Source organism: Phyllostomus hastatus, unplaced genomic scaffold (assembly GCF_019186645.2).
Source record: "Phyllostomus hastatus isolate PE091 unplaced genomic scaffold, TTU_PhHast_1.1 phas_scaffold_200, whole genome shotgun sequence".
In the NCBI taxonomy this organism is placed as follows: domain Eukaryota; kingdom Metazoa; phylum Chordata; class Mammalia; order Chiroptera; family Phyllostomidae; genus Phyllostomus; species Phyllostomus hastatus.
The window spans coordinates 11,645,035-11,717,123 of NW_025334016.1; the positions used below are offsets into that span (position 1 = coordinate 11,645,035).

At 38.8% G+C, this 72,089-nt stretch overlaps 1 protein-coding gene and 2 pseudogenes across 1 annotated transcript; all 3 read right to left on the minus strand.

Moving 5' to 3' along the window:
* Positions 1-452: 452 nt before the first annotated feature.
* LOC123832649 lies at positions 453-1,973 on the minus strand (annotated as a pseudogene).
* A 1,201-nt stretch (positions 1,974-3,174) lies between these two features.
* Positions 3,175-36,525, minus strand: ZNF41 (zinc finger protein 41). The gene is made up of 5 exons (XM_045860395.1): positions 36,393-36,525; positions 23,992-24,322; positions 12,922-13,048; positions 12,558-12,653; positions 3,175-8,409 (listed from the first exon to the last, which is right to left on the minus strand). The coding sequence occupies exons 2-5, from the start codon at positions 24,061-24,063 to the stop codon at positions 6,362-6,364; spliced, it is 2,343 nt and encodes a 780-aa protein (XP_045716351.1). The 5' UTR covers positions 24,064-24,322; positions 36,393-36,525; the 3' UTR covers positions 3,175-6,361.
* A 6,595-nt stretch (positions 36,526-43,120) lies between these two features.
* LOC123832862 lies at positions 43,121-43,236 on the minus strand (annotated as a pseudogene).
* Between the last annotated feature and the right edge of the window lie 28,853 nt (positions 43,237-72,089).

Below are 72,089 nucleotides of genomic sequence, written 5' to 3' on the forward strand. Positions count from 1 at the left end.
AATGGAACCACAAATCTTTTGGTGTATAGAACAATGCTGAAACCAACTGAACCACATCAGCCAGGGTTGTTTATATATTTTCTTATTTTCAATTTACATACAAAAAGTTGTATTTGTTTCACATTCACAAAAATGTCAATATTATAAATGACAAACCCTCCCTTACCCAAATTTTAATTAAATATAACAACAAGTTCAAATAACATATAACTTAGCCCTGGCTGGTGTGGCTCAGTGGATTGAGTGCTGGCCTGCAAACCAAAGGACTGCTGGTTCGATTCCCAGTCAGGGCACATGTCTGGGTTGCAGGCCAAGTCCCCAGTTAGGGGTATGTGAGAGGCAACTGGTTGATATATCTCTCACATATTGATGTTTCTCTCCCTCTGTTTCCCGCCCCCTTCCCCTCTCTCTAAAAATAAATAAATAAATAAAATCTTCAAAGAACATATAACTTAGATTGGTTTAATCTTGAAATGTAATCCAGTAAAACTAAAAACTAAACATTTCATATCCTGCACCAAACAGTAAAATGCTCAAAGGCCTTCAGAATCCTCTGATTTACATCAATAAGAGCACCTATTTTTTATGTAGTAAAAGAAATGTGTTAATCTCCAATTCAAATTTCAAGCTTCTGTTGGCCAACCCTGTCAGGGGGAGGCCACAAAGCATCATCTTCTTTTGTAATTTCACTGTCATCAGTAATTCTCTTCACAGTCTTCTGTACATGGGCCTCTTTTCTGATCAGGAAATCATTTTTGTCATTGCTGTTACTGGCATGTCTAAACTGCTGTTTGACCAAAACTCAAATTCTAGAAACTCATGTTCAAATTCACCCTTTGTCCTAAATAGTAGTGCAGGTAGAAATTGCTGGCCATAGCCATTTTTGTTTCCAGAAAGCCTGCCAAAGGCTCAGACAGAGCACCACTGGGTGCCTGACAGTGACATCCACAAGTTTATTCTTAAGTATATAACAGGCTCCAAGACACTTTATTCTAGCTATAGGTGGCAACAGATGTTATGGCAGAGACTCCTTTAAACAGGAATGGATTTAAGGATCACTTGAATGGCCTTTATTATACTTACCCAGTTGCAACCATCACCACAATCAAATTCCATAACATTTATATCACCCCAATAATATTATTCCTTGTAGTAGTTTACAGTTAATGACTGTTCTCATTTTCACCTCCAGACAACTGCTAATCTATTGATCTCTATATATTTGACTTTTCTGGACATTTCCTATAAATAATGTACAAATACAGTATTAGATCTTTGTGTCTTGCTTATTTCATTTAGTATACTTTTGAGGTTCACCCATGTTGTAGTATTTACAGGCATACCTTGGATGTACTGTGGGTTCAGTTCTAGATTACTGTAATAGAGTATTGCAAAAAAGTGAGTCATAATCTTTCGGATGATCTTGCCTTCAGTTTGTAAAAAAAAAAGCAACACCTGTGAAATGCAATAAAACTAGGTATGCCTGAATTAGTATTTATTCCTTTTTATTGCCAAATATACTGCATTTTGTTTACCTAGTCCCTAGTTGATAGATATTGGGATTGTCTCTGTTTTGCCTCACATGAATAATGCATTTATGAATATTCAAGTGCAAGTGCTTGTGTGACCACATGTTACATATCTTTTGGGTACATAATAGGAATGGCATTGTTGGGTCCTATGGTAAATTTATAATCAACTTTTTAGAAACTGCTAGACTTTTCCAAAGTGGCTATACCATTTTAATGCATTCACACCAGAAATGTATAAAAGCTCCTGATTCTACATATCTTTACCAACATTTGTTATTATTGTCTTTTTTATTATAGCCATTTTAGTATATATTGTAGCAAAAAAGTGGTATTTCATTGTGGTTTTCATTGAAATTTCTCTTATGACTAATGATGTGGGGCATATTTCATGTACTTATTTGTGCATCATTTTTTTTATTGTTCGAGTACAATTGTCTCCATTTTCACCCCACCATGCCACCCCATCCCACCCATCCCTGCCTCCCACCCTCAAAGCCACCCGCTTTGGCTTTGTCCATATGTCTTTCATACATGTTCCTTGATGGTCTCCCCATTGTCCCATATTATCCCTCTTCCACCCTCCCCTCTGGTTACTTTCAGGTTCTTATTTCAATGTCTCTGGTTGTATTTTCTGTGCTTGTTTATTTTGTTGATTAGGTTCCACTTATAGGTGAGATCATATGGTATTTGTCTTCCATCCCCTGGCTTGTTTCACTTAGCATAATGCTCTCCAGTTCCATCCATGCTGTCACAAAGGGTAGGAGCTCCTTCTTTCTTTCTGCTGTGTGGTATTCCATTGTGTAAATGCACCACAGTTTTTTGATCCACTCGTTTACTGATGGGCACTTAGGTTGCAAATGTCTCTTGAAATCTTTTGCCCATTTAAAATTTATTTATTTATTTATTTATTTTTAGAAAAGAGAAGAAGAGAAACATCAATGTGTGACAGAAACAACAATCAGTTGCCTCTCGTGCATGCCCCAACCAGGGACCTGGCCCACAACCCATGCATGTGCCCCAACTGGGAATTGAACTGGTGATCTATCACCTTATGGGATATTGTCCAATGGAATCAAACCAGTCAGGGCCTTTTGCCCATTTTTAAACTGGGTTGTTTTTCTTCTTTTTATTATTGCATTCTTTATATTTTCTGGATACAAGTCCTTTATCAGATACATGATTTACAGATATTTTCTCCTAGTTTGTTTTGTCTTTTCCCTTTCTTAATAGTGTCTTTTGAAGTACAGACCTTTTTTGTTCTGATGAAGTCCAATTTATCATTCTTTTATTCATGGTATACTCTCTAAGAATTACTTGCTTAATACAAAGACACAGAGATTTTCTCCTCTTTTCTGCTAAAACTTTCATAATTTTAGCTTTTATATTTACATCTCTGATCCATTCTGAGTTAATTTTTAGTATGGTGTTAAACAAGATTTAAATTCATCTTTTTGTATGTGAATATCCAATTATCCTTTCAGTAAATGTTAAAAAGACTTTTTTCTCTATTGAATTACCTTTACACTTTTGTAAAGAATATTTTTACCAGCTCTGGCTGGTGCATTTCAGTGGATTGAGCACAGGCCTGCAAACCAAAGGGTCACCGGGTCAATTCCCAGTCAGGGCACATGCCTGGGTTGTGGGCCAGGCCCCCATAGGGGGCTGGTGAAAGGCAACCACACATTGATGTTTCTCTCTCCCTCTCTTTCTCCCTCCTTCCCCTCTGTCTAAAAATAAAGAAAGAAAAATTTTAAAAAAGAATATTTGTACCATAAGTATGAAGGCTTGCTCCTGGACTCTATTCTGTTCCATTAACAGAATATGTCTTTGTCCCCATGCCAGTACCATACTGTCTTGATGACTATACTTTTATAATAATTTTGAAATTAGGAGGTGAGTTTCCTCTCAGTTTGTTCTTCTTTGGCAAACTTCTTTTTGCTATTCTTGGTCCTTTCTATGTCTGTATAAATTTTAGAATTAGCTTATAAATTTCTAGGGAAGAAAGACTTGTTGGAAATTGGGTAAAGTTATACTGAACCTGTAGATCATATGATTTTTCTTCTTTAGCCTGCAAATATGATAGATTATATTGCATGATTTTGAATTTTGAAGCAGCCTTGCATCACTAGAGTAAACTCCTGTTGGTCATGATGTATATGTTTACATATTTCTGGATTCAGTTTGCTAGTATTTTGTTGAAGATTTTTACATCTATGTTCATTAGGAATAATGGTCTTTAGTTTTCTTTTCTTGTGATATGTTTGTATGGCTTAAGTATCAGGGTAACACTGCCCTCATAGAATTTGGAAGTATTCCCCTCTCCTCTGTTTTCTGAAAGATTTTGTGGAGTGTTGATATTATTTATCTCACAAATGTTTGATGTAATTAACCAATTAAACCAACTGGTTTTGGTCTTTTGTGTGTGTGAGAAGAATTAAACTGAGGAGGGTATGTGAGGGTCAGATGGTAATGGAAAAATACAATAATTTTTTTAAAAAGAAGTAAACTTATTAATTGCTTTTATTGAAGGTGGAATGTAAAATGGTACAGCCATGTGAGGACCATGGCTGGGTCTCGGAACTCAGATATCAGTCAACTGTCTTGGAGAGATACTATGGTGGGATTGGAGGACAATGAAATAAATATTAAACAACACTGTGATATCACTGTTTAGCCACCATAATGGCTAAAGTAAAAAAGGTGGAAAATGCCAAGTGTTGATAAGATGTGGAGCAACTAGAATTTGCTTCACAATTTGCTGTTGGTACAGCCACTTTGGAAACCTAGTTTTATAAACTCAAGTGGATTATATGGATACCCTATGACCTGGCATTTTAATTTCTAGATATATACTTAACAGAAATTTGTAAATATATTCATCATTAGATAGGTACTAAAATATTTATAGCAGCACTATTCCTAATAACCCCAAGCTGCAAACAATCCAAGTGTCCATCAACAGTAGGATAGATAAATATATTATAGCATATTCACACAGTGGAATATAACATGACAATGAATTAACTACAACTATATTAAACAATATAGATGAATCTCACATTCATAATGTGAATGAAAGAAGATAAACACTGAAATATGAAATATAATTGTTTGACTTAATGTATATAAAATACAAAACAGAGAAAACCAATCTATGCTGCTAGAAGTCAGGACAGTGATTACCCTTGTGGAAGCAGTAGTAAGGCCTAGAAGGGAGCAAAGGGATTGCTTCTAGAGTGTTGGTCATGTTCTGTTTCTTGATCTGAGTATTTTCAATTTGTGAGAATTCATTCAGCTGTAAGCTTATGACATATGTATTTTCCATATGCATTATACTTTAATAAAATTAAATTGCATTTGAGAAATAAAACTCCCTTTCTCATGAGTACTGTTTAAAAACATTTAAGAGAAAATGAGAAAGTGTCTATATATCAGTGCTTTTAAAAAAGCAATGCTCTTTCTAGAAAAGTCTTCTAGTTATTCAACTATAATAAGCTTTAATCATATCTTTTTTAAAGATTTTATTTATTTTTAGAGGGGGAAGGGAGGGAGAAAGAGAGAGAGAGAGAAACATCAATGTGCAGTTGCTGGGGGTCATGGCATGCAACCCAGGCATGTACCCTGACTGGGAATCGAACTTGCGACACTTTGGTTCACAGCCTGCGCTCAATCCACTGAGCTATGCCAGCCACGGAGTTTTAATCATATCTTGAACTAGCCAACTACAATGCAAAATGACTTTATCCCATAGCAATCCACACAAAAGTAGCCTTAATATGCATACAGAAAATGAATGTATCTTAATCAAATGGGAAGAAAAACAAAATAAAAACTTTATGTATTGAAACCAAATTTCTCACTCATTCTTTTTCAAACAAAAATCCCAAAGAAAGCAAAGGCTTCAGTGGATGAGACTGGAAGTCCAGAGTCTCATGGGTCAAGGTCAGTCAATAAAGAAATAAGAAGTCTGTGGTGTGCAATTTACATAAATGATAGGTTTTGGGGTACAGGTTAGAAGGTATGCATGTTTTTTTTTTAGTGTGAATCATCACCTGTTGCCACATCATGGAATTCATGAGTGAACAATTGCCACCTTTAGATGTGTGCAACATGTAATAACTGTATTCTTGTAACATAAGCTAGAGCTTTTTCTAATTTGCCAATGCATAAAGTCAGACTTAACTTTAAGTTTTACAGTTTCATTTTTAAGAAACATACCATGGTGACTTCTCAAAGGGAAGAGAAAGAATAGTTCATGCAGTCTTTTCTGTGTCTTGAATGTCAATGATCACAAAAACTCCTGGCTTCTACTCACAGGTCTGCATTCCAAAGTAGATTTTTGCTTTGACTTCTGTGCCTGCAGGTATTTAGACAATGAAAACGTTTTTGCCCCACCCTAGAAATTTGAAAAATTTTGTCCAATATTGAATACTTTTACATTCCAGGGTATGAAGAACTAATCAATGCTAAATTTATAAAGTTCCTTATTCAAAAAGTGAAACATAAGAGATTAAAAATCATCTTCTGGGGTCCCTATTTCTACTATTTACAGGAGCTTGAGAGCCCCTGCATGGGTCATGAAACCAAACAGGACTATTGTCGAAAGGTTTTATTGAAGTTTCCCTACACATAAAATTGTGTATTAACTGTGGTAATGTAGTTATTTGGTTTTGGGGGATACTTGGCTTTGTTTGCTTTCTGTCCACTTCACCTGTAGTCTGTCGCATCTATTTCCCCATACACAATGATTGTGTCATCAGGCACTTCTCTTCTCCACTATGAGCCATCTGATGCATACCTGGTTACAATTTCCAGCTGAAGGCTTTTTTTCAGTCACTGCTTTTATAATTTTTTTCTCCACTATGAGTTTTCTGGTGTTTAATGAGATTTGATCTGTCAGTGAAAGCCTTTTGACATTCTGTACAAGCATCGGGTTTCTTTCCTGTGTGAATTAACTGATGCATACTTAGTGTTGCTTTCTGGATGAAAGCTTTCCCACATTTACTGCATTCATAGTGTCTCTCTCCAGTATGAGATTTCTGATGGATGGTGAGGCGTGATTTCCAGGTGAAGGTTTTTCCACAGTCACTGCATTTATAGGGTTTCTCTCTAGTATGGATTTTCTGGTGTGTTATGAGATTTGACCTGTCAGTGAAGGCTTTCCCACATTCAGTACATATATTGGGTTTCTCTCCTCTGTGAATTTTCTGATGCACACGGAGTTGTGACTTCTTAGTGAAGCATTTTCTACAGTCACTGCATTCATAAGGCTTCTCTCCAGTATGAATTCTATGATGTGCAATGAAATGTGATTTCTGGATGAAGGCCTTCCCACAGTCAGGACAAACATAGGGTTTCTCTCCTGTATGGATTCTCTGATGCACACTTAGTGTTGATTTCTGGATAAAGGCTTTCCCACATTCATTGCATTCATAGTGTCTCTCTCCAATATGAGATTTCTGATGTATTTTGAGGCGTGACTTCCATATGAAGGCTTTTCCACAACCATTGCATTTATAGGGTTTCTCTCCAGTATGAGTTTTCTGGTGTTTAATGAGATTTGACTGATCACTGAAAGCCTTCCCACATTCAGCACACATATGGGGTTTCTCTCCAGTATGAGTTTTTTGATGAGTAGTGAGGTTTGTCCTATGAGTAAAGACCTTCCCACATTCTGTGCATATATAGGGCTTTTCTCCTGTGTGAATTCTTTGATGCACATGGAGTTGTGACTTCTTAGTGAATGACTTCCCACAGTCATTGCATTCATAAGGCTTCTCTCCAGTATGAATTCTCTGATGTGTATTGAAATGTGATTTCTGGATGAAGGCCTTCCCACATTCAGTGCATACATAGGGTTTCTCTCCTGTGTGAATTCTCTGATGCATCCTGAGTGCTGATTTTCTCGTGAAGGCTTTCCCACACTCACTGCATGCATAGAGTTTCTCTCCAGTGTGAGTTTTCTGGTGAATACTGAGGTCTGAATTTTGGGAGAAGCCCCTTCCACATTCACTGCATTCATAAGGTTTTTCTCCTGTATGAATTCTCATATGTCTAAAGAGATACGATCTGTGGAAAAAGGCTTTTCCACATTGACTGCATTTATAGGGTTTCTGCCCAGTATGAATTTTCTGATGTGTAATGAGGTTGGACTTGAGAGTAAAGGCCTTCTTACAATGAGTACATATATAGGACTTTTCTCTTGTATAAACACTCTGAGCTACATCAATTTGGGGATTCTGATTGAAGACTTTATTACTTTTGTTACATTCATGAGATTTTTCTCCAGCATTAATTCTCTGATGTGCAAAGAGATCTGACTTCTGGGTAAAGCTCTTCACATACTCAGTACATACACAAAGCTTCCTCCTGATGTGAATTTTCTGATGGTGGATGAGAGCTTGTTTGTGGCCAAGATGTTTCCTACATTGATTATGTTCACAAGCATTTGTTCTAGTATTAGCATTGTCATTCTTAGTGCAGGAAGAGCTATGAGTGAAATTGTTGCCATTTCCAAAAATCTTATCAAGGCTCATTGTTGCATTGCTTTTATTATGATTATGTAAGTTTAAAGTATGCTTCAAACCCTTTCCAAATGTGTCATAGTTATGGAGTCTTTTAATTGAAGGAACAATCTTGGTACTCATATGAATTAGTTTTTCAAAGTTTTTACATTCATAGCCACTCTCTTCAATGAATACTTTCACATGACTTACAGGGTTATTTTGCTTTTCTGGATCTCTCTCTAGCTGGTCATTATCTTGCCACAATTCTAAAATGGAACACAATGAATCTTCTATGGATTGACCAAATTTCTCACAGTGGAATAAAACTTCTCCAGAAACTCTCTGTTGTTGGGTTTGCCCAATATCTTCATCTAAAAAGAAAAAGGAAAATGACTCAAAGAATAATTAGCAGAGGATAGAGGGTACATGTAATTCAGACAAGATGAACACAGAGTCCATATGACAATAATGAAAATAGTGATAATGCAGTAATATAAAATTCTTGTAGAACACTCACTATATACAAAACAATTATATAACATTTGTGATGCAGTGGGCACTGTTCCAAGTGCTTTACACATAACAGTTCATTCAATCCTCACTAAACTCTAAGAGGTAGCTATCATTATCAATCATGTTTCACAGGTGAGAAAACAAACACAGAGAAGTTATGTAACTTGTTGAAAATCAAATAGCCAAATAAGTGAGAGAGATGGGATTTGAACCCTGGGAACTCATATCCACTAGTAGAAGGTCTGGATAATGAAACAAGTAACCAGAAGAAGAAACTAAAGCCTGTTAAAGGGAAGCCTGGCATGCAAGAAATATTTCAGATTATACAAGGTCTGTCCAGAAGGTATCCAGCTATGTTCTATGAACAATAGGGACATTTATAGAACAAGATACAAGATACAAGAAACACTGTACATAGGAAAATGATGTCTTAGTCCCCTTCAAAGTAGGCACCTTGGGACCTTACACATTTCTCCCAATTGCCATAAGCTGCCCCATGATGTTTTCCTGAATCTCATCAAGGGTCTGAAGTCTGTTCCCTTTAAAAGGTGGTTTTAGTTTTAGGAAAAGCCAGAAGTCACAGAGCACCAAATCTGGGCTGTAGTGGGCCTGAGTCACCTGGGTGATTTCATGTTTCACAAAAAAACTCTGCACAAGCGGTGATCCATGAGCAGGCGTGTTGTTATGATGAAGCTGCCAATCACCAGTTGCCCATAGCTGTGGCATTCTGAGTCATTTTAATAGTTTCCATAGAGGAATATTCAAGCTTAAAGCAAACTCTGATGCAGATTCATTGCTCTGCTCACTCCATCATTTTGAATGTGATGGCCACAGAATACACATGCTCTCTCAATGGTGTCTACCCACCCCACTGACTAGTACAGTGAAGTCATCATTATTCACACATGTACATTCCAGTCCACTCTCCTTGGCTGCCAGGTTACATCAGTGTTGCACAATCCGTTCTCATTACATTAACAATGGCTGTACTCTTTCCAGACAGACTTCATATGTCCTTATTACACATCAACTCTAAAACCTTACTAATCTCTCTGCTTCTTGCTTTTCTCTCTGAACCATTATAAGCATCAACATTAAACTTACGTGCATCAAACATCAATTCTTTTATATCTATAAGAAAAACTCTTACAACACCAGCCATCTTGACATAGACAAACAGTAAATAGGTATCTGTGGCTCCACTTATATAGCCAGCTGCAAGGTTTTTTTTTGGTCCCAGAAATATATGCTTTTAACAAGAGTAAAATAATAGAAGGAAAGCCATCTTTTGTAGAAACTTCAAGCCATCCATCAAAATCAATTTACCTCTTATTTTATAGTAACAGAATGTAGCTGGGCATTACATTGACCATCTTTACTTTGTTCTCACCAGTGGAGTATAAGCAAAAGTGATTGATATGTGAAACTTCCATATCTGGCCTTAAGACAGTAGACAAATTTTCTGTATTCCTCCTTTCCCTCCCCACTGAATGCAATAATGACTCAACATAAACCATGCAAGTGACAACAATGCCCTAGGAGATGCTAGAACAATGATTTGGAACATGGTCTATGAGTGATATGTCAGGATTAAGGTTGACTTGTTGAATGAACCTATTCACTTCAGAATTACTATATGAGAGGATATACATTTATGTTAAGCTTGTTGTTTTACTCCTCTGTGCATATTCAAAATTGATTGCCCACAATATTACTTCTAATTTCAGTACATCTCTGGGGAGGTTGTATCTGCTATGAACATATAAAGAAATATGGCACCACACACATTGATACTCAATTTGGTATAGTTTTGTGTTATAAAAGAAAATATTAATACACAAAGACTGAAATCATTAACATATTATGCAGCTGTCTTCCCTTTCCAAATATATTCTATGGTTCTTTGAATGCCTCCTAGCAGACACTTGAACAATCCTTCTGAAAAAGAGTAAAATATCCTCCTCTATCTCCCCAAATTCAATAAATTTAAGTTTAAATTTACTAAATAATTTCCATGCTTCACTCTGGGAAACTGAAGAATAAGTGTGCCAGTTATCAATTTATTGCCTCTCAATTCCAAATTCATGCTTCCTTGTCCACTCTACAAAAATGGACCTGAGTCTCTTTATGTATGTTTTTCCCTTGTCAGCTGGTACAATGATGAGCTTGGTCAGTGGAAGGTAATGGAGAGACATCACAGGGGAGAGTGGTTTTGCTTCCTCATTCTAGTAGGCTCAGTTAGCACACTCTTTCAGAGAGAGCAGTGTGGGCAGCTTTGCTAGTATCTGGCTCATGATGCACATGCAACTTCTCCGGCACCCAGGTCTTGCAGTGTGGGTGGCTTCTCTAGAGCTCAGTTCCTGTCTGTAATTGATAACTTCTCCAGCACCTAACCCCTACAGTGTATTGCAGCCAGCAGCACCCAGCGGTTTACCTTGGCATGCTGCTCAGATGATTGGTAGTGTAATACCTTCAGCAAGACACTTCCCCATGATCCGCTTTCTGAAACCCCAGAGGGAAGATTTCCAGCAACTCCTGCCAGCATGGCACCACAGAAATTCTTCTGTCATGCTGTGAACCACAGCTGTGCCCTTGTAGCAAAGTCTGGATCTCATCCCTTGGAAGCAGGGGAGGCATTTGCTTGGGTGCTGCATCACAATAGTAGAGGTACTGGCTGTTCCTTATTCCTGCTATTTCTTTATTCTTTAGAGTTCTATTTACTTTTACTAGCCACCCCTTGTTAGTTCAATCTCATTATAGCTAATAATTCTTTCTGTTAAACTTCCCGGTTCAAATTAGTATGTGGTTTCTCTCTTCTGATCAGACCCTGAATTATACAATAGAAACAAGGTCTTAATTCTGGGAACTTTGTAAAAACAGAGTTAAAAGCCTCAGTTATCACATAGTCTAAAATCCTGTGCTTTTTCTCTAAGTTCCCATGAGATGGAGGAAGAGAAAAAGAAAAGAGCCATATATGCTGAAGTAATTAAGAGCCATTTCATGGAACAGTGATACCTGATCACAGGGTGAAAATGTATCATCTCAACAAACAGAGCACAGAATAGAGTAAGATTCAGTGAAGACAATAAATGTGTTAAACATAAAGAAAATGTTAAAAATGTAAATCCAAAGAAACAATCAGCAAAATTAAGAGCAACCTAGGTAATAGGAGAAAATATTTGCAAATCGTACATCTGATGAAAGGTTAATATCCAAAATATAAAGAACTCACATAACGCAATAACAAAACAAACCAACCCTCTAATCCAATTCAATTTTAAAAAGGCCAGAGGAACTAAATAGAAAGTTTTCCAAGAAAATATACAGATGAACAACAGGTTCATGAAAAGGTGCCCAATACCACTGATCATCAGGGAAATCGAAACCATAATGGTATCACCTCACATCTGTTAGAATGGCTATCATCAAAAGGACAAAAGATAACAAGTGAAAAAAAGGAACACAATTAAGACACATAGCAGAAAATAATTTATATATACTAAAAGTACATACTCATAAACCAATACTTCAGGCTTTAAGAGAAATACCACACAAATTCAAAGATCAAATACATTGGACCAGGTGCCCATGGGAGGAGGCATAAGTAATGAATATGGGGAATTGGAATAAAAAGAAAGAAATTTAAATATATCTGAATGTACAAGGAAAGAATCTAAGATAAGGGGGATGGAGGTGGAGTAGGAAGTATAAAAAGGTGCTATATTAAATAGGGTGGTATGTATGTGATCCAGTGTACAGGATTGGAGATAGCTTTCTTGTCAAAAAGCCAACAGAAGAGATATGGCAATAGCTGGGTCATAGCTGGAGATGGCATTTAGGTATCAGATGGTATTTAGGGTCTTCTGTCACCTATCCCCCAAACAACTACAAAAGTTTACTGCTTCCAAGACAAGTTATCTTCACAGCCTTTGGAAGGTACCAATGTCTCCTACAAAATTGAGATTTATTTCCATGTCCCCCATCTGCCTGAACCACACTCACTCACCTGAACAGCTCTGATGTGGGGTTTCCCTCTCCAATGTCCACAGTCCTTCTCCTTGCTCCAACTTGAAGATGACCTCCGGTTTGGGAACTTGGTACCCTGTTAACAGGACATGACACAAGATTGAGTCCAGCTAAATGGACTTCAGGGACCTTTCAATGACAATTCCATTTGCTCTTCAGAAAAGTAATTACATTTCACTGGGAATAAAGTAATAATCACAGAGGTGAAAAAGGACTGAAGAGTGTCAGACAAATCAAGGACAATAATATCATCACACACTTGCAATGACCCAGAACACTCAGCAGCTGAGAATGCAAATAGCCTCACTGAGGCCCCTGACAGACACATAGGTGGCTGTGCTTACCAACTGAGAGCAGGTGGTTATAGTTCTCTAGTGTCACATCCTGGTATAGGCGCCTCTGAACAGGGTCCAAGTGCTGCCACTCCTCCCTGCTAAAGTCCACAGTCACATCCTCGAATGATACTGAGACCTGTAACAATACAATCCTGTTCAAAACAACGTGGTCAGCAGGGGGCTATAATAGGAAGATAAATAGGAAGTTCTTTTTAATGATTTTTACTGTAATGTATCATGGGGTTTTCACTAGTACCTAGTTTTGCATTTTTATTTTCTGAGAAAAAAACTTATTGAAGTATCTTGATATTCATTGCATACTACATTCATTTACTTATTCATTCAGTCATTCATTTTTTTAAAAAAAATTGGGATTAATATGGGTTCTCTTTATGTCTTCTAGTTAATGTAAGAACAAGATACAATATATTTGCTGGTCAATTCTGTGCTAAGCAATGGCAATAGAGTTGAATAAAATATAGAAAAAATTAAAGACTTGAACACCAACACAGGGAGACACAAAGGGTGCTAAAAGGCATTTGGAAGAAATGTATGGGGGAAACGCAAAACAATAAGCACTTTAAAAGACAATATAGACAAATATCTTCATGATGTTGGTTTAGGAAAATAATTCTCAAATGGGATACTAAAAACATTAACCATAAAGAAAAAGATTGATAAGTCTGTCTATAATAAAGTTTAAAACTTCTATTCATTTAAAAGATAGCATTATAAGAGGGGAAAAAGGAAAGCCACAGAATAGAAGATATCTTCAACAAATATTATTGACAAAATCTCTTATTTAGAGGATATAAATAACTTTCACAAACCAATAGGAAGAAAAGAGACCACCTAGCAGAAAGTGGGGAAAGGATTTGAATGGGCATTTTACAAAAGAGTAAATCCAAAGTGTCAATAGACACATAGCAAGGGCTTAACCTCAGTTAACCAGAGAATGCAAATTCAAACCACAATGAGATACCACTTCACAACCCTTATAATGTTTTCAATGAAAAGGGCTAAAAATGCAAAGTAATGAAGATAATATGATGCAATGAGAACTCTTGCATTACCCATGGCCATGTAAATTGGTACAACCATATTGGAAAATATTTTGGTTTCATCTGGTAATGCTGAAGACATGCATACACTAGGACACAGTGATTCTACTCATGGAAATATGCCCAATTTAAAGATGTGTACATATGGGGCAGGAGGCATGTTCAAAAATATTTACAGCAGCATTATTTAAAATGTATGTAATATTTCATGATAAAAAGGTAAAAAAACCCAGTACTTAAAAAAATCAGTGTTTAATATAACAGTATCTACTGTCTTTGTGGGAAAATGTTAAAGATTTTTTTGTTGTATTTATTTGCATAATCTCTAAAGATATACCCCACCCACAAACTAATCAGGACCAGTTTTCTGTACTAAGGAGATCTGAGGTGTTGGGGAAGAAAACCAAAAGAATGTGTTAACTGTTCAAAAAAATTAAGTTAAAAATTGCCAATTGAACAAAAGTGGAATAGACATGATTCTCCCTTGCTCCAATTTGCTAAGTACAACTGAAAGCCCTGGACATTATATGTAAAACAAAGATAAGAAGACTCTGTCAGCCCTGGCTGGTGTGGCTCAGTGGATTGAGTGTCAGCCTGCGAACCAAAGTGTCAGTGGTTTGATTCCCAATCAGGGCACGTGCCTGGGTTGTAGGCCAGGTCACGGGCCAGCGCAAGAGGCAACTGCACATTGATGTTTCTCTCCCTCTCTTTCTCCTTCCCTTTCCCTCTCTCTAAAAATAAATTAATTAAAAATCTTAAAAAAGAAAAAAAGAAGACTCTATCAGTTGGAGAGAAGGTAAACTGGCTAGGGACCTCAGAACCTGTCAAATGACACAATAGTGGTTTTCCTGTGTTTTCTTTTTGTCCCATATATCCTGGACTAGGTGCTGTGAAGGGCTGGAAACCCAGAAACCCAGTTGGCATAGACAAAAGCTGCCCCTCCAAAGCCTGCTCTCTCTAGCAAAAGGACCAGGAAATGGGGCAATGCAACAAGAAGGAAAGTTTTTGATAATAATTGCCCTATTCCAGCCAAGCATCACAGGAAAAGTGTGGCCCCTATCACCATTCCCATCAGCAAAAGCTGAGTAAGGAGCTTAGAATTTCATCCTTTCCTGGGGGTAATGAGGCCCCTCCTCCATAGTGTCAGTTTAGGCTAAGTGAAGATCTTTGATTTCCATCCCAACCCAGCAGCAACAAGGTGTTCATTCCCCTCTGAGATGCCTGAACTTCTGCCTCCATCTGGCAGTAAGAAGGAGATTCTCCTTTTCTAGCAGAATGGAGTCAGCAGAGGCCTGCTAAACACAAGATTTAAATAATATCCAGAGTCTCATACTTCCCAAGATATCCATGACATAATTAAAAATCAGGTATCATATGAAGAAGCAAGAAAATCCCAACTTTAATGAGAAGAGACAATAGACACCAATACCAAGATGATACAGATGTTAGAATTATCTGACAAGATTTTTAAAGTAGCCATTACAATGCAAAAATAGAATGTCTTAGCAAAGAAATAGAAGATATAAAAAAGAACTGAATGGAAATTTTAGAACTGAAAAAATATAATAACTAAAAATTTAAAACTCAGTGGACAAGCTCAATAGCTCAAAAGCAGAATAAAGAGGACAAAGGAAAATAATCAGACATTTTGACAATAGAAAAATACAAATGATCCAATTTGAATAACTGAAAGAAAACTGGGGGAAAAAATGAGCAGTCTCAGGGACCTATGAGACTATAACAAAAGATCTGGCATTGATGTCATTGGAGTCTCAGAGGGAAAGGAGAAGAAGTTTAGGGTTGAAAAAGTATTTGAAGAAATTATGGCTTAAAATTTCTCAAATTTGACAAGTGATATCAACTTAGAGAGTCCAGAAGCTGAGCAAACCCCAGAAGAATAAACCAAAAAACTACACAGAGACACACTATAATCAAACTTCAGAAATCTAAATTCAGAAAACAGTCTTAAAATCAGCAAGAGAGAATGACACCTTACCTACAGGGGGAAAAACAAAGTAAGAGAGAATTGCTCATCAAAACCATGGAGGTGAGAAGGAAGTGGCACAACATTTTTCAAGTGTGAAAGAAAAGAACTGTCAACCCTGAATTCTGGGTCTAGCAAAATTACACTTCGGAAATAAAGAGGTAATAGTTAACAAACACATGAATAGATGCTTGACATCATCGATTATCAGGAAAATACAAATCAAAGCTACATTGAGATTTCACCTCACATCTACTAGTATAACTAGAGTTAAAAAGACAGATAATAACATGTGTTGATGAAAATGTAGGGAAATTAGAACCTTCACACATTGCTGGTGGGATGTAAAATGGTAGACCTGCTTTCAAAAACAGTTTGGTAGTTCCTCAAATGATTAAATACAAGTTATCATTTGGTCTAGCAATTCTACTCAAGATAAATGAAAATATATGTCCACATAAAAACTTGTACACAAATGTTTATAGCAGTATTGCTTATAATATCCAAAAGGTGGAAACAATCCAAATGTACATTGGCTGACAAATGGGTAAACACAAGGTGGTATATCTGTACCATGGAATATTATACAGTCATAAAAGGGAATGAAATACTGATACACACTACAACATGAATGAACACTGAAACATTATGTTGAGTGAAAGAATCCATACACAAAGATCAATTCATACAAAATGTCTAGAATAGTGAAGTCTATAGAGACAAAAAGTAGTGGTTTCATAGAGTTGGGAGAGGTAGGGAGTGGGGAAACAAGGAAGGGGAGTGATTGCTAAGGGTATGTATAGGGTTTCTTTTTGAGGTGATGGAAATGCTCTAAAACTGATTGTAGTAATGGTTACACATATTTATAAATATACAAAAAAACACATTGAACTGCATACTTTGGGTAAATTGTATGGCATGTGAATTATATCTCAATAAAGCTCATTTTATTTCATTTTTAATTAATTAATTTATTTATTTTTAGAGAGAGGGGAAGGGAAGGAGGAACTGAAGGAGAAAAACATCAATGTGTGGTTGCCTCTCACACGCCCCCTCCTAGGGACCTGGCCCACAGCACAGGCATGTGCCCTGACTGGGAATCAAACTAGCGACCCTTTGGTTCACAGGCCAGTGCTCAGTCCACTGAGCCACACGAGCCAGAGCTCAGTAAAACTTTTATTAAAAGAAGAAATGGCCCTGGCTGGGTGGCTCAGTTGGTTGGAGCGTTGTCCTGATATAAAGGTTGTGGGTTCAATCCCTGGTCAGGGCACATACAAGAAGCAACCAGTGAATGCATGAGTGGGTAGGACAACAAAATCAATGCTCCACCTTCTCTCTCTTCCCCCCTAAAATATCAATACAAATTTAAAAAGAGAAAAAAGAAGAAATGAAGGGGAAATCAAGACATTCCCCAATGAATGAAGACTAAGAATATGTGTTGCCAGTAGACCTACCCTAAAAGAAAGGCTAAAGGAAGTTCTCTAAGCAGAAAGGAGATGATAAAAGGACTCTTGGAACATCAGAAAGAAAAAATGGAAAGAACAAATATATGGATAAATACAACAGGCTTTCCTTCTGCTCTTGAGTGTTCTAAATTATATTTGAAGTTTAGAGCAAAAAGTCTAACATTGTTTGATGTGGATCTCCATGTATGTAGAGGAAATATTTAAGACAATTTTATTATAAACTGTGAGGGTAAAGGGACTTAAAGGCAGGTAAGTTTTTTATATTTCACTGTAACTGGTAAAATGTCAACACACCAGTAGACCTATGTGGTGATGGAATAGTTCTATATCTGGATTATTGCACAGGAATCTACACGTGTATAAAATGGCAGCGAACTACACACACTGTATCAATGTCAGTTTCCTGTTTGCCATACAGGACTCTAGTGATGAAGGATGTAACCATTGGGGGAAACTGGGCAAAGTGTTACATAGGACCTTTCTGTACCATCTTTGCAACTTTCTATAAATTTACAATGATTTCAAAATAAAAAGTTTGTAACAAATTAACAATATTATCTTCAGAAAGATTGGAGAAGTTAGTGGACACACCACAAAAGATCAGGATGCTATTAAAAGAAGAATTTACTTCTTTCTTATCTATCTGTCCACCTATCTACCTACTTATCACATGGACTAGTGACTTCCTACTTTACTCAGCAGGTTATACTCTATTACTATCATTATTTATATTGCTACTCAAATTGTCCCAGATTTGTCCAGAGAACTCCTTCAACCTGACTCCTCTGTGGTTTTGACATGCCCCCATCTTTTGAGCACCTCATTACTCTCCAGCACTGAGTTCCTCCGGATAATTTTGTACACTCCCTGTTCCAATCCTGTAGTCAGTCATTTCTCCACTTATAGGAACAAGCAGATCTAGTGCCTATTAGTGACAAATGGCAAATCAAAGTGTGCTCACTGTGCCTGGGACACTGTCCTTTCAGTATCAAAGTAAGGAATGTTTCCCATACACCATAGGGAAACAGCAACTACTAATTGTTGCAGGCAAAAATCATCAGTGGATGTTAAATCCAGTGGACAAAATTATGAGAAATAGGATATTTACATAGTCTAAAAGGATCTCCCAACAAAATAGTTATTAATTACAAAGGGAAAGATGGTAACTTCATAGTACCTGGCAGATAGCATCTTAGCCAGGTGATCAAAGTTAATATCAATAAGAGATAAATTGATATTAAATGCCTTCTGACATGAGGCACTGAGAAGGCCAGAACATCATTTCTGTGATGTTCCTGACAAAAATGAATAACACAAGTCTAATTATGCAGAAGCAAGAAACAAACTGAAATTGAGAGACATTCTTCAAAACTGTCAGTGTCACGGAAGTCAAGGAAAGGCTAAGAAACTGTTCACACAATCAAAAGAAGGACAACAACAAATTTAAAAACAAAAAATAATAAAAACTGCCTGAAAATTGAACTGTATGGAAGTCCAAAAATGAAGGAGTTAAAGAAAAAACATTCATTCAGACTGGTAGGAGGGGTGGAGATGGGCAGCCAGGGCAGAGAAGACTCACAGCAAGGTGGTGGCTGGAGGACAGAGGTGAGCAAGGTGGCAGATGGCAGACTAATGATAAGAAAAATGGTTTTGAGAGGCTGGAGTGGGTAGAAGTAGTAAGAGTATGGAATGGAAATAAGTCATAGCAAAAGAGAAAATAAAATTTAAAACAAAAATAAGAAGGGAGGAGCAAATTATGAGACTTGAAATAAACTATAACATAAAAACTAGTAACCTAATAGGCACAGATTTGAAGGACAAGAAATGAATATTAAAAAACTATGCAGGAGAGAAAATAATGCAAGTCCTGAAGACTGCAGTGGAATTCATCTCAGTAGAATCTAGTGTTTACCCCATCCTCTCTTTCTGGATCTGCCCCTGGTGTTGTCAGATGGTGTCCCTGTCTGGCCCTAGGCAACCTATTCAAGACTACCAGTGACCCACAATTTGTGGCTGTTTCCTTCAGTTATTAATCTAGTCAATCTATAATCAGCTGTCAGGCTTAAGCACACAGGGTAGGCCAGAGTAATTCCTGTAGACGGGGCTATTGCTCCCCCCTCAGGCTAATGCCACTTGGAGGGAACTGCTCTGCCTGAGCAAGATGGCTCCTGCAGTATGGGGGATGACTCAGAACAGGGATCCTGGTGGTTGCTCCCTCCATTTTCTTCCCAAAGCCACCATCCCCAGACTCCTCAAGTGTCTACTTTGCCCTCCCTTTGCCGGAGCCCAGAATAAGTGGCTACAAACAAATTTGGGGGGGTTGGTCCTTTAAGAGGTTCTCTGTGTCTCTAACCATCTCTCCCTGGACAACAGAAACCCTGCCACTTTTCACAGCTGGATGTTATCTGGGTTCCTTTCCAAGGTAGGCTAGGGAGCCTATCTTGGGGCTTAGACCCCACACTTCTCAAGGGGAACCCCCCAGCCACTAAAATTTCCCTCTGGCACTTCAGCTGCCACCCATGAGAGCCCACAAAGCCCTCTTGCGTCTCCTCCACACTCCATACCAGTCACGTTGTGGTGAAGTGATTTCTTCTGTCTGTTCATAGGTATAAGGCTTCTCTCCAGCTACTGTTCAGTTGTTTATTCCAAATGATTTCTCTACAATTTACTGTATTTTGCCATGTATAATATTCACTGTTTTGCCCAAAATTTTGGGGGAAAAATAAGGATGTGCATTATACATGGGTACAACGATTACATACCACAGGTATAATAATCCTGTGAATAATGTGCACAAAATGTGGGTACACATTAAACATGGCAAAATGAAGTACCATAGTTGTAATTCCAGATTGGTCCTGGGAGGAGGTTAGTGTAATTTCCACTTACTCCTCTACTATCTTTAGATTGGGTCCATTTGCCTGTTCTCTGGTCCTGATGAGCTTTTCTCACTTCTTCTACTAGACACAGACTAACTGCCATTTGAGTCCTCTGACTGTTCTTTAGTCTAGATTCTTTTTTGCTTCTTCAGCAGTTCTTAAATACATTGCTAATTCATTCTCAACTGATGTTGCTATTTCTGGTCCATGGACCACACTTTGTGGAGTGTGGGTCAATTGGCTCCTAGGCTCTTGACCATGAAATTATACTATTTCTGTGTGGCCTGTGCCATGGCTGGATTCTGTACTTTTTTCTGCTGCATCACTTACATTATGTCTGACTATTGGCTGGGTACTCTATTTCTTGGGCAGGGTGACAGACAGTCCCAGTTTGCCCAGGACTTTCCCTATTTTAGCACTGGAAGTCTCCCATCCCAGGACACCCCTGTCACCCTATCCTGGGGACATCTGACTGATTCCCAGCCTCTTTCTGAATTCTACTGTCCTTAGCTTCAGTGCCTGGTGCCTGGAGCCTTTGGTTGCTAACTAGCTTCAAGAACCAATACTATGCCTTCTGTGTGTTCTCTGGTCCTTCTATCAGTTGTCTAGTCAGTCAGGGTGTTATTACACACAAGACAGTTTTAATGGTCATGTCTCTCATTCCCTAGGCTTCTAGTTAGTCTGGGACCTCTGGTGGACACCCAGCATACCTTTGCTGTTCCCTCTGGCTGGTCTTAGACCTCAGAAGCTGCTCTGTGTTCCATATGGCCCCTAGTGCCTTCAGCTATTCCTCAGCCTTCTAAGTCCTTCTCTGCCTCTCCAACTGTCCCATGGGTCATTTCCTTCCCTGCTCCTCTACCTGTTCTACAGCCTCAACAGCTGGTCCATGCTTCCTTTGGCAGCTACTGGCTCCAAGATTCATCTTTCCATTTCTTATTCCCCGGTGTCTCTGCATTTCCCATCTCCCCAGATTTTCCTCTACACCCTGGTACCACACAAAGTTGCTTATCCTGCAAGCTCTTACCCAGCACACTGAACCTTTTTGCTTTTTCTATTTAACTGAGTCTTCTGCTTCTTCATCCCTCTGGATGGTCCCGGCTCCCTCTGGCTGCTATTCAGTTCCTTCATCTCCTGGTCTCTCCTCCTATGTTGAGATCCCTAATTGTTATTGGACCCTCTTGCTTTCACTTGCACACCACTATCACCACTTCTGACAACTGTTTCTTAGTCTCTCTGCTGCTCCCCGACCTCTGACTTATGTTTCCCATTTCTTCTGTCTCCTCTATTGCACTCCTACCTGTCCTCAAGGTCCCTTGGCTATACTTCATCTCCAGTAAGTGCACCCTGGTCCCTCTAGCTGTTCCCTGTGGCTATCCCTCACCCTTTTCTTTTACTGACCCCTTCTGCTTATTTTCTGGCTTCAGCCACTATTTCTTGATCGAACCAGCTGTTCCCTATTCCTGGGGACATTTTTATTGGTTCCTTGGTATATGTGCCCATTCCCTCCTCCCTGATATCTAATGAAAAAAACAAGATCCTGACACATAATAACTGAATAAATACTATTCACTAGGGTCTTGATAATTTCTTTTTTCTTTAAAGATTTTATTTATTTATTTTTAGAGAAAGGGGAAGGGAGGGAGAAAGAGACGAAGAGAAACATCAATGTGTGGTTACCTCTCATATGCCCCCTACTGGGGGCCTGGCCTGCAATCCAGGCATGTGCCCTGACAGGGAATTGAACTGGTGACCTTTTGGTTTGCAGGCCAGCATTCAATCCACTGAGCCACACCAGCCAGGACTAATTTCTATCTTTTCTTGAAAAGAGGCAGAGATCTGTGGTTGGGAAGGAAGATATGAGTGGAAAAATGTGCCTTGCAGAGCCCAGAATCATTCACCTAGAATTTCCCTCACATCAGCTGGGCAAGAGGCCATATCCAGAAGGACTGGGGAGGACCACATTGGTGTAGCCCCAATCTGTGGCCCTGTAACTGACTCCATGATGGAGCAGAGCCTAGCCAAGGGTGATTTTCCACTGGGTAGAAGTGTTTTGTTTAACACTCAATGACATTATAGCTTTGACTCAAAATATAATTTCAGTGACTTGGGCAAAAAGATTTAAGTGTAGGAATTTCAACACAGCAGTTTTAATCACAACAGAAAACCTGAAACACTTTAAATGTACATATAATAGATTGGTTAAATTAATTATAGTTTATCCAAAAGACATAATGCTATGCATCATGTGTATATGAAGAAAAATATTTATTGCCTAGAAAATTATGTTAAACTGCCAAGTTAAAAAGGAGGCACCAAATACTATGGTTCCATTTTCAAACTTGAGCTATATAATATATATGTATACGGTATATATGCATACTCACAGCCCCAAACTATACCCCTATACATGCACCAATGCACATACAAATTAAAAACAACTGAAAGAAAATATAGCTAAATGTTAACACTAGTTCATTTTGGGTAATGCTGGAATTACAAATAATGTTTTATTCTCTTTTATTTGCTTACCTGTGTATTCTAACATTTTATTGTGAAATAGTAAAATTATGAAATAATAAAAAAAATAAATTTTTAAAGTTTTATATTATCCGTCCTGACTGGTGTAGCTCAGTGGATTGAGTGTGGGCTTCGAACCAGGGGATTGCTGGTTCAATTTCCAGTTGGGGCATATGCCTGGGTTGTGGGCCAGGTCCCCAGTGTGGGGTGCACAAGAGACAACCATACATTGATGTTTCTCTCCCTCTCTTTCTCCTTCTCTTCCCCTCTCTCTAAAAATGAATAAATAAAATATTTTTTAAGAAGTTCAATATTATCCTAATGACCCGATGACCAACAGCCCCTGTGACAATGAGCCTGTTCCATAGGTGACAGCATCCATAAGAAGATCTGTAGGAGGGAGCTGTCTGGTAGAGTCTGGCTCTCTCATCATTTTCCTCTGTTTACAGCCTCTCCAGGGGAGCTTTTAGTGGGATACTTGGTCTGGGCTGCAATGTGGCAAGAGCAGAAGACATCTTCAGGAAACTGGGTTGCAGTCCAGTACTATCATTTACAATCTGAGCCACCAGGGAAAGTCATGTCCATTCTCAGGCTATTTTGTTTACCTTAGAAAGGAGGAAGAACTAGAAAGGCCCTAAAGACTGTGGTCGCCCCACTATCCCACAATCCTCTAAGTTCCAAAGAAGAGGGATTTTTCTATCTTAGATCATGATAGAGGAGAAATCAGCAAATCCCCAGAGACCATGGTGGAAAGAAGGCTCCAGCGGGGATTGGCTATGCATCTGCAAAGAGCCAGTGGAGAGTAAAGGGCCTATGCTGGGGTCCAAGATGTAACATCTCCCTGGTTACAGCCAGCGACCATCCCCACACATACATGCCTGCAACCTGCAAGAGAACTGGCCCTCTCTTCCAGGTATCATGCTGACCCTCCTGTCCCACCTTTCCTCCATCAGCCATATCACATTTTCCACTGAAACACACAGGACTCCAGATGCAGGACATGAGCCATGTGGTACTCACTCTCAGCAAGAAGATAGTGATCTGTCTCAGGGTCAGTGAATCTGAAATATGCTGCCAGGTGACCCACCTGCCCCTTCTCTGAGGCCCCATGATAGGTTGAGACTATCTCCTTACTGAATGAATTCCTACCCTGGAGACATCTCCCTTCTCACCTCACTCAACCTGCCATGTCCCTCTGCAGCCAGGGCCGTGGTCCATGGGGGAGAATTCTGGTTGGTTGGCATGTTCCTGCTGAGCCTCAGCCCTGGGGCTCTTGCTGACAACTCAGCTCCTGCCAGGAGCTTGAAGTCAGGAGGGCATCTGTGGACTCAGCCAGAGCTGCTGGGGCTAGAAGGAGATCCTGCAGCCTTCACTATGAGGTGTGGTCCTCGGACTCCACAGAGATTCCAAGAAATCTGGACAGTGTCCACATGGTCAGTCATTCCACATTCACCCCAGAAATGCTTCCTGGGGGCACCAAGAGATGGCTTACTGTGCTGGATACTGTGGAAGAGAAAAGTCCAGTAAAACAAACAAGTATTAGCATCAAATATGGGAAAAACTCATGAGATTTGTTGTAATATAAATGAGAATTTGAAATCCAGCTTTAGGGAAAGTCACTTTTGCCTGAATTTTTTTGTCACTTAAAACAGGGTAAAAATACCTGTCTCATGATTGTTAGGGTTAAATGAAGTGATACTTCTAAAGTATTTACTCCCACTTGGCACCTGGAACATATTCTATTAATATTAAATATTGTTATTATAATGTTCCAGGCATATATTTTTAGGTACTTAATTTAATTTTCACACTCATCTGTGAATTATCATCATCATCATCGTCATCATTATTACTATTCAGCATTAGATACAGCCATTTGGAAATCTTAAGAACTTTGCTCCAAGATCACTCAGATTAGGGGGAAGGACAAAGACTCAAACCCAGGTATGCTTGACTCCAAAGTGCATTTTCTTAACTACTGTGCTGTATGGTATTTTATACAAGGCAGAGTCACAACAATTATTATTTCTGTTTGCTGCTGCTTTCAGAATGTTTTGACTGAGGGATGATCATGTCACTGTACATAAACCAACCTTCTGTATAATTTAATGTACATTCTGAGCAACTTATAGAGCCCACCTTCTTATGCCAAAGATGAAAGTATAAACTTATTACCTGCCGCCTCCCCCAATTCCCATTTGGGCCTTGAAAACCAACATGTCTGCACAGGTCCCTAAATCATTAACTGACACTGTCTGACAAAACAATGCCACAAAGGTGACATCAACTGGTTTCCTTAGGCCCCTCAAATAATCACCAACGTAGACAATGTACACTCAATAGAAAATCAACCATGGATCTTCTTAAGGCCCCTTGGGGGCCAAACCTGACTGCCTATAACTCATAGCCAATATATAGAATCAGTGACTCCCATAAAATCCTCAGTAATAGACCTCCTGGCCCATCAAATATCAACTATCAAATATCCTTCAATTACTGATGTCCACAGGTCCTAATCAATGACTCCTACAGGTCCCTGCAAACTGACTTCCAAAGACTGGTAATCCCAGGTGAATCAATTATTCACCACCTCAGTCCCAATCAATAACTCTCGTGGACCAATTAATGACTTCAGATACTTAGATCTCCAGCTCTTATTAAACTTTAAGAATTTCCACAGAGGTTTCAATCACTTATCCACAGATGTCTCAATTATTTTCCTTAAAGGTTTCCACAAGACTGTCACTCACTACCCCAACAAGAATGACACTGAATTATCTAATCCTATTGGACCCTAAATCATTGATCCTCCCTCACTGAAATACCTCATTCCTTGACTCCCAGAGCAACCCAATCAACTCCAAAAAGGATTTAGCATTGAATTTAAAGGATGAAAAGAAAACTTAAACACTTCCAGGTAGAAACAACATGTTCTTTACAATGGGAAGGAATCACAATGGCACTAGACTCCTTATTTGCAACAATAGAAGCTGTATAGAAGAAAACATATTATTGAAAGTGACTGAGATCCCAGAATTTAAAACCCACCCTTGCTCAAAACCATTTTTCTGTCAGAGCAAAAGACAGACAATTTTAGACATAAAAGAATTTAGAGCATAATATGCTAATATTCCTATCTCAGGAAAATACTCAGGGGAATAGTCTAAATAATTATAAATGAAATAGTTATGATACAGAGAAATCTGATCAGATCACTTGGGAGTCATAGGAGGAGGATGCCCAAGGCAATAGTAAGTAGCCTAGAACAGGACTGGCTGAGAAGCTGAATGACTCCAGATCACATGGAATTATGGGTGAGAAGATTTGAAATAAAAGAAGCGGTCTTGGGCTGGCACTGGCTCTCTGGCTCTCAGGCTTTTCTTCCTCAAGCATTGTGCTGCAGCTGCTGGCATTTTCCAGCAGACGGTATTTTGGATAGTAAGGAACTCTGGACACAGCCTAAGATCAGGCTGGCCTGGCAGAGGGTGGCAGGGTTATTCTTTGTTTGTTCTAGAGGTAACAGGCTCTGAGGTAGAAGCCTGCCATTCTTCCAATGTTGTGTAGCTTGTGTGTATTATATTGTTTTAGTTTGTGAACTAACCCTGTAGAAATAAGATAACCAAAAACATGGAGAATGCTAGGAGAACCCTGGTGTTAGAGTTTAGCCTTAATTGATAGGTTTAAATTATTAAAGCTGTGACTTGATAGGCTAAAGTGATGGTTTTGCAGGGGTGTCCAACCTTTTGGCATCTCCACTTCACACTGGAAAGAGTTGTCTTGGGCCACACATTAAATACATTGTGACACATAATCACAAAAAAAGCTCATGACATTTTAAGTAAATTTATGATTTTGTGTTGGGCCACATTCACAGCCATCCTGGCACAGATTGGACACCCCTGGAATAAAGATTCCTTCCCTTTATCACCAAACCTTTGCCTCTGGAATCTTGCCTAGATGGTGGTAGCAGGCAGCAGGACCCCACTTGCTATTCGGTAACAGTTGCAGAAATCTCAAATTCAGAGGAAAGCAGTTTTGAGAAATAATCCTTACAGTTAATATACAGTTATATCTGAGTAAAAAAATAATGTAATTGAGCATTTGGAATAAATAAGATTATTGCTATTCCTAAGTGGAAATTTTTTCATATCCTAGGAAAACCTACTGAGTTAAATGAAGAGGATATTCTTCCTAACTCATTCCATGAAGTCTGATACCAAAACTAGACAAAAATAGCACAAGAAAGAAAGAAAGAAAGAAAGAAAGAAAGAAAGAAAACTAGAGACCAACATCACTCGTGAATGCAGATGCAAAAATTCTTAACAAAATATTAGCAAATATAATTCAGCAATATATAAAAAATTATACAGTCTCAAAACTCACATTGAAGAAACAGTCTGATTACAAAATGAGCTAAATACATAAATAGGCATTTCACACAAGAGGGTATAGAAGGGCAAAAAACACATAAGAATATGTTCAACATCCACAGACAAGCATATTCTAAAATTTATATAGAAAAGCACAGCCTCTAGAACAGCTAAACCAGTCTAGACGAAGAAGAATAAAGTGAGAGAATCACTCTAATCAATATTAAAGTTGACTGTATAGGTACAGCAATCAAGACTGTGGTTTTGGTGGAGGGATAGACACATAGATCAATGTAATAGAATACAGGATCCAGAAATAGCCCCACATAAGTATGTCCAACTGGTTTTTGACAAAGGTGCAAAACAATTCAATGATGCTGGAACAACTGTACGTTCATAGGCAAAAAGAACTTCAACCTGGGGGTTGGAATGAAAAAGTGAAGGGAAATAAGAGGTACAAACTTACAGCTATGAAATAAATAAGTAATGGAAATGTAATATATATGGGAAAATAGTCAAAAATATTGCAATAATTTTGTTTTTTTAAGATTTTATTTATTTTTAGAGAGAGGGGAGGGGAGGGAGTGAGGAGAGCAACATTAATGTGTGGTTGCCTTTCACATGGCCCTCACTGGAGACCTGGCCTGCAACTCAGGCATGTGCCTTGACTGGGAATTGAACCAACAACCCTTTGGTTTGGAGCCTGCACTCAATCCACTGAACTATACCAGCCAGAGCCTATTATAATAATTTTGTATGGTTACAAATGGGTACTAGACTTATTGTGGTGATCACACTATAAGGTATATAAATGATGAATCACTATATTGTACTAAAAGTAAAAACATTGTGTGTCAACTATATTTAATAAAACATAAGTTTTAAAAAAGAACCTCAACCTAAATCTCACTCCTTTACACAAAAATGAACTCAAAATGGATCACAGACTTAAATGTAAAGTGTAAAACTATTTTTAGAGAAAAAACATGGAAGAAAATCTTAAGGATCCAGGGCTAGACAGAGTGTAGTATATAAGAAATATAGATTTAGTCTTTGTCCCTGGTTCCTGGCACAGATCTCCTATAATCCCTGGAATTTCCTGAGTGATAAGAGCACTTGTCAGTTTGTTATTCCTCACAAGCCCCTTTCTACCTTGTCTGAGTTTATGCTGATAAAATGACTCTTAGGGAGCTCCTGGATAATTTCAGGGATGGGGGCTGGTTGCCAAAGAACCAATCCTGTAATTAGAGGGCTGGATTAGAGGGTTGCAATTTTCAGCTTCCTTTCTCCCTATCCCATGCCCCCACCTTCCTCTTTGGGAGGGGAGAAGGACTACAGATTGAGTTTAATCACCAATGGCCAAGGATTTAATCAATCATGCCTACATAATGGAACTTCCACATTAAAAAATCTTCATAAAAATTCCTAAACACTAAGGTTCAGAAAGCTTCCAGGTTGAACACATAGACTTGCTAGAGTTGCTGTGAGGGAACCATGCCGAGAAAGTGCATGGATGCTCTGTACCACTCCCCTCATACCTTGTCCTATGCATCTCTTTCACCTGGCTGTTCTTGAATTGTATCCTTTATAATAAACTGATAAACATAAGTGTTTTCCTGAGTTCTGTGAGCTATTCTAGCAAGTTAATGGAACTGAGAAAGGGGTCATGGGAACCAATAACTTATAGCCAGTAAATCAGAAGTATGTGTGGCCCAGAGCTTGTGACTGGTGTCTGAAGTGGGGGCAGTCTTGTGGGACTGAGCCCTTTAACTTGTTGGATGTGATGTTAAAGTCAGAATTGAATTGCTGTACTTTCATTTGGTGTTACAGAATTGGAGATCACAAAGTTTTTGGACAAGACATCAAAAGCATAATCCATAATAGGAAACATTGATAAATTGGACCTTGTCAAACATTGAAGACTTGCTCTGAAAAAGACCAGAGAATGGAAAGGATGAAGAAAATGAAAAGACAAGCTACTGACTGAGTGCCAGCCTGTGAACCAAAGGTTCAATGGTTCAATTCCAGGTTAGGGCACATGCCTGGTTTGTGGGCCAGGTCCTCAGTTGGGGGTGTGGGAGAAGCAACTGATGGATGTATCTCTCACACATCGATGTTTCCCTCCCTCTCCTTCTCCCTCCCTTCCTCTCTAGAAATAAATACTTTTTAAAGAAATATATAATAAAAAGATGACCAAATACCAAAACCAGCTTGCAATTTAGCAGGGGCAGGGTGTGAGGAAAATGAAGAGATGTGGGTCAAAGGGTACAAATTTCCAGTTATAAGAAGTTCTGGAGATCTATTCTACAGCATGGTGATTATAGCTAATAAAACTAAGTTCTATGCTTGAAAGTTAGTAAGTGAGTAGATCTTAAATGTTCTCACCACACTTATACACACACAACACACAAATTATGTGACACAATGGAGGTTTTAGCTAAACTATAGTGGTAATCATTTTGAAATATATAAATGAATCAAATCAAAATATTGTACATCTTAAACTTACATAATATTATATGTTACTTATATCTCAGTAGAGCAGGAAAAGTATTCTCTAAACATGCTAAGATGGAAGGTGAATTCAGTAATAAAATTACATACTTCACACCAAATTTTGAGACATAGCTAATGCTATATTTAAAGGATATTTTGGCCCACAATGTTTTTAATATTTAAAAATAAAAACCACAGGTCAATGAACTAAGTGTTAAACATAAGAAATTAGAAAATGAAGATATTGATGACAAACCTGATAGATGTAAGAGAAGACTATATATTTATTTTTTTTCCCATTTATTTTTTAGAGAGGGGGAAGGAAGGGAGAAAGAGAGGGAGAGAAATATCAGTGTGTGGCTGCCCCCAATGCACCCCCCACTGGGGATCTGGCCTGCCACCTAGGTATGTGCCCTGACTGGTAATCGAACCAGTGACCCTCTGATTCACAGGCCAGCACCCAATCCACTGAGCCACACAAGCCAGGGCTATTTATATATATATTTACACATACACACACATTCACACAATTTTAGGAAGGAAAAAGGAGTTATTCCCACAGATGTGGAAGTGATCAAAATAATTTAACTAAACATTATGTGCAGCTCATGAAAATATAAAATCCCTAGCAAACATAAACTACCAAAATTAATCCCCCAAAAGTAAAAATGTGTAAAGACCAGTAATCAGAGAAAATAAAATAATTAAAATTTACCATTTTAAAGACACCAGTTCTAAATGTGTTTATACCTCAAATTTAAAGATAATTAGTATGCCATTGTAACATATAAAAGATAGAAACTCCTGAATTTCTTTTAAAAACTAGCATAAGCTTAATACCAAAACATGTTAAATAAAAACAAGAAAATTATAAGCAGTTTTCTTATGTAGCAAAATTTTTAGTAAAATATTACTGAAATCTGACCATTCAGAAGAAAAATTACCCTTGAGGAGATAGAATCATTCCAGGAAGGCAAAGATCAGTCCACAAACATATCAGTACAACTCATTACAACAATCAAGTGAAGTTAATGACACCATTTAGACTATCAAAAAGCACCTGAAACAATTCAGAGGCCGTTCTTAATAAAAACACAAATTAAAAAGGAACATAAAAACTATTTAAATATTACAATGACTACCAAAATATCACCAGAAAATATTATGCTTAAAAACAAGTCCAGATCAGACTTAATATCATTAAGATGACAATATTCTCCCAAATGATGTATAGGTTCAATAGAATCCACATCAAAATCCCAGCTGGCATTTTTGCAGAGGGTAACAAGCTGATCCTAAAACTCATAAGGAAATGCAAGGGACCCTGAATAGCCAAAATGTTGAATAAGAACATAGTTGGAAGACACACATTTTCCTATTTCAAAATTAATAGAAAGCTACACAAACCAATACAATGTGATATTGGAATAAGGGTAGACATAGATGAATGAAACAGAATCCAGAGCTCAGTAATAAACTCTTACATTTACAGTCAATTGATTTTAGATAATAATTTCAATACAATTCAATAGGGGAAAGAAAAGTCTATAACAAGTAAGAAAAAAAATATAGATAAATTGGACTTCATCACAATTAAAATCTTTTGTGCTACATAGGTCATCACCAAGAAAGTGAAAAGACACCCACAAAATGGAGGAAAATATATAAAAATTATATTATCTGAAAAGGGACATATATCCAAAACATACAAAGAACACTTGCAATTCAGTAATACAAAGACAAATAACCCAGGTAGTGGTGGGGGTAAGGGGATGGAGGGATTGAACAAAAATGAAAAAGGACTCATGAACATGGACAACAGTGTGGTGATTGCTGGGGGAGGGTTGTATAAGGGGACTAAATGGTAATGGGAAAAAAAAAACACAATAAAGATTTCAAAAATAGGCCAAAGATCTGAATAGATATTTCTCCAAAAAGGCTATACAAATGGCCAATGAGCTCATTGCCTCAGTTCATTCAGGCTGCTATAATAAACTACCATGCACTGGTGGTTTAAACAGCATTTATTTCTCACAGTTTTGGAGACTGGGAAGTTCAACATCAAGGCGCCAACAAGTGTGGTGTCTGATGAGAACCTGCTTCCTGGTTCATAGATGGCCATCTTCTTGCTGTGTCTTCACATGACAAAATGGGGAAGGGAGCTCTTTGGGGTCTGTTTTATAAGGGCACTAATCCCATTCATGAGGGCTCTACAGTCATGACCTAATCACTTCCCAGAAACTTCACTGCTTAATACAGTCACATTGGCAATTACGATTTCCTTCTTTTTAAATTTAATGTATTGGGGTGACACTGGTTAATAAAATTACATAGGTTTCAGGTATACAGTTCTTTAATATTTCATCCCCCCTTTACCCTCTCCTACCTCTCTCCTCACCCCACTTTCCTTCTGGTAATCATGATACAGTAGTAAGTTTTGATTTTTTTTTTTTTTGCTTAATCCCTTCATCTTTTTCACCCAGCTCCCCACCCCAGGATTTCAACATACAAATGGGGGAGCATAAACATCCAGTTGATTGCAGATATGAAAAGATGCTTAACATCAGTAGTCATTAGGGAATAAAAATCAACACCACAATGAAATACCACTTCACACACACTGTGATGGCTAGAATCAAAAAGACAGACAATAACAAGTGTTGGTGAGGATTTGACAAATTGGAACCTTCATACATTGCTGGTGGGATGTAAAATGGTGTAACCATTGTGAAAGCCATTTTGGCAGTTCTTCAAAATGTTAAGCATCAGAGATATCATATGATATAGCTATTCTACTCCCAATAGAAATGAAAACATAACACCATACAAAAACTTGTACACAAATGTTCATAGCAGCATTATTCATAGTAGCCAAAAAAGTAAAAACAACTCAAATATTCAACTGGTGAATTGATAAACAAAATGTGATATAACCTTGAAAAGTATTATTCAGTAAAAAAAGAAGGAATGAAGTACTGAAGTACTGATAATATATGCTATAGCATAGATGAGTCTTGAAAACATTATGCTAAGTGAAAGGAGAAAATTACAAAACACCACACATTGTATGATTCCATTTATATGAAAAGTCTAGAACAGGCAAATCTATAGAGACAGAAAGTAAATTAGTGGTTGCCTGCAGGTGTGGGTAAGGGGTGGGAATGAGGAATAAGTACAATGTTTCTTTTTGGAGGGATGAAATATTCTAAAATTACATTGTGGCAGTGGGTATACAACTCTATGAATATACTAAAAACCACTGAACTGCATAAGCTTTAAATGGATGAAGTTTATGGCAGGTGAATTATATCAGCAAAGCTGTTAGAAAAAAAATATGTAGCTAGTTAGGATTCAAACCTAGTATCTGGCAAGAGAAGGTAGTCAACAAATGTCTGTTGAATGAATTAACTGATGAATAAATAAACACATATCACTTTAAAATTAGCAGCAAGATAGGGATATCCTCCCTCTATCAAGTATCATTCAACAGTGTTCTGAAAACTTCAGATAATGCAATAAGAGAAGATGAGGTAATCAGAATAAATATTTGAAAGCAAGAGAGAGTATCATTGTTAATTTGATGTAATATAATTCATATATCTAGGAAAACTAAGAGACTATAAAAAGCAACTGGAATTCACATGAGAGTTTGATAATTGGAGTAGATAAAAAATAAAAAGCAAAAGAAAATGAAATTACAAAAATGGATAGGTTATTTTCTATAGAAATAAAAAAAATATGTTATTCACCATGAGGACAAAAACAAATGAAAAATATCTAAGAATGAACTTTTTTTTAAAAAGGGTGCTGGAGCTATAAAAAGAAAACTGTAAAATATTATAGTTTGAATGGTTGTTTTTGAATCAAAATAAAGTGGCTTTAATATTCATGTCAGAATAAATGCTAAAGAATATTAAATAAAACAACCAAAAGAAGAACAGTGAGGAGACTATCACTATTCAATATTAAAAATATTTCTAAAATTGATACAATTTTATAGGGAGTTAGATAAATATATCAGAAGAAGAAATAGAATTCAGAAATAGAACAATAACATTTAGGAATTTATGTCACAAAAGTGGCATCTAATTGAGTTAGAAAATGGTATTCATTAAATGATTAGTGCTGGCAATTTTCCATCCAAATGGAACATACAAATGTTGGTCCCATCTCACAGCACACCAGAATAACTTCCAGTTGCACTAAAATTTAACTTAAAAATAAAAAATGTAAAATATTAAATTTAAGGCCTATACTTGTTTAAGCATGAAGTGTAGGCAAGAGAAGACACTCAGGACCTGTAAAGGATAAAGACATATATCTAATCAGATGATTATTCTTTCTAATTATATGTGAAGACACCTTTTAAAAGTCAACATATAAAGAGACAAAGGAAATATAATTACAAGAAATGACACAAAGTTAATATTCACAAATTAGTAAGAAAGACAAGCCACCCAAAGAAATAAAGAGCAAAGGATATAAAAAATAAATAAATACATTACAATGGTCAATGAAGAGAAAAAGATGTTCAACCACTAGTTGGCAGGAAAGTGCACATGAAAATAAACTAGATATTCTTGTGTTTGGCTCTCAGAATGGGGAAAATTTAAAAAGCACTAACATTCAGTGTGGGAAAGGATGCTGGATAGAGCTGTTTCATATATTGCTGGTGGGAGTTCTAGTTTTAAAAGTTTTTGAAAATAATATGGTGGTATGTATTGACTGAAACCATTCACTCCTGCACCTAATAACCCCTCAGATGACAGCCTCTGACTGTAATTAAGAAATCAATAACAAAATTGCCAACTTTTTGGAAAATCAAAATCTCATATGTAAATAACTAACGGGTCAGAGAGAAAACCACAACAGGAATTAGAAAACAGGAAAAGTAAAGCATAGTGAAAATGTTTAAAATTGTTAGTCTTTAAAATGATTGAAAGTTTTGATATGCAAAACCTGGGACATGGAGCTAAAATGTTCTAAAAAATTCATAAACCTAATCCTTATGTTATAAAAGAAAATGATTGAGTATTAATGAGATAAACATCCAATCAATAATTTTAAAATAAGAATTAAAAGATAAGAAACAATGAAATCAATGGCAGAAATTAATGACACAGGAAACAAAGATACAGAGGTCCAACAAAGTCAAAAGCAGGTTTTTGAAACAAGCCCATCTAAGACCCACTATCACTGACCCCATGAAACAGCATATCTTATTCCATATGCCCCTCCATCACTCCTTCCAAATAAATGCATGATTCAGCCCATGGAACCCCATCACTCACACCAGAGAAATCTTAACTACCCACGCAATAAACCACATGACACACCTCACAGTCCTCATTGCTAACTGAGTCTCCAATAATCACATCACAAACTCTACCATTGACCCCACAGACCACCCATTATTCCTTCCAAAGACCTTCCTTACTCACCCCACTGAACTCCCATCATTCATCTTAACGGACCTCCATGACTTATCCCACTAACACCCTATGACTCATTGCAGAGAATGCTCCATTATTTACCCCACAGACCTCCATCACTAATCCCACAGACCCCTCATCATACCCTAGAGACCCTATCACTCACACCACAGTGCCCATTCCTTACTCCACTAACCCCTTATCACTCACCATATAGACCTCCATCACTTATCCCACAGATCCAATTACTTACCTCATAGACCCCATCAATGACTTCTAGGGATCCCCATGAGTGACCTTAGAGGACCCTCATAGCTCACCACACAGATATCCCCACATCATTGATCCCAGCCTACCGAACACTAACTCCACAGTTCTCCCATCACTCCCACCTCAAACTCTGCACCATTTACACCTTGATACCTTGTCCATCACTCACTCATCTCCCCATCACTCATTCCACAAACTATCCACGTTTTCCCCCACTGACCCCATCACTCACCCATAAGCCACTTATTCTGTGCACCTTCTAAGTGACCCCAGAGAAGCCCCATCATTCACCCTACAGAGTATCAAATCCATGTTATAACACCCCCATAATTATGTGAATACTTTAGTGGCACTAAATTGCCCCTGTTAAACTTAGGCCGGGAGCCGTAAGTGTTGAAAGTGCATTTGAGGAACTCTTTTATCTTGCACATGCTCAGTGGCACCCGGGAATTGACTGTTCGTCTGCAGTTACACCGGGTGCAGTCACAACATCTTAGTGCGTGTGCGTGTGTCCAAGGAGAGGCGGGCTCTCAAATTTTCTTTAGTGACTTTGTCAGGCAACTAACATGGCTGTCCCCTTGGGAGTATCTCTCCGGGAGTCGCCATATTGGAAGAGTAGTCATTTCTGCCAAGGAGCCCGCGGTCCCCGGCCTGATCTCCCCCTGTGGTACTTCCCGGTAGCCGATGGGGTCAGACCACGGGCGATGCTAACCAGACTTCTCCCACTGCACTGTCCCCTAGCAGCCGCCTAGGCTCAGGTCGGGCGCTGTCCTTTCTCAGAACGCAGGTGCTGGCATTCAGGTGTATCCCCGGTGCCCGAGGCTGCTTAATCCGGAGCCATAGCCAGCCACCGTCCCCATCTCAGCTAGAAAGATTCCTCCGAGCAGCCGGCCCAGAAATTGGCCCACCCCCTCCCCCGTTCCAGCCCGGGTCTCACTGCTGGGGCACTGAACGGTCCCCATTCCGCTGGCGGTCGCAGAGCCCGGGGCGCCGCTTCGTGCCCACCTGACAGCACCTCTGTCCACCCGTGGGCTGAGGGCATCACCCGATTCTTCAGCTGTTATGGACCCAGGATCGTTGCCACTGGGGGTAATAGTACGTGTCAGATTTAGGCCAGGAAGCGGAAGTCGCCCGCAGCGAGAGTTTAACCACTCTGGGCACAGGGACTTGAGGGGTGATGGAGAGGCTGACACCAAGAATCTGTGGAGTAACTTGGGTGGGGGGAGTCTGTGACATCTGTGGTGGGGCATGTCATCCAATGTTTAAAAATACATTAGTTGACCTTTATGGTTTCCTTATATAAACATTAAGACTACAGTTTTAAAGATTCAAAATTTTGATTTATTTTCATTAGTGTTAAATTTCAAGTGCTCATTTGTAACTTTCTTCCCCTTTTGACTCATGAATTATTTAGCAGTCCACTGTCGAACTTGCAAAAATGCTTTGAGACCCACAGGGCAAGGAAACAGGTACTTTATTCAGATGGCAGTGACAGGGACAACAGCCCAATGCAGTGTCCCCTAGGGCATGGGGAGTTTTATATAAGAGAGGAGTTTTTGTTTATAGGGGAAGGAAAACAAAGTACTGAGTACCAGCTGCAAGTTTGGTGGGCTTTGATCTGCAGTTGTTGAAATTCAGCCTAAAGGAGCAGTTTACAGGGTGTGGGCCACCTCAGTCCAGCCACATCCTGTTCTCAGAATTAATGACTCAAACAAAGAATTAAGAGGGAGTACAGAATAATTTACAGTTCTTCACTTCATTTTCCATTTCCCCAAACATAAAGTTAATTCCATGTTACTGACATCTATCCTAATTGCACTGTAGTCTCAGAATGTCTGGATGATGTTGAGTCTTTGAAATTTGTTTAAAGTTCCCTTACTGCTTAAATACTAGCCCAGTTTTCAAAACTGTGTCATCTCTTGATTGAACGGACAATGTATTTTCCAGTTGTTGTATTTAGCTTCTGTGTTTATTGGTCCAAGCTTCTTTGTTGGGTCATTTAAAATGTTTATCTCCTTGATAATTTTCTTCTGCTTTCCCCATGCATTACTGAGTGAGGACAGAAATACCCCCACTATATTGTTGATAAGTCAGGTTTTCACTGCACCAGTCAATTGGTGCTTCCTATATTTTGAAATTTTTGTAATCATTTTCAATTGTCGTTCTATTACAGTTGTCCCAATTTCCCCCACTTTGCCCTCCTCTAACCACCCCCCCACACAGTCAATTCCCTAGTATGCAGCAGAAGGAACTCCTACCTTTTGCAACAGCATGGATGGAACTGAAGAATATTATGCTAAGTGAAGTTTTATTATTATACTGTTATTTATAACAGTAGTTTGTTGTTGAATAAATAAATGCAGCCAAAGCACTTTCCCAAAAGGCTGTATCATTTCCAACTCCCATCAGCAAAATATGAATTTATTAAGGCAAATTTCTAGCATTGGATGTCCATGCTCATTTTAATTTTCGCCACTGAGCTAGTACTATTAAGCTGCTTTAATTTGCATTTTCCTAACTACTTGTGCAACTGAGGATATTTTTCTCTTTGTTGACCATTTCAATTTTCTCTTCTGCCACTCTTCAAATCCTTTGTCCAATTTTCTTTGGAGTAATTTGTCTTTTTCATATCATTTTGCAGAAGCTCTGTACATCGGTAATATTAACACTTTGTTAGTTGCGTTGCAATATGTTTCCCCTAACTCTTTTTGTTCTTTGCATCTTATGTGTCCTTTGATCTGTAATTACAAAAATGTATTCTCTCATCAGAAAAGTCTAAGCTTTCTTTTCTGGCTTTTGTATCTCCTGCCTTGCATGATTCTCCTTCCCTATTCTAGACAGTCCTAAAAAGGTAATTTTTTAATGATGCAATAAAAATCCACTTTAATAAATATCACATAGTTTACCTGTAGGGTATTAAGTACATTTTATTTTATTTTGTGTGTATCTCACTTTATTATTTTAAAAATTAAAATAAATTTAGTTACAGTTTACATTCAATATTATTTTGTATTAGTTTCAGGTACACAGCATAGTGGTTAGACAATCATATACTTTACCAAGTGCCCCCCCCCGATATTTCCAGTACCCACCTGGCACCATGAATGGTTATTATATTACTAACTATATTCCCTATGCTGTACTTTATATCCCCATGACTATTTTGGTACTACCAATCTGTACTTCTCAATCCCTTCACCCTAAAAAAGATAGTCTTAACATTAACTTTTTTAATTTTTATTTATTGATTTGAGAGGGGGAAACAAATTTATTGTTCCACTTATTTATGTATTCATTGCTTGATTCTTGTATGCACCCTGACCCGGGATGGAACCCCCAACCTTGGCATAATACAATGATGCCCTAACCAACTAAGCTACCTGGCCAGGCAACATTTATTTCTTTTTTATTGTTTTAATTTTTTTCTTGAACCTTTAATTTAGTTGGAATTTAGTCTAGCATGTGGTGTGAGGTTAAAGTCAATCTTTGTTTTTGCTGTGTCAAATACAAATCCGGATATACATAGGAAGAGACTGATTACAAAGAAAGACTATTGCAATAGGAAGAAAGCTCCCATCTTAGAAATCTGCAAGTATCTCATAACCAAACAGAAAAAGGGCCTGCCTTTCTCATATAGCTAGGTTAAGGACAAGGCAAAATCAGTAGTCTGTGGAGAAGCTGCACAGTCATGGACAACTGCACAATCAGTTGACCAGTGGATCAACTGATTCTCAGAAAAAGCTGAGATAGGGGGCACCTTCCACATTATTTTTTGTGCTTGCTTAGGCAGGGGTGACCAAAGTTCAGGAGCCTGTAGGAAAGACAGAAGCCTGACTAAAGTTTAGCTAACAAGCATTTCTTCCAATTAATCAGAGTTTATGAGGCAAAGAATGGGAATTTGGAGGATCTGTATCTGAACTGTCATAGGTAAACAAGGTGGGGCATCTGTGAGTCCTATCTAAGTCATATACAGAAGTAGGGTTCTTTGCAATAAGCCATTTGCTGGAACACAAAAAAAGTAAGGGTATTTTTTAACTGCCTTGTTTACCAAGGTCACAGGGCTCAAGTAAAATTCATTATCAGCTGGGACCCTTTATGGAACACATAGCTCTGCATTCATTCAATTACATAACACTTCTGTAATATGAGGTCACAAGTACAAAGACTGTGGAAAAACTTCAGCCATTGTTAACATAGCGAGAATGGTTTGTGCAACATTGATGTAACCTGGCAGCCAAGGAGACTGGAATGAGCATGCAAGAATAATGATGACTTCACTGTACTAACAGAGGGGAATGGTAGACGCTGTTGAGTGACGATGTGTACTGTGTGGCTATTACATTCAAAATGACTGAGTGAATAAAGCAACAAATCTGCATCAAATTTGCATTAAACTTGAGTATTCCTCTACGGAAACTATTCAGGTGATCCTGAAGGCCAGAGCTATGGGCAACTGGTGACTGGCAGCTTCATCACAACAAGGCACCCACTCATGCATTATGTCTTGTGCAGAGGTTTTTGGTGAAACGTCAAATCACCCAGGTGACTCAGCCCCACTACAGCCCAGATTTGGTGCCCTGGACTTCTGGCTTTTCTCAAAACTAAAATCACCTTTGAATGGGAAGAGATTTCAGACCCTTGATGAGATTCAGGAAAATATGATGGGGCTGCTGATGGCAATTGAGAGAACTGTGTGAGGTTGCAAAGTGCCTACTTTGAAGGGGACTGAGGCATGATTGTCTTATGTACAGGGTATCTTCTTCAATAAATGTCTCTTATTCATATTACATGACTGAATTCATCTCATCTGAATTCTATTGTGTGTCTGTAACCTGATTTCAAAGAACTTTTGTTCTTGCAAATTTATTTTTCTAGGAACGCTGGAGTTTAAAATTGTTTTATCAAGTTTTGAAATGAATGCTATCCTCTACCTCCCCCAAAACTCCTAACAAAACAAAAGTATTGTGATTTTGAGTTGAATTTTATTCAATTTTATATTAACAGCTTGGAAATAGTCAATGCTTTTTATTATAATAAACCTTTGTACCTAATAAGCCTGCATCTGTATTTGATCATGATTTATATACTGAAATGATATTTTATAGTCTTCTCGTAAGTGCATTATCTTTTCTTATAAATTTATTCTTAGATATTTATAATAATTTTGTTGTCATTGTTCAGATTTATTTTTGCTAATCCTATGTGCTTACTGCTAATATAGGAAAAAAGTACCCATTTTTATCGTTATACTTTATACCTAGTTCCTTATCAAAACCTACCAAGGTTTTGGTAGCTTCCAAGTCTGGTAGCTACCAAGTCTGGTAGCTTCTTTTTTGTTTGTTTGTTTTTGTTATTTATTTATTTATTTATTTTAAAATATATTTTATTTATTATGCTATTACAGTTGTTCCATTCCTCCCCTTTATTTCCCTCCACCCTGCACACCCTCTCCCACCCACATTCCCCACCCCCTTTAGTTCATCTCCATGGGTCATACATATAAGTTCTTTGGCTTCTACATTTCCTATACTATTCTTAACTTCACCCTGTCTATTTTCTACCTACCATCTATGCTACTTATTCCCTGCACCCTTTCCCCCCTTCTGCTCCCACTCCCCTGTTGTTAACTCTCCATGTGATCTCCATTTCTGTGGTTCTGTTCCTGTTCTAGTTGTTTGCTTAGTTTTCTTTTGTTTTTGTTTTAGGTGTGGTTGGTAATAACTGTGAGTTTGCTGACATCTTAGTGTTCATATTTTTATCTTCTTTTTCTTAGATAAGTCCCTTTAACATTTCATATAATAAGGGCTTGGTGATGATGAACTCCTTTAACTTGGCCTTACCTGGAAAGCACTTTATCTGCCCTCCCATTCTAAATGAAAGCTTTGCTGGATAGAGTAATCTTGGGTGTAGGTCCTTGCCTTTTGTGACTTGGAATACTTCTTTCCAGCCCCTTCTTGCCTGTAAGGTCTCTTTTGAGAAATCAGCTGACAGTCTTATGGGAACTCCTTTGTAGGTAACTGTCTTCTTTTCTCTTGCTGTTTCTAAGATTCTCTCCTCATTTTTAATCTTGGGTAATGTAATTATGATGTGCCTTGGTGTGTTCCTCCTTTGGTCCAACTTCTTTGGGGCTCTCTGAGCTTCCTGGACTTCCTGGAAGTCTATTTCCTTTGCCAGATTGGGGAAGTTTTCCTTCATTATGTTTTTAAATAAGTTTTCAATTTCTTGCTCTTCCTCTTCTTCTGGCACTCCTATGATTCGGATGTTGGGATGTTTAAAGATGTCCTGGAGGTTCCTAAGCCTTTCCTCATTTTTTATGAATTCTTGTTTCTTCATTCTTTTCTGGTTGAATGTTCCCTTTTTCCTTCTGGTCTATATAATTGATTGGAGTCCCAGTTTCCTTCCCATCATTATTGGTTCCCTGTACATTTTCCTTCATTTCATTTAGCATTGCCTTCATTTTTTCATCTAATTTGCAACCAAGTTCAACCAATCCTGTGAGCATCCTGATTAGCAGTGTTTTGAACTGTGCATCTGATAGGTTGGCTATCTCTTCATCACTTAGTCATATTTTTTCTGGAGCTTTGATCTGTTCTTTCATTTGGGCCTTTTTTTTTTTTAACTCGGCGCACATGCTATGTATAAGGGACAGAGCCTCAGGTGTTCACCAGGGTGGGGCTACCCACATCGCTGCTTTGTGACAGTGTATGAGGGGAAGGGGTCAAGAGGGAATAATGGCACTTGCTCCACTCTCTGCTGGATTTCAGTCACTTACCCTGCTACCAACAAGCAAAGTGAGCCCTTCTGGTGCTGATTCCTGGGTGGGTGGGTTTGTGTACATTTAGGACCCTGTGGGTCTCTCCAACAAACTCCCCTGTGAGGCTCGGAGTTTCTCCCACTGATACCTCAACCCCCACAGGTGTTTTCAATCAGTGGTCTGAGGCTTTATTTTCTTGTGCTGGGACCCTGGGTTGCCCAGTCTGTCTCACTCCCTAGGTGTTCCTCCCAGTTTATCTGCATGTGAATGTGGGACCACCTGCTCCACCAGCCACCACTTTGTGGGCTTCACCAGCCACTGCCTTGAGGGCCCCAGTCCTCCACCACCACTTTGCCGTGAGTCCTCTCTGCCTGGCTGGCCGGCTGCCCTTCTCCACCCCTCCTACCAGTCTGGATGTTATGTTTCCTCTTTATGGAAGTCCTTGGTTGTTGGAATTCCATACAGTTTGATTTTCTGTCAGTTCTGGTTGTTTTTTGTTTTTAAATTGTTGCCCTTCCCTGGCTGGCGTAGCTCAGTGAATTGAGCGCAGGCTGTGAACCAAAGTGTCGCAGGTTCGATTCCCAGTCAGGATACATGCCTGGGTTGCAGGCCATGACCCCAAGCAACCCCATATTGATGTTTCTCCCTCTCTCTCTTTCTCCCTCCCTTCCCTCTCTAAAAAAATAAAATAAAATAAAATCTAAAAAATAAAAATAAAAAATAAAGTCAGTTAATAACTTAAAAAAAATTGTTGCCCTTCTTTTGGTTGTGTGAGGAGGCACAGTGTGTCTACCTATGCTTCCATCTTCGCTGGAAGTCCCAAATCTGGTAGCTTCTTAGTATAGTCTCTCAGGTTTTCTAATTGTACAATCATATCAGATATAGATAATATTGTCTCTTTTATCCAACATTTGATGTGATTATTTCTTGTATTTGAACTGTATTAGACAGTAGCCACTAAGCTTATGTGGCTATTTTTTTACACTAAGTCTATATAACAGGCTTGTCTCATAGAGGAGAGAGCACCAGAATAGGTTAGACTTTGTTGCTATATCAAGTTCAAATTGTTTGATCATCTGCCTCAGAGTGTTGCTTGCAGTTATGTGGCTATTTAAATTTAAATTTATTTAAACTAAAACAATGTTAAATTCAGTTTCTTAATCACCTAGCCACATTTCAGTTGCTCAATAGCCATGCATAGGTAGTGGCTACTGTACTGGACAGTATTAAATAGAAAACATTTTCAATCATTGTGGGAAGTCATGTTGGACAATGTTGAGATAGTCTTCAAAATAATGTTCAGTAATAGATATGATAGAGAGCATCCTTATCTTCTTGCTAATTTTAATGGAAATGGTTTAAATGTTTATCATTTAGTACAAAGTTTTCTGGCAATTTTTTGAAAATGGTCTTGTCAATCTTAAGTAGTTTCCTTCTATTACTATTTTGAGTTTTTATTATTAATATGAATGGCTACCGAATTGTATCATACAATCTTTTATAATAATTAATAGCATTATGTGGCTTTTCTAAAGTATTTGTGTGATGAGTTATGTTGACTGATTTATAAATGTTCATCCATACTAGAATTCCTGGAATCATCTTTTCTTTTTTAAAGATTTTATTTATTTATTTAGAGAAGGGGGAAGGGAAGGAGAAAGAGGGAAGGAGAGCAACATCACTGTGTGGTTGCCCTTCATGTGTCCCCAACTGGGGCCCTGGCCCCCAACCCAGGCATCTTTCCTGACTGGGAATCATACCATCAACCCTTTGGTTCACAGGCCCATGCTCAATCCACTGAGCTACACCAGCCAGGGCTCCTGGAATCATCTTAATGGTTATGGGGTATTTTTTTCTTAAGATACAGCTGGAATTGATATGATATTTTATTTAGAAAATGTCATCCATACCCATGAAAGATTATCTCTAGTTATCTTTTATTTTGAGCAATATTTGTTTTGGTATTATGGTTATTCTCCTTACATAAAATAAATTGGAAAATTTCCATCTTTCTCTATGGACTGGTAGAGTTTATGTGTATATAACATAGACACATTTAGTCTTGATTTATTTATGAAAGTGTTTCTTAATTTCTAGCTGGTTAAGATATTTTGGTAATAATTTATTTGTGTTTTTATTGGGTCTTATCAGAGAATGTGATCCTTCAAAGCCCTACCTTTTTTTTCTCTCTTTCTCAAAAATTTCATTGATCCTGAGCAAAGGGAAGAAGGCCACCCTGCCTCATGCTGAGGGTGCCACAAACAGTTACTGTTTCCCATTGCCATTGATGGGGAGGTTTACATGTTTGGGCATGGGTCAGAAAGTCCTTGAGCTTAAGGGGGTCACCCTGAGGTGTACCACTCAGGAAGGCCAGAGCAGGAGGAAAGAGTCCAGGCAGCCAGGCCTAGTGATTCAGCAGCAAGTCCAGTAGGTTTAGTCCATGAAAGAGATCTGGTTGCCTGTCATGAAGGCCTGGTTCCCCTGGTCCTGGGACAGCAGGTTCTCAAAAGGCTTCAGGTGACCGGGCAGGTCCTTGTCCACCTTATAGTTGGTGTAGATAAGGGTGACGTATTTATAGTGGAGGCCTTCTATGCCATCATTCACCACATCCACCTCCTCTTCTGTCTTTGTTGTCTCTCTGCTTCTCTCATATAAGAACACTCGAGATTGTATTTAAGGCTCATCTGGAAAATCAAAGATAATCTCCCTATCTTAAGATCCTTAAGTTAATCATATCTACAAAGTCCTTTTTTTCTTTTCTTTCCTTTTTTTTTTCCAAACAAGATAACATTCACCTGTTCCAGGAGTTAACACATGGATATCTTGTGGGGAGCCATTATAAAACCTACCATAGCCTCCTCACTGGCCCCCCAATATTGATATCCATCCCATGTACAAAATACATTCACCTTATTCCAACACCCTCAAAAGTGTCAAAATATTGCAGCTTACAGCATCCTTTCAAGTCCAAAATTTCATCTAAATATCATCTGTTTGGAAGTCCCAAATCTCATCATGTAAATCCGGTATGGGTGAGACTCTGTAAGTATGGCATCCTGGGCAAAATTCCTCTCCTTCTGTGGACTTGGGAAAAAGAGAAAATAGAAAACAAGTTATCTGTTCCCAAAATACAATGGTAGAACAGGCATAGGATAACAGTTACAGACATTCCTATTCCAAAACAGTGAAAATGGTAGAAAAAAAAGAAGTCATTGTTAATGAACCATTTTGAAATCAGCAGGGCAAATCCCATTAGGCTTCAAGGCCTGGGAATAATCTTTTGTAACTTGAGGATCTACCCTATGGGCCCAAAATTCTACTCTTGGAGTCATTCTTTTTCTTGATGGTTAACACATATTTGAATCTGAATAGTTTTATCGCCCTGTTTTCTACCTGCAGAATTTTAGGAGTCTGACAGCCTTCCTTTATTTTATCCTGTCTCTGTCCCTTTCAGTCCAAGCTGGAAGTATTTCTGCTGGTATAACATTCTAAAAACCTTGCAACATCCTGTGTATGTCACAGGAATGTATACCATTAGACAAGAGGCTCCTCCACAGATTTGTTTCTCATTAATCTCAGCTCTATTCACAGCTTCTGCTATGAAGATTGAGGGGATCCATAAATCACATGCCAAATCTCTTCAGTACTAGGAAAAGGTTGTCTGGCCACACTCTTGGCATTCTCTCCAGAGCATACTTTCCTAGCATAGAATCTCCTAATTTTAGCACCTTTTGCAATCTGAGTAGGCCAAGAATTTCCCAAATCATCAAGACCTGATTTCTTTTTGCTTAGCAATTTTTCCTTCAGTTTATCTCTTTCCTTTCACATTTTTCTATACACAGCAAGTAGAAACTAGGTTGCATCCTCAACAATTTGTTTGGAAAATGCCTCAGCTAAATGTCTCAGTTTTTGCTTATAAATTCTGATTTCCACATATAAGGACACAGTTAAGCTATGTTTTCTGTCAAAGTATGACAAAGATTATGTTTCTTCCAGTTCTAATAACATGTTCCACATTTCCTTCTGAGCCCTCATAAAAGGCACCTTTAATGTTTATATTTGTACCAACATTCTGTTTATGTTGTTATATGCATTTTCTGAGACAATATGGGGTTTTCTACCATGTTCCTCACTTCTTCTGAGCTGTCACCAACAGTACCTTCAACATCTGTATTTCTACAAAAAGTCTGTTTTAGGCAATCTAGGCTTTTTCTGTAATGCTCCTCAACATTCTTCCAGTCTCTACCTGTTATCCAATTACCTTAGTCCAAAGCGATTTTTATGTTTTTAGGTATTTGTTACAGCAATGCTCCACTTTTGGTACAAACTGTATTAGTTTCCTATTGGTGCTGTAATAAATTACTATAAACTTGGTGGCTTAAAACAATGAAAACTTATTATCTCACAGATCTGGAGGCCAGAGTTCAAAATCAGAATCACTGGGCCAAAATCAAAGTGTTCGCAAGACCATGCTTCTCCTGGAGGAGAGAAGCATGGGAGAAGCTTTAAGGGAGAATCCATTCCTTGCCTCTTCTAGCTTCTGGTGGCTGCTGGTATTCTTTGGCTTATGGCCACATCACTCCAATATCCTTCTCTGTAGTCACTTTTCCTTCTCCTCTTCAATTTCTGTGATTTCCATCCACTTCCTTATTATAAAGACACTTGCTATTGTATGTAGTTAGGACTTACTTGGATAATGCAGGATAATGTATTCATCTCAAAATTCTTAATCAAACCTACAAAGTCCTTTTTTGCCATATGATAACATACACAGGTTTCAGAGATTAGGGCATGAATTTCTCTTAGAAAGCCATTATTTAACTTACTTCAGGAAGGAAAGAAAACGTCTGGATAAAAGTGGGGTAATAGAGCTAAGAAATCTCAGAACCAAGTTGCCATAATTTTTAGCACTCTGCAAAAACAACAGAAGAGGGAGCTCTGACCTTTGAGAAGCTACCCTGAACACCACCTCCTTCCAAAAGTTAAGGGAACATAATTTTATATAAAGGAGAGCAACAAAAATGTACAAAGGACAAATCTCATACAATGTTGCTGTAAGGATAAAAGCATAAGGGGTAGAACACCATCCTTAGAGACAATGAAAGCATGCCAGAAACACATGCTTGCTAAACAGCTCAAAACTAATCAGCTATTGCAAATGAGCTAAAAAATTTAAGAAAATGATGCAAGATGATGAGAGAATAACTTAAATAAGAACTAGAAAACTTAAGCCCTGGCTGGCATAGCTCAGTGGATTGAATGGGGGCTACGAACCAAAGCATCGCAGGTTCGATTCCCAGTCAGGGCACATACCTGGGTTGCAGACCAGGGTCCCCAGCAACCACACATTGATATTTCGCTCTCTTTCTCTTTCTCCCTCCCTTCCTTCTCTAAAAATAAATAAATAAAATCTTAAAAAAAAAACTAGAAAATTTCAGAAATAACTTGACAGATCTTGGAAAATATTTAGGAGTACAACAAAAATCATTTTGGAATGGAATGCTAAATGATACGAAACACAAAGCAAATAAACACAACACATGATGGATTAAAATAAATAGAAGACAAGGGGAAGGAAATTAAAAAAAAAAAAAAAGAAATGAGCCCTGGCTGGCGTAGCTCAGTGGATTGAGCGCGGGCTGCGAACCAAAGTGTCGCAGGTTCGATTCCCAGTCAGGGTACATGCCTGGGTTGCAGGCCATGACCCCCAGCAACCGCACACTGATGTTTCTCTCTCTCTCTCTCTTTCCCTCCCTTCTCTCTCTAAAAATAAATAAAATCTTTAAAAAAAGAAATGAAGAAAACATTTGGGAACAAATGACAAATACCAAAGTTAAAGTACTGGGGTGAGTGGAAGTGGAAGAGAATATGGAGGGGAGATAAATTGTAATAGAAAAATATAATAAAAAAGATCCAATTCATATATCATAGGCATTCCTGAAAAATAAGAGCAGACAGAGGCAACAAAAAAATATTAAAAACTATAATTAATTCAAGAAAACTTCCTGGAATAATAAAAAAATTGAAACGACATACTGAGAGAGCACACCAGGTTTCCTTCTGCTTCTAAGATGGAAAGCAGGGACCAGATTTATACTTCTACCTGAAACAACTAAAATAATGATAAAATATATGAAACAATGGTCTTCAAAACATTGGACATCAAGCAACAAGTAACAGTGATCCTTGAGAATAGGGAAACAAATGAAGTAAGCTCTGCAAATGCCTCAGCCTGGATAGTTTCCAGTCACATTGCTGACAGAAGGAATCCAGAGAGAGCCCAGTGGTCTTCCTGGATTAAGGAGATGGACCTGAGAGTCCAAGGAGACCATGGCAGCTAGGGCACCAGAGAGGAGAGAGCTCCATAGAGGTGGAAAGACCTCCAGACATCTGCAGAAGGTACCTCTTGAATCTTTAGCTAAGTACTCCTCAGCTCATGCATGTGAGGAAACTATGCAAGGCTAAGGAAAGAACCACCAGAAAGGATTACAGGGAATAATCCTTGGAGTTCACAGAGGGCTGGGAATAGTTTCCAATCTTACTAGATACAGTGGAAAACCTCATAAGTCACAAGGAATTGAGTAAAATATGTAGAAGGCCAGTAGGTGGGTAAAATTATTCCTAGACTAAATGCTGCTGTGGTCCTGCCTAATAAAGCTTAAAAGCAAGACCTAAAAAAATCAAATTGTTCCCAAATAAATGAGCTGTGTCCCAGAATAAAGCTTTTGTATTCTTCGCCATAAGGCTTTTTCTTCTGGTTTGTGAGTGGGTGGGGGTTGGGGGTTTGCCTCCTGAACACATGTTCCAAGGCAGTCAGGGAAGAAGAAAGTCTGGTAGAAGAGTACAACAAGTTTGTCAATACAAATCCTGTCCTCTGCAGTCTGTGCTTTTGAGCAGTCTCTGAATGAAGTCACCCTTCTACTTGTCTAAAAGAAAAATATCCAGTCCTGGCTGGTGTAGCTCAGTGGATTGAGCGCAGGCTGCAAACCAAAGCATTGCAGGTTCAATTCCCACTCAGGGCACGTGCCTGGGTTGCAGGCCATGGCCCCCAGCAACCACACACTGATGTTTCTCTCTCTCTCTCTCTTAAAAAAAAATATCCAGACCTAAGCAAAGTAAAATTCACAATGTCTGTCATCCAGTAAAAAATAACCAGGCATGCAATAAACCATAAAAATATGACATATAATTTGGAGAAATATAAATTAATTCAAATTGACCCAGAAACGACACAGATTATGAATAAATAGTGAAGAACATTAAACCAGTCATTATAACTCTATTCCAAATGTTCAAAAACCTAAATTAAGCATATTAAATAGAGATATGGAAGATTTTTTAAAGCCCAAATAGAACTTTAAAGATGAAAACTATATCTGAAATGAAAAAAATGCATGAATGGAATTAATAGAAGATTAAACATTGCAGAAAAAAAAGGTTAGTGAATTTGCAGGCATAGTAATAAAAAATATCCAAACTAAAATGTAGACAAAAATACTTTAAAAATGAACGAGAGTATCAGCTCTGGGATAAATTCAAGACACCTAATATACATGTAGTTGGTGTTTCTGGGGGGCTGGGGTGGGAGGGATAAAGGAGATATTTGAAAGAGTGCATTGTGTACCTAATAATATCTACCCAGAATGACCAGCACTGAATCATGTTCTCATAAATTATTGGATGTTAAAATTGAAGAAAAAAATTTGAGCATCTAGAAAATAACAGCAAGTGATCTATAAGGGTAAGAAAATCAGATCATTATCAGACTTTGATAGCAACCCTTTATGCCAGACTAAAGTAACATTTAAGATACACAGGAAAGAAAATGTCAGCCAAGACATTAATACCAAGAAAAATTCTTTCAACTCTAAAGGACATGGACAAAATGTTATCACCATGCAAGAACTGAAGGAATGTTGTCCTCATAAGTCCTTCCTCATGAATCTATTAAAGAACAAGCTTCAGAAAACCAAAATGACTACAGAATTTTTGACCTAAAGACTGGTGGTGAGCAATGAACCAAGACTTAAGACTAATAATAGTTCAAAGAGAGAATGTAGTATGCAAGGACTCAGGTAATATAGATATAGTACAATCATGAAAAAATTAGGAGAGAATAAGGAAAATATATTTCCATTTAAAAACTATTCTTAGTAAGTTTATCAGTGGTATTGGTATTAGCATTGCTGTTCTCAGACTGAATAATATGGATTTCCAGAAAGGGGTTAACACAGCAGGTCTGAGACTGCTATCCTTTGAAAGGCCTGCTTACAAGGTTTGCCATTGGCTGCAGTCTGAGAAGTTGATTTCAGGAGGGTTCCCATCATTCTCTACCTGATAGGGGGACTCACTGTATAAACAGTGTGTTTTATGTTGAAAATCTGTTTCCTTCTAGGGATCTGGAATATTGGTACGTGCCTAACAGAAGGTGCCTAGTGACCAAATCCCAGTAAAAACTTTGGGCATTGAGTCTCTACTAGGCTGTCTCACCTGGGTGTATAGTAAAAATTGATGTAAAATTTTATATGTGTCATTTCATCACTGCTAGACAGAGATGATCCTGATACAGAAAGCTGCAAAAGAAAAAGGAAAGTGTGTGTGAATCAAAACTCCCTTGTTTGTTTTTTGCTGCTGGTGGATGGCCATTTCAACTCTGAGTATTGGGAAAAGAACAAGGCCCCAATAAAAATGTTGTTTTGTTTTGTTTTGTTTTGTTTTTGCAAATTGAAGCCTCTGGAAAAAAGGGGACAACATATAAAGAGAGGCAATCTTCAGATAAAAATGGTACTTTTGTAGACCCAAAACCCAATGTGCTAATGTGTTATTGTTGAAACAAAGTGCTTGGCAGTAGAAGCTGCTGATTTTCTAGTCATGTACATATATTTTTGAGTGAGTCTGTTTGGATGCTAGAACTGATGAGATAAGGGCTTTTAGGAAAGCCTTGCCTTATACTTGGGAACACAGTTGTCTGGCCTTTCCTTGTCTTGTCTTTGCTGCTACTGAAAAAAAAGCCACAGGCTTTTTAAAATTTTTTATTTTTCAATTACAGTGTATATTCAATATTATTTTGTATAGGTTTCAGATGTACAGCATAGTGGTTAGACAATCACATAATTTACAAACTGGTGCCACCTGATATTTCAAGTACCCACCTGGCACTGAACATAGTTACTACAATATTACTCTCTTTAAAAAAGAATCTTGGATTCATACTAATTGCCCTGGCCTGACTCTACGCTGAAACTTAAAACTGTGTTCTGCAGCTGTTTCAGCCTCACTGTGAGCTGTATTCAACTGAAAGCACATCTATCTCACAGAATAGGACTCAGATTCTAGAACAGTTGCCTACTTAAGAAAGCTTCTGCAGGGCCATGAACTATGAAAATATAACAGATGATGAGTGAATATGATATTTGAATATCATACAAATGCTAACAAGAAAGGGCTTCTGTACTTACTTGAGCTGCTGATCTGCTTCATATTTCTGATACAGAGACTAATTGTGTGGCTAACTTGTGGTTTCTGTTGACTGCTGCAAACTGGGAAAGACATCACAGGGAGTATGACCCCTTCACCTACTCCCCACAGATCAGACTCCTCACCCCTTCTTGCAGAAGGCTCACTGCTGTTGACTTGATGTGTTCAACTTTCCAGATTACTTGCAGTTTCTACCAATGAACTGATAGCCTGACTCTACTCTTTTATTTTATTTTTTATTGTTGTTCAAGTACAGTTGTCTCCATTTTCCCTCCACTACTTTCCCCTGCCCAACTCACCCCCATCTCCCACCCTATATCCTACCCCCCTTTGGCTTTGTCCATGGGTCCTTTATACATGTTCCTTGACAACCCTTCCCCTTGTTTCCCCTGTTATCTCCCTCCTCCTCTCTCCTCTGGTTACTGTAGTTTGTTCTTTATTTCCATGTCTCTGGTTGTATTTTGCTTGCTTGTTTGTTTTGTTGATTAGGTTCCTCTTATTGGTGAGGTCATATGGTATTTGTCTTTCACTGCCTGGCTTATTTCACTTAGCATAATGCTCTCCAGTTCCATCCATGATGTTGTGAAGGGTAGGAGCTCCTTCTTTCTTTCTGCTGCATAGTATTCCATTGTGTAAATGTACCATAGTTTTTTGGCCCATTCATTTACTGATGGTAAGGTTGCTTCCAGCACTTGGCTATTGCAAATTGTGCTGCTATGAACATTGGGGTGCATAGATTCTTTTGAATTGGTGTTTCAGGGTTCTTAGGATATAATCCCAGCAGTGGAATCATTGGGTCAAAAGGCAGCTCCATCTTTAGTTTTTTGAGGAAATTCGATATTGTTTCCCATGGTGGTTGCACCAGTCTGTATTCCCGCCAACAATCTACTAGGGTTCCCACTCTCCACAACCTCGCCAGGACTTATTGTTTGTTAATTTGTTTCTGATGGGCATTCTGACTGATGTGAAGTGGTATCTCATTGTGGTTTTAATTTGCATCTCTCTGATGGCTAGTGTATGTCTCTGGGCTCTCTGTATGTTCTCCTTGGAGAAGTGTCTGTTCAGGTCATTTGCCCATTTTTTAATTGGATTGTTTGTCTTCCTGGAGTACAGTTGTGTGAGTTCTTAATATATTTTGGATATCAAACCCTTGTCTGAGGTATCATTGGGAAATATATCTTCCTATATGGTTGGTTTCTTTTCATTTTGCTGATGTTTTCTTTAGCCATGCATAAGCTTTTTATTTTGATGATGTCTCATCTCTTTATTCTTTCCTTTATGTCCCTTGCTCTAGGGCACATATCAGTGAAAATATTACTACATGAAATATCTGAGGTTTTCCTGCCTATATTCTGCTCTAGGACTTTTATGGTGTTGCAACTTATATTTAAGTCTTTTTTCCATCTTGAGTTGACTTTGGTGTATGGTGTAAGTTGGTAGTCAAGTTTCATATTTTGCAAGTAGTTGTCCTGATCTCCCAACATCATTTGTTGAAGAGACTATTTTTACTCCATTTTATGCTTCCACCCCCTTTGGTGAATGTTAATTGACCATAAAGACATAGGTTTATTTCTGGGCTCTCTATTCTGTGCCATTGATCTATGTCTCTGTTCTTATGCTAGTACCAAACAATTTGGATTACAGTGGTCTTGTAATATAGTTAGATGTCAAGAGTTGTGATCCTTCCTACTTTATTTTTCTTTCTCAAAATTGCTTCAGCTATTTGAGGTCATTTATGGTTCCATATACATTTTTGAAATGTTTGTTCTATGTGAAGTATGTCATTGGTATTTTAATAGGGATTGCATTGAATCTATAAATTGCTTTGGGTAGTATGGACATTTTGATGATGTCAACTCTTCCAATCCATGAACATGATATATGCTTCCATTTTTTGTGTCTTCCTTAATTTCTTTCTTCAGAGTTGTGTAGTTTTCTGAGTACAGGTCTTTTACCTTCTTGGTTAGGTTTACTCCTAGGTACTCTATTTTTCTTGTTGCTATAGCAAATTGGATTTTTTTTCTGATTTCTGTTTCTGATATTTCATTGTTGGTGTACAAAAATGCCTTTGATTTCTGAATATTGACTTTGTATCCTGCTGCTTTGCCAAATTCACTTATTAGATTGAATACTTTTTTGGTGGAGTCTATAGGATTTTCTGTGTGCACTATCATGTCATCGGCAAACAATGACAGTTTCACTTCCTCCGTTCCAGTTTGGATGCCTTTTATTTCTTTTTCTCATTGCTGTGGCTAGGACTTCCAATACTATGTTGAACAGAAGTGGTGAAAGCAGACATCCTTATCTTCTTCCTAATCTCAGTGGGAAAGCTTTTAGTCTTTGCTTGTTGAATATGATGTTGGCTGTACGTTTTTCATATATGGCCTTTATTACAATGAGGTATGCTCCCTCTACTCCTACTTTGCTAAGTGCTTTTATCATAAATGGGGGCTGTAGCTTATCAAATGCTCTTCTGCATCTATTGATATGATCATGTGATTTTTGTCTTTCCTTTTGTTTATGTGATGTATTATGTTTATTGATTTGCAAATATGTACCATCCTTGCATACCACCAGGATGAATCCCACTTGATCATGGTATATGATCTTTTTGATGTATTGCTGGATGCAGTTTGCCAATATTTTGTTGAGGATTTTACCATCTATGTTCATCAGTGATATTGGCCTATAGTTTTCTTTCTCGGTTGTGTTATTATCTGGTTTTGGGATTATGATTATGCTGGGCTCATAAAAAGAGTTTTGGGATCTTCATTCTATTTGTATTTTTGGGAATAGTCTGAAAAGGATAGGGGTTAGCTCTTCCTTAAATGTTTGGCAAAATTCTCCTGTGAAACTGTCTGGTCCAGGGCTTTTGTGTGCCAGGAATTTTTTGATTGCTGCTTTAATTTCACCAGCTGTTATAGGTCTGTGCATAGAACAGAATCAAGAAGGCCTTCTGCTTCTTATTGATTCAGTTTTGGAAGATTATATATTTCTAGAAATTTGTCAATTTCACCCAAGTCTTCAAATTTCTTGGCATATAGTTCTTCTTAGTAATTTCTTACAATCCTTTATATTTCTGTGGTATCAGTTGTAATTTCTTCTCTTTCATTTCTGATTTTATTTATTTGGGTCCTCTCCCTTTTTTTCTTGATGAGGCTTGTTGATTTTGTTTATCTTTTCAAAGAACCAACTCCTAGATGAGAAAAAAATTTTAAAAGCCTGTGGAGGTGCCAGGGAGTACAGAGGGTATTAATGATCTTTGTTTTTCTGAACTGCCCCTGGACACTTTGCCCTCTTCCTGAAGAAAAATGACCCATGGTGTTTTAATTCCAAGTTGCTGTGAGCACCTTGAATTCAAACTGACTGTAGATCACACCTGACAGAGCTTGACAATGAGGCAACAGGGGTGGCACCAACCCCACCTCTTTCCACACAGAGCACCTCCGGATATTGTCTACACTCATGAGAGTGGTGATGGAAGCAATACTGAAGAAAACTGACTGCTTTCAGGTAGTCTCTCTGAAACCAAAGACTGAACAATTATTTGCTTGGACTGAGTGGGAGGGTGCATAGTGAGAGGTGTCACTGGAGGCCCTGTTAACCTATACATCCTGACTAATGTCTGTCCTGCTCTGGTTATCCTCACAATTATTAGATGACCTCTGTTTCCAGGGTTGCCTCTGGGACTTCACTTCCTCTGTGTGTGTGTGTGTGCTCTGACTATGCCAACACTGCCTTAGCCTAGACGGCTTTCTGGTCAACTTCCACTTACTAACCAGAGTATACTGTGCCTCAATGGATGCTGTGAGCCAGGTAAAAGGGGTTAATATAGAAATTTAAGGATGAACCTATCTGGCTTTCTAAGATAGGCCTTTGTGGTTAATGGGATTTGTTTTAACTGGTGAAAAATCTAAGGTTTCTTTAGGGTATAACTGAGGTCAATACTGCAGACGTGACCACTGACCAGGTGGTCTAGTGGGTTGGATGTCATCCTGCAAAGTGAAATGTCACTGGTTTTATTCCCCATCAGGGCACATGCCTAGATTGTGAGATCAGTCCCTAGTCAGGGTGCAAAAAAGAGGCAACTGGTCAATGTTTCTTTCTCACATCAATGTTTCTCTCCCTTTCTTTCTTCCTACTTTCCCCTCTCTCTAAAAAAATACTACAGATAGGTCTCACCTGATGCAGGAGTCCTATGGATAATTTTGCTGCAAATTTGCCTTAGTCAAGGCCCAAGGGGTCAACTATCAAGAAAGGGGTTAACAGAACCAGCCTGAGACTGCTGTCCTTTGAAAGTCTTGCCTGCAAGGTTGGCCCTTGGATGGTAACTTGGATATGAGGAGTGTTCCCATTATTCCTTAACTGATAACAATGGCTTGTTGTTCCCAGACTTTGTATGAACAGTGTATTTTATGCTGATTATCTGCTTTCATTCTAAGAGTCTGGAATTTTGGTACATGCTAGTCACAGAGTGTCTAGTGACCATCCCCCATCAAAAACCTTGGGCCCTGAGTCTCTAATGGCTTTACTGGGCAGCAACATCACACTATCTGTTGCTGCATTTTTGTTGCTAGGAAACAGCCAGCTCTGCCTGACTCACTGTGGGAGGGAAACAACATAAAGAAGCCTGTGCATGGTATCCTTCAGACTCTGCCTGTGTCTTTTTCCCTTGCTGATTTTGTTGCATATCCATGTGCTGTTATAACCTTAACTGTGAGTACAAATATATGCTCAATCACCCCTTCTAGTGAGTCACTGAATGTGAAGTGGTCTTGGGCACCCCTAACATAGTGGTATTCTAATTCTATCATCTCCCGTTGTCTTTAACAACTTGTATTTTTAGTGTGGAAGAAAGGAAATACAGATATAATCTAGAAAAAAACAAACAACTTATATTCCTGAATTTGAATTGGAAGTAGTGTAATCTCATAAGGTAGCTTATTTCAAAAAAAGATGTGTGTGTGTACATGTGCACTTTCTAGCTCTGTCTGCTGAAGAGGCCTAGAAACAGAGACCAATTTAGAAGTAATGAGCAACACAGGGATCCAGATTGTGAAAAATAAAGACCTAGTATTTTTTTTTTTTTGAGAAATTGCTGATTCCAGGTCTGGGACTGGAAATGTAAAGATAATCCTGGAATCTTGTCATCATAACAGATGATAAGAAAGCTGTGAAGGCCTAGTAGGGTCATGGCTAAAGGATCTGGGAGCCAGCTTCAGCAGTTTCCCACTGGTCACAAGTGAGACAAGACAATCTGAACTCTAAAAAGATAATTGCAATTTCATTGACACCCATATAAGATGTTTAAATCAATGAATTCACAATGACCTGGTGACTTTTTGAGGATTATAGGAAACCAAGTCATTTTCTTGAATATGGTATATAAAGGGAAATGAATAAAACATTTATCCTGCCTTTCCCATATGAACTGTAGCATTGGTAACAAAATGACAAATGAGTGAAAGCATCTCTATAAAAGTATTTCAATTAATAAACAAAACGAATTGTTAGAATTTTAATATCACTATTTTGCAACCACCAATGAATGGATCTAGGAATTGAGCATCTAAGCTGCTAACATCACAAAAAGAATGGCAAGACATTATGTGCCCCTTAATTAGAAGACATGCTACTACCTGCAGTTTGGCTAAAGAGATCAAACTTGAACCAGATCTGGCCTCTGCATCCAGCTGCCAATTTTTTGTAGGAGACACTGTACAGAGAAATATGTTCAACTGCTTGTGAAAAAAACATATATATTTGGTTCCTGGCAGAAAGCTCTTAAAATCCTTGTAATTTCCTAAGTAATAAGAGTACTAGCAGTCTCTTTTGTTCTAGTATTTGGTCCTTGACCCCAGTTCCTGACACAGAGTTCTTAAATCCTTTGGAATTTCCTGGGTAATAGAAGTGTCTTTTGTTCTAATAAGGTGACTTTGGGTGGTCTCATGAATGGGGCTGGTAAGAAGAGAGACCAAGCCATGGTTAGAAGCTTGGAATTTTTAGCTTCACGCCCCATTCTCCTGTGACGGGTGGAAATAAAGTTAATGATCTATCACGCCTATGTGACAAAGCCTCCATGAAATCCCAAAGCATGGGGTTTGAAGAGCTTCCAGGTTGGTGAACATGTGGAGGTGCTGGGAGAGAGGTAGTGTGTACTTGGAGAGGCACATACCTTGCCCTATGCATCTCTTCCATCTGGCTGTTCATTTGTATCCTTTTAAAAATATTTTTTGTAATTTATAGGGAGGGGAAGGGAGGGAGAGAAACATCAATGCGTGGTTGTCTCTCATGCACCCCCTACTGGGGACCTGGCCTGCAACCCAGGCATGTGCCCTAGACTAGGAATTGAACCAGTGACTCTTTGCTCAATCCACTCAATCTACTGAGCCACCCCAGCCTGGGCTGTATTTTATTTTTTAATAAAAATATTCAAGTTCTGGGCTATTTTTCCTTATTATAGAGAATGTTTATCTTAAATGCCTAGTCATTATCCATTTAGATTTCATTTTATGCATATATTGCAAGAGTCGTTGCTAATACTGTTCTCTTATTTTGAGATTTCTGTTCTAAGGTTAAAGAATTTTGTGGTATGGTTTTCTCAAGCCCAGAACATTGACAGTAAATTCTCTACAGTTTTTGTCTAAAAATATCTTTGTATTGACTTATAGGAATTTTCATATTCATCTTTAAGATAAAGTGAAAATGAAATAACTTGTTTCTATTCTCACACCTAAAAAGAGGAAGAACTGGAATTGAAACTTGTTAATTTTACACAGAATTTCATGGTATTTCCAATATTTCATCATTACTAAAATATAGAGTCAATTTTTACTGAACTTTGTATTGTGTATCTAGCACTGTGGCCTATATCAAATGTCCATACGATATATTTGCCAAGTAAATTTAAATTTTTTAAATGTAAAAATTGTTATAAAATGCACATAACATTAAATGTGCCATCTTAACTATTTTTGAGTATACATTTCAGTAGTGTTAAGTATTTTAACATTGTTGTGCAATTGATCTCTGGAACTTTTTCATCTTGCAAATCTGAAACTCTGTCCCCTTTAATCACAAAACTTTCCATTTTCCTCCTCCTCCAGTTCCTAGAAACCATCATTTTACTTTCTGTTCTTATTAATTTGACTACTCTAGGTACCTCATATACATGGAACCACATAGTATTTTTCCTTTTGTGACTGGCTTATTTCACTTAGCATAGTGTACCCAATTTGCATCCCAGTAAAATTTTTTAAAAATCCTTGCAATTTGGAAAATTTCAAACATACACAAAATAAAAGAATGGCATAATGAGCTCCTAAGAACTGTTACCCTGCTCTAACAATTATCATCAATTTGCTGTTTTTATTTTATATATTTCATGAATTATTTTTATTAGAATTTTCCCCAACATTTTATTATGCAAATTTTCAAACATCCAGGAAAGTAGAAAGAATTGTGCAGTGAATACCCATATACCTATCATCTAGATTATAAAATAAGATTTTGTATCCTGTCCGGTGTGGTTCAGTTTGTTGGAGCATCATCTCATACACCAAAAGGTTGCAGGTTCCATTCCAGGTTGGGGCACATGTGAAAGCAACCAATCGATGCTTCTCTCTCTCTCTCTCTCTCTCTCTCTCTCTCTCTCTCTCTCCTTCCACTGTCTCTAAAATCAATCAACATTAAAAAAAAGAAACCAGAAGCATTGTTGAAAAATGATTTTGTTATATTTACTTTATAAATAGTTTGCCTTAGCTCTATAACATTTTGTTATATTTGCTACATCTCTATCTCTATATTTCATCCCTCTAGCCACCAATCCATCTTAATGGATAAGAAATTAATACTTGTAAATGTAAGTTGTAAATGACTCCATGTCATTGGGAATGGGAAGAGACTCAGGTCAGATGTCTCAGTAGACATCAGCAGTGGCAAATGCATGCTAATGGTATAACCAGGAATGCCAGGTGCTATGGGAAGTGGTTCATACACATGGCTTCAGGGCAGCCCTAAGAGGTAGGTGTCTTATGTTGTCTTACACATAGGGAAATAGACCCAGAGAGGTCAGCACAGTGAGGAACTCACATAGTGGTCAACAGCTAGGATTCAAACCCAGTCCCTGCTGTGTGTACTGATCCTCTGGGTCTAGCTCTGTTCTGCTCACAGGGGCCTGTGAGAATGAGACTCACACTCACTGCCCTGGTATGAGTACCAGAAGTACCTGGGGAGCCTGGTAACAGTCTTTACTCACTGTCCAGGATGGAGGCACCCAAGCAGAAACTCATTCATCCCTAGTACAAGGCAGGACAATGAGAAAGCAATAGAAAGAGCAGGAAGGAACTGAGAATGGAACCTCTGAGTGACAAGCCCTGAGCTTATGTTCCCATGCCCAAGTGTGGCCTTCATCATCATCAGATATCCCCATATAGTGGGTTTTGATGGTGGCATGGGAGAGTGCCTGTCCACACCCAGGCACAGCCTAACTAAGCCTGCCCAATGGTGAGGTGAGGTTGCTCCTAGCAAGCCTTCCAGCAGGTAATTGGGGGAAAGGCTTACCTTGCCAGCTCCCTGCTCCCTCTCCTTTAGCAGCCCTCCCACATCTCAGGGCAGTGTAGTCCATATGCTCTCATCACAGCACTGTCCTGTCACTTTGACTGTCTTTCTTATTAGTCCATGAGCTTCTCAAGGGCTCAGGGCACACTTCACTCCTCTTTACAGCCCTAGGACCATTTACAGTTCTAGGGTTAGGGCCCAAAATGGCTCCCTTAACCAAGGAAAAACCTAAAACTCCTCTGCTCCAGCCCCAGAATCAGAGGAACCAGTAAGTGGCAAGTGGAGGGGGGTGGTACTGGTGTCCAATGCATGCTCTGGTTGCCCTTGCTGGCACCACATCTACCTGCCACAGTGGACCTAGACTCTGCCAATGGCTCTGTTCAGTCAGAGAAATAGCAGGGTAAGTGAGGTACGTCACTCACAAGCTGGGACAAGGGAAGGATAAGCCTGGTTTTCATCAGCTCTAAAGCTACACCTGAAGATCTATCCAGAAGCTCTTGCAGAAGGCAAAATGGCCTCCTTCCACCTGTTCTTAAAGGGCCACACTTTCAGGTGAGTTGACTTGCACTTTCTTTTTAAAAATATTTTATTTTTATTTATTTTCAGAGAGAGTGGAAGGGAGGGAGAAAGAAAGGAAGAGAAACACTATATGTGAGAGAAACATCCATCTGGTTGTCCCTTTGCATGCCCCCAACCAGGGACCTGGTCCACAACCCAGGCATGTGTCCTGACCAGGAATTGAACCAGTGACCCCTGGGTTTGTGGGATGATGCCCAACCCACTAAGTCACACTACTCAGGGAGACTTGCACTTTCTTTAAAAAGGATTAATCACTCTTCTTTTGTTGGGCTCTGTGTGAGGGTTGCTGGAAGCCTGGGGAAGCTGCCCAAGTTTGGGATTGCAAAATGTTCCAGAACTCATCTGCTTTCCCTACTTCAATTTCAACTGAGGAGACCAAGGAGACCAAGAAGAAATAACAGGCTCAAGGCCTCATCCAAGAAAGGGCAGAATATGGCACTGCTCAGTTACCTGCCCCAGCTGCCTTCTTTTCAGAGCAGTAGGTGAACTCTGGATTCTACCAGTGGTTACACTGGCCTTCACCACTAGTTAGGGAACCCAGATCTAACACTACCTTTTCATACCCACAGGGAAAACTATGGGAGAGTGAGGATGGACCCCTCCCACCCACCACCATTTCTACCACCTGAGAAGCCTGCTCTTGGCATTTGTGCATTTAGTTTCACAAATCTGATGAAGGCTAAGTGGGGTACATTTAGGAAGATGCCCCAAACTTGACTCTCAAGGTTCTCCCTGAGGGGAGGTTAGTTCTCAGCTTCCTGCTCCTCTGGGGTCCATGCTCCAAGCCAGAGAGAGGTGCTGGCATCCCAACCTTGGTGCATGCTGGGTTATGGGGACAGCCAAGCTAATTCAGGGCAGGTCCTTGTAGCCTATGGTGGGACGTGCCCTGGTTCTGGGGCTCACTCCTCACTCTGATGGGCTTTGCTAGACAGTCAGAGGCACTGGGTCTCATTAGTCGTCAGGGTCTTCTTGGTAGAGTCCTGGAATCATTGGGGATGTTTTTGCAACTGTGCATGCTGTGATTCTGGGAGACAAGAGATCCTCAACTCTCCCAGCATCTCCATGTGTTCAGCAACCTGAAAGCTCTCCAAACCCCATACTATTAGGATTTCATGGAAGCTTCCTTACACAGGCCAGATTGATCATTAACTCCATTTTCAGCCACTTTCCCCTCTCTGGAGAATGAGGGACACTGCTGAAAATTCCAATTTTCTAATTATGGCATGCTTTTTTGGTGATAAGCCCCCATCCAAGAGCCGTCTAGGAGCCCACCCAGAGTCACCTTATTAGAACAACAGACACTCCTATCACTCAGGAAATTACAAGGGTTTCAAGAGCTTTGTGTCAGGAACTGGGGTCAAAGATCAAATATTAGAACAAAAGATGCTTTTAGTGCTTTTATCACTTAAGAAATTACAAATTTTTAGAGCTTTGTGCCAGGAACCAGGGGCAGAGACCACAATATATTTTCTGCTATCTCACATCATTGCAAATCACACACTAGCAAGTGCTAGAACTGAGATTCAAATCCAGATACTCTGGCTAGAGTCCATTCTTTCAAATAATAAACATGTGTTTATTCATTCTTTTGTCTTGGAGAAATCTCTCCTGCAGCTTTCTGACAATCAGGACTGATGGTCCTGCACTTGACCATCCACTTGGATCCTAGAGTCCATGCCAGAGGTCACAGCTGTGTGTCAGTTTACTGGATATCCTTCCAGACCTCTTTCTATGCATTTACATATATATTGTACATAGAAGAATATATAGTTTATTTTTATAGGAATATTCTTTTATAGGAATTTTCTTTATTGGGGTAACATTGGTTAATAACATCGCATAAATTTCAGGTATACAACTTTATAATACATCTCTGTACTTATAAGAATATTCTTGCCCTGGCTGGCATGGCTCAGTGGATTGAGTATTGGCCTGCGAACCATAGGGTCACCAGTTCACTTCCCAGTCAGAGTACATGCCTGGGTTGCAGGCCAGGTCCTCAGTAGGGGGAGCACAAGAAGCAACCACACAATGATGTTTCTTTTCCTCTCTTTCTCCTTCCCTTCCCCCTCTATTTAAAACTAAATAAATAAAATATTTTTAAAAGAATATTCTTTTTCTGCAAACTGCATTTCCAACTAAAAATAAAGCTTGAAATAAACATGGGCTAGAGGGATTTCCATATTGATACATGTAAACCTGCTTGTGGTACTCAGACTAATGACGCCTTCAAAGATATCTACATCTTAAAAAAAAAAAAGATATCTACATCCTAATTTCTGAAACCTAGGAATATGTGACCCTATGTGGCAAAAAGGACTTCACAGATATGATTGTTAATTATCTTTTTTTAAGGTTTTATTTTTTTTTAGAGGGGAAAGGGAGGGAGAAAGAGAAGAAGAGAAACATCAATGTGTTGTTGCCTTTCAAGCAGCCCCCACTGGGGACCTGGCCCACAGCACAGGCATGTGCCCTGACTGGGAATCAAACTGGTGACCCTTTGGTTCTCAGTCAGGCGCTCAATCCACTGAGACACAACAGCCAAGGCTAAGTGAATTGTCTTAAAATAGGGAAATTATCCTGACTTACTTGGGTGGGTACAATGTAATCACAAGTGTACTTAGAAAAGAGAAGGAGAAGGGTCAGAGGAGAGAGAGAGGGAGGGAGAGAGAGAGATACAGAAAGAGATTGGAATGCTGCCACCTTTGAAGATGGAAGATGGGGGTCATAAGCTAAGGAACGCAGATGACCTCTAAAGGGTAAAAAAGGCAAGGAGAAGAATTCTTCCCAAGAGGCTCTAGAAGGAATGTAGCCCTACAAACATTGATTTTAGCCCAATGGACCAATTAGAATTTATGATCTCCAAAACTGTAGCATAATAACTGTGTACTGTTTTTTTATTAGTGGAAAGTTGCATTTATTTCTTTTTTAAAATTTATAACCTCTTCTACCTCCCCTCACCTCCCTTCCCCTCTGATAATCACCATGCTGTTGTCTATGTGTATGGGTTTTTTGTTTTTCAGGTTTTTTTGGCCAATCAGTAGATGACTGAATTTTAAAAAACCGTGAATGAAACATTTACATGATGGAATACTACTCAGTTATTCCATTATTTTTTAAAAAGGAAATTTTACCCTTTATAACAACATGGATGGACCTAGAGAACACTCTGCTAAGTGAAATGAGCCAGTCAGAGAAAGACAAGTATCATGTGATTTCAGTCATATATGGAATCTAATGAACAATATATACTAACAAACATAATAGAAACAGACTCAGAGAGAAAAGACTAAGAGCTGTCAGAGGGGACGAGGGTTACTGGTCTGTGTAAAAAAGGTGAAAGAATGGACTTCTGGCCAAGATGGAGGTGTAGGTAGACACACTGTGCCTCCTAGCACAACCAAAATAAGGACAACAACAATTTAGAAATAAAATAACAACTAGAACTGACAGAAAATTGAACTGTATGGAAGTCGGGCAACCAAGGAGTTAAAATAGACACATTCATCCAGACCCGTAGGAAGGGCAGAGTCAGGCAGCTGGGTGAAGAGGGGTCAAGGCACAAGAGGCCGTGGCACCAGGCGCATAAGGCATCCCGGGTGCATAAGGCCACAGCAGGAGGACCCTGGGCGCACAGGCAGTGGCTGGCAGACCCCAGGCGTGGGGTAGCAACGGCAGACCCAGCAAGGCAGTGATTGTGAAGCAAGGCACTGTGCGCAAGTCTGAGGAGGTGGTTCCACATTTGCACACAGATAAACCAGGCAAAATTGGGGGACGAGACAGACCACACAACCCAGGGTCCCAGCGCCAGGGAATAGAGCCTCTGGGCACTGATTGAAAACTCATGTAGGGGTTGAGGTGCCGTGAGATACTCCCAGCCTCACAGGAGAGTTTGTTGGAGAGACCCACAGGGTCCTAGAATGTGCACAAGCCCACCCACATGGGAATCAGCACCAGAAAGGCCAAGTTTGCTTGGGGGAAGCGGTGGAAGGGACTGAAATCCGACAGAGAGCAGAGCAAGCACCATTGTTCCCTCTCAAACCCCACCCCCACATACAATGTCACAACCCACTGACTGGATTGCCCCGCCCTGGTGAACACCTAAGGCTCTGCCCCTCACTACATATCAGATGAGACAAGACCAAAAAAAAAAAAATGGTCCAAACAGAACAGATCAGAGCGCCACAGCAAATACAACTAAGCAACCAAGAGATAGCCAACCTATCAGTTGCACAGTTCAAAGCACTGGTGATCAGGATGCTCACAGAATTAGTTGAATTTGGTTGCAAATTAGATGAAAAAATGAAGGCTATGCTAAATGAATTGAAGGTAAATGCACAGGGAACCAATAGTGATGGGAAGGAAACTGGGACTCAAATCAATGGAGTGCACCAGAAGGAAGAAAGAAATAACCAATCAGAAAAGAATGAAGAAACAAGAATTCAAAAAAATGAGGAGAGGCTTAGGTGTCCAGGACATCTTTAAACATCCCAACATTCGAATTATAGGGGTACCAGAAGGCGAAGAGGAAAAGCAACAGATTGAAAATTTATTTGAACAAATAATAAAGGAGAACTTCCCCATTCTGGCAAAGGAAATAGACTTCCAGGAAGTCCAGGAAGCTCAGAGAGTCCCAAAGAAGTTGGACCCAAGGAGGAACACACCAAGGCACATCACAATTATATTACCCAAGATTAAAATGAAGGAGAGAATTCTAGAAGCAGCAAGACATAAGGGGACAGTCACTTACAAAGGAGTTCCCATCAGACTGTCAGCTGATTTCTCAAAAGAGACCTTACAGGCAAGAAGGGGCTGGAAAGAAATATTCCAAGTCATGAAAGGCAAGCACCTACATCCAAGATTACTCTATCCAGCAAAGCTTTCATTTAGAATGGAAAGGCAGATAAAGTGCTTCTCAGATAAGGTCAAGTTAAAGGAGTTCATCATCACCAAGCCCTTATTATATGAAATGTTAAAGGGACTTATCTAAGAAAAAGAAGATGATCAAAACTATGAACAGTAAAATGACAACAAACTCACAGTTATTACCAACCACATCTAAAACAAAAGCAAACTAAGCAAACAACTATAATAGGAACAGAACCACAGAAATGGAGATCACATGGAGGGATAGCAACAGGGGAGTAGGAAGAGGAGAGAGGGGGAAAAGGTACAGGGAATAAGTAGCATAGATGGTAGGTAGAAAATAGACAGGGGGAGGGCAAGAATAGTATGGGAAATGTAGAAGCTAAAGAACTTAAGACCAATGGAGATGAACTAAAGGGGGTGGGGAATGTGGGTGGGAGAGGGTGTGCAGGGTGGAGGGAAATGAACGGGGGGAAATGGGACAACTGTAATAGCATAATCAAAATATATTTTTTAAAAAAGGTGAAAGAATTAAACTTTGTACTGTTTCAAGCCACAAACTTTGTGGTAATTTATTACAGTAGCAACAAGAATATCCTACTTTATCATTTTTAACTGTTACATTCTCAGAACTGCCTGGATCTGTTCTCTGTCCCTATATTTTGTTTTGTTTTGTTTTTTGTTTGTTTGTTTTTTACCAGAATGTCATATAAATGGAGTCATCAGGAAAATTTGCTCTGAATCTGGCTTCTTTCACTCAGTATAATAGTTTGAGATTGATGCATGTATCAATGGTTCATTTCTCCATATTGCTGAGTAATATTCTGTTACATGAGTATATCACAATTTCTTTATATATTTGCTCTTTGAAGGACATTTGGGTTGTTTTCAGTTTGAGGCAGTTATGAATAGAACTACTACAAGCATTCAAGTATAGGTTTTGATGTGCATGTAAGTTTTCATTCCTCTATGGCAGAGGTCAGGAAACTACAGCCCATGAGCCCAAACCAACCTCCTGCCTGTTTTAGTAAGTAAAGTTTTATTGGAAGCAGCTACACTCATTTGTTCTTATATTGGTTGCTTTCCTGCTATATAACAGCAGAATTGGGTAGTTATGACAGAGACTCTATGGTATACAAAGTCTAAAATATTTACTGCTTGGCCATTTACAGTAAAAGTTTACTGACCGCTCAAGTTCATAAACCATTTTATGGAGTGATTTTTACCAAGTTCTTTTCCTCTGGGGAGAAAGGTAGGTCCTTCCTACTGGGACCACAGCTCCACCTACTGGAGAGGAACGTTAACCTTCCTCAGGGCTTTGGCTCCTTTGAAGTCTCTTTTGACCACTGCCATGCCACCCTAAGATTGCTTTAGGAGTCTAGGCACAAGAGATTTAAAAAAATGAGAGTAAAATAATGAGAGATTTCAGTCCTGTCTAGTGTGGTTCAGTGGATTGAGTGCTGGCCTACGAACCTAAGCATCACTGGTTCAATTCCCAATCAGGGCACATGCTTGGGTTGTGGACCAGGTCCCCAGTGAGGGGCACACAAAAGACAACCACACATTGATGTTTATCTCCCTCTCTTTCTCCTCCCCTTCCCCTCTCTCTAAAAATAAATAAATAAAATCTTTTGAAAAATAGTGAGAGATTTCCATATTCTCTGAGCATTCTCTGTTCTTTGTTTTCTTTATTTTAAAGCAGTCATTCTAAGTATTACAGTTGTTAATTCAGTGAAATTGTTTCCCAAGAGAATACTGACAGACCCATTAACTGGAGCTATTTACAAAGCCCCATTTAAACAACAAGATTAACAGGAGTCATTGTCACTTTTTGAAGATCTTTTTAAAAATTTTATTTATTGACTTTTGGCCAACATGGAAGCATAGGTAGATACACTGTGCCTCCTAGCACATCCAAAAAAAGGACAACAACAAATTTATAAACAAAACATAACCAGAACTGACAGAAAATCAAACTGTATGGAAGTCCGACAACCAAGGAGTTAAGGAAGAAACATTCATCCAGACTGGTAGGAGGGGTGGAGATGGGCAGCCAGGGCAGAGAGGACATGTGGCAAGGAAGAGGCTGGTGGACTAGGGTGGGCAAGGCAACAGCTGGCACAGCAGTTGTCCCACATTCGTGTGTGGATAAACCAGGAGGAACAACTTGGGAGTGAGACAGACTGTGCAACCCAAGGTTCCAGTGCAGGGAAATAAAGCCTCAAAACCTCTGAGTGAAAAAACCTTTGGGGGTTGCAGTGGTGGAAGAAGCCTCACAGGAGAGGTCATTGGAGAGACCCGCAGAGTCCTAGAACATACACAAACCCACCCACCCACAATCAGTACCAGAAGGGCCCAATTTTTTTGTGGGTAGCAGAGGAAGTGACTGAAAGCCAGCTGACAGCCAAGCAAGTGGCATTGTTCTCTCTCGGACCCCTCCCCCACATACAGTACCACAGCAAAGTGACCTGGATTGCCCTGCCCTGGCAAATACCTAAGGCTCTATCCCTTACTAAGTAACAGGCATACAACAACAAAAAATAATGGCCCAAACGAAAGAACAGATCAAAGCTCCAGAAAAAATACAACTAAGTAATGAAGAGATAGCCAACCTATTATATGCACAGTTCACAATGTTGGTAATCAGGATGCTCACAGAAATGCTTGAGTATGGTCGCAAAATAGAGGGAAAAGTGAAAGCTATGAAAAGTAAAATAAAGGAAAATGTACAGGGAACCAACAGTGAAGGAAAGGAAACCAGGACTCAAATCAATGATTTGGAGCAGAAGGAAGAAATAAACATGCAACCAGAACAAAATGAAGAAATAAGAATTCAAAAAAATGAGGAGAGGCTTAGAAACCTCTGGGACAACTTTAAACATTCCAACATCTGAATCATAGGGGTGACAGAAGGAGAAGAGGAAGAGCAAGAAATTAAAAACTTATTTGAAAATGTAATGAAGGAGAACTTCCCCAATCTGGAAAAGGAAATAGACTTCCAGGAAGTCCTGGAAGCTCAGAGAGTCTCAAAGAAGTTGTACCCAAGGAGGGACACACCAAGGCACATCATAATTACATTACCCGGGATTAAAGATGAAGAGAGAATCTTAAAAGCAGCAAGAGAAAAGAAAACAGTTACCTACAAAGGAGTTCCCATCAGACTAGCAACTGATTTCTCAAAAGAAATCTTGCAGGCAAGAAGGGTCTGGAAAGAAGGATTCCAAGTCATGAAAGGCAAGCACCTACATCCAAGATTGCTCTATCCAGCAGGCTTTCATTTAGAATGGAAGGGCAGATAAAGTGCTTCCCAGATAAGGTCAAGTTAAAGGAGTTCATCATCACCAAGCCCTTATTATATGAAATGTTAAAGAGACTTATCTAAGAAAAAGATGATCAGAACTATGAACAGTAAAATGACAACAAGCTCAAAACTATCAACAACCGAACCTAAAAACAAAAACAAAAACAAACTAAGCAAACAACTATAATAGGAACAGAATCACAGAAATGGAGATCACATGGATGGTTATCAATGGGGAGAGGTGGGGGGAGAATAAGGAAAAGGTACAGGGAATAAGAAACATAAATGGTAGGTCAAAAATAGATGGGGAGGTTAAGAATAGTATAGGATATGTAGAAGTCAAAGAACTTATATGTACAACCCATGGACATGAACTAAGCAGGGGGGTATGTAGGTGGGAGGGGGTGTGCAGGGCAGAGGGGAATAAAGGGGGGGAAACGGGACAACTGTAATAGCATAATCAATAAAATATATTTTAAAAAGTACTGGTAATACCAAATGTTGACAAAGTTATGAAGCAATCAAAATGATCTACCAAGGAACAAAAGGACATGTAGGAAACCTAAATGTATATTGCTTAGTGAGCAAAGCCAACCTGTAAAGGCTACATACTGTATAATTCCAACCATATGACATTGTGCAAAAGACATATATAATACAGACATGTACACTCATGTTCATAGAAGCACTGTTCACAAGAGCCAAGAGGGTGGAAGCAACTCAAGCACCCACTGATAGAACAATGGATAAAGAAAATGTGGTATATACATACAATGGAATATTATTCAACCTTAAAAAATAAAATCCTGTCACATGCTACAAACATGGATGAACCTTGAGAACATTATGCTAAGTGAAATTAGCTAATCACAAAAAAAGACAAATATTGTATGACTCCACTTTTATAAGGTACCTAGAGTAGTCAAATTCATCAAAATAGAAAGTGGAATAATGGTTACCAGAAGCTGGGGGAAGGGGAACTGAGGAATTGTTTGATGGGTACAGAGTTTCAATATGCAAAATGAAAAGTTCTTGAGGTTTGTTACACAGCAATGTGAATATACTCAATGCAGGTGAATCATACACTTTATAATGGTTAAGATGATAAATTTTATGTTATGTATTTGTTTTATCACCATAAAAATCGTTTAAAAATTATAGAGATGTAAAAAGATCAGCGGTTGCCAGAGTTTCATGGGGAGGGGAAAGATAAATAGGTGCAGTACAAAGGATTTTTAAGGCTGTGAAACTACTCTGTATGATACTGTAATTCTGGATACAGGTCACTATACATTTGTTCAAACCCATAGACTGTACAAAATAAAGAGTGAATCTCAATGTAAACTACGGACTTGTACATTAAATAATGCAGTAGAAAATGTAGAGCCTGAAAACAAACAAACAAACAAACAAAAACATTGCATTATGACAACACAATATACCAAAGTAGGTATATGAAAGGCATATAAAAAGGGAATGTGAATAACAAAAATAAGGATATTTCTATCCTGCCATCTTCTATCAAGGCCCTGGTAGAAAACAGACTAGCACTCTCAAACTAGGTAATTCAAGAGGACTAAGAATATGTCAAAAGTGTGGACAGGAGTAGGGAAGCCAGAGAGAGTGGATAATAGTACCCTGGGTCTGAAAACCAGAAACGTAACAGCTAATGGCCTGTAGGAGGGAACAGAAAGAGACAGAGTCAAGGGTTGCCTGCCAGGAACTGGGAATGTGAGCACAAGAAGCATGGATCACTCCACAGGGATGTGGTGCTCCCATACAGCAAAGTACACGTGGATATCTCAGGTACCACTTGCTCCCTAACAATACCTAAACCCGCCCAGCCCTTCCCAATGGCCTCACCCCCAATTCCTGTTGACTAGCACTAGCTCTGAGCATCCCCTGATGTTTAATTTAACTCCAAACCTGGTCACATCAGTGACAAGTCAAACAGGATGTGCAGGGAGGCAATTTGCATAATTCCCTGTTCCTCATTTATTGTAAACTTTCTCCCTCTCTCTCTTTCTCTCTCTCTCTCTCTCTCTCTCTCTCTCTCTCTCTCTCTCTCTCTCTCTCTCTCTCTCTCTCTCTTCCTCTCTTTTCTACAGTTCCATGTCTATATGTACATTCTCTGTTGGTCTGTTTCTCTGTTGCCATTCTACAAATACACAGGAAATATAAGTCTGGTGATTTAATTGGGACAATGAGAATATAGGTGCTTTTTAAAATGCTTTAGGCTATCTTGTTTACTTTTTATAATTAACAAGATAAATTTATAAACAGAAAAAGTTATACATCTATTCACATTTTCTAAAAAAGTATCCAAAATCCTGCCAATAAAAATTATTTATAATTTTTCCATTTAGTTGTTGAAGTCATTTTTCTCCCCAAAGGCTCTGCAATTACTTATCTTCAGTTTTCATATTAAAACCTTGTAGGAAGCCTTTGTGTTGCATGGATCCCAAATCATATGTAACCAATTTCTCTGCTTATGTTGGTCATGATGAGACCTGAGAGTGAGGGGGGTGGGGTAACATGGGAGTTAAAACCCTGGATTCTGGATCTGGGCAACAAGTTTAAAAGCCAGTTTCACTGTGTAGCCTTAGAAAAGTTACTTAATCCCAATCTCATCACCTCCCACACAGAAGTAATAATACCTACCTGACATGGTTGTCATAAGGATGGAATAAAACAGTAATAATAGCAGGTAAACTGTCACTGAGGGGCTCACATGAGCCAAACAATTGGTTAAGGTCTTAATAAGAATAATCTCATTGAATTCTCACAACGTGTGGTGGACATTATTATCTTCCCCATATTATAAGTGAGGAAACAGGATTAAAGCAGTCAATGCCATTATTCAAAGTTACACAACTAGTAAATGATTGAATCAAGATTAATCCACAGACAGCCTGCCTCCAGAGTCCCACGTTCTTAACAGCATGCTACTAGAAGGTCTATAAAACATACATGAGTTGGCAAGAGGTAAGTACTTTTTTTAAAAGATTTTATTTATTTATTTTTTTAGAGAGGGAAGGGAGGGAGAAAGAGAGAGAGAAACATCAATGTGCGGTTGCTGGGGGTCATGGCCTGCAACCCAGACACGTACCCTGACTGGGAATCAAACCTGCAACACTTTGGTTCACAGCCCGTGCTCAATCCACTG

Excerpts from the sequence above, each read along its gene's own strand:
- ZNF41 (XM_045860395.1), bottom strand. The coding sequence starts at position 24,063 with ATGCCAACCAACCAGAATTCTCCCCCATGGACCACGGCCCTGGCTGCA. Across the intron at positions 13,049-23,991 it reads GACATGGCAGGTTGAGTGAG|GTCTCAGTATCATTCGAGGA; the intron begins GTGAGAAGGGAG and ends GTATTGTTACAG. Across the intron at positions 12,654-12,921 it reads TAACCACCTGCTCTCAGTTG|GGTACCAAGTTCCCAAACCG; the intron begins GTAAGCACAGCC and ends TCCTGTTAACAG.